This window comes from Ochotona princeps, chromosome 1 (genome assembly GCF_030435755.1).
Source record: "Ochotona princeps isolate mOchPri1 chromosome 1, mOchPri1.hap1, whole genome shotgun sequence".
Classification (NCBI taxonomy): Eukaryota; Metazoa; Chordata; class Mammalia; order Lagomorpha; family Ochotonidae; genus Ochotona; species Ochotona princeps.
Genome location: NC_080832.1, coordinates 160,896,280 through 160,967,570, shown reverse-complemented (window position 1 = coordinate 160,967,570; position 71,291 = coordinate 160,896,280). Strand labels below are relative to the sequence as shown.

At 47.2% G+C, this 71,291-nt stretch overlaps 2 protein-coding genes and 1 long non-coding RNA gene across 3 annotated transcripts in view; 1 reads left to right on the top strand and 2 right to left on the bottom strand.

The window, feature by feature from the left end:
* The window catches only part of LOC131481456 (uncharacterized), a 7,407-nt gene extending 2,584 nt beyond the window's left edge, over positions 1-4,823 (top strand). Inside the window, exons 3-9 of the mRNA XM_058670447.1 lie at positions 650-921; positions 1,092-1,225; positions 1,377-1,644; positions 2,147-2,282; positions 2,525-3,069; positions 3,914-4,047; positions 4,536-4,823. Of these exons, the coding sequence (XP_058526430.1) occupies positions 650-921; positions 1,092-1,225; positions 1,377-1,644; positions 2,147-2,282; positions 2,525-3,069; positions 3,914-4,047; positions 4,536-4,823 (1,777 nt within the window). The remainder of the gene's footprint in view (positions 1-649; positions 922-1,091; positions 1,226-1,376; positions 1,645-2,146; positions 2,283-2,524; positions 3,070-3,913; positions 4,048-4,535) is intronic.
* Positions 4,824-20,069: 15,246 nt separating this feature from the next.
* Positions 20,070-32,835, bottom strand: EEF1E1 (eukaryotic translation elongation factor 1 epsilon 1). Its single transcript, XM_004596508.4, has 4 exons — positions 32,688-32,835; positions 30,967-31,167; positions 24,686-24,781; positions 20,070-20,676 (listed from the first exon to the last, which is right to left on the bottom strand). The coding sequence occupies exons 1-4, from the start codon at positions 32,772-32,774 to the stop codon at positions 20,536-20,538; spliced, it is 525 nt and encodes a 174-aa protein (XP_004596565.2). The 5' UTR covers positions 32,775-32,835; the 3' UTR covers positions 20,070-20,535.
* Positions 32,836-70,705: 37,870 nt separating this feature from the next.
* Positions 70,706-71,291, bottom strand: part of LOC131481898 (uncharacterized) — a 5,923-nt gene continuing 5,337 nt past the window's right edge. The window contains exon 3 of the long non-coding RNA XR_009246633.1: positions 70,706-70,819. This is a non-coding gene — a long non-coding RNA (uncharacterized LOC131481898). The remainder of the gene's footprint in view (positions 70,820-71,291) is intronic.

Genomic DNA, 71,291 nt, shown 5'->3' with positions numbered 1-71,291 from the left:
AAAAAATAATGAGGAAAAAATCTTAAAAAATTTATTTATTCTTTCTGTTGAAAAGTCAGATATACAGAGAGGAGGAGAGACAGAGAGGAAGATCGTCCATCCGATGATTCACTCCCAAAGTGGCCAGGACAGCCAGTGCTCCACCGATCTGAGGCCAGGAGTCAGGAGCTTCTTCCGGGTCTCCCACACGGGTGCAGGGTCCCAAGGCATTGGGCCGTCCTCAGCTGCTTTCCCAGGCCACAGGCAGGGAGCTGGATGGGAAGTGGGGCTGCCGGGATTAGAACCGGCGACTGTATGGGGTCCCGGCACGTGCAAGGTGAGGACTTTAGTCACTGGCTACCACACCAGGCCTGAGAAAAAGCTTTTTTTAAATGAAAAAATACATTTTTCCAATTTTGTACCAAATAATAATTCAGGACTTGAAATTATTTTATTGTTTTACAGTCATCTATTTTTATGTCATAGTTACACGAATATGTATTTGTCTTCTATTTTTATTATTTAGCTGTTTCATATCTAATGATAATGAAAAACTTAGCTTTTATAAATTTCATATCATCTAATAACAAATGTTCCAGGAGGCAAGCAGAGACTATTTTAGAATGTGAGTGAGCTCTGGGATCAGTGTCACTCTCTGGCCTCTCCGCAGCCGGGGCGCCGAGCGGCTGGCGCAGGTGCAGGCCGGCCTGGTGGACCTGCAGGACGCGGCGGCCGCGCAGGCCTGGCCGGTGCACCGCGCCCTCCCGCACCTGGGCCCGCGCGGCGCCCTGGGGCCCGGCCTGGTCCTGCTCGGCCGGCCGCTCCGCCTGCGGCCGCCGTACGTGCGCCCCGTGTGCCTGGACCGCCGGGCCTCCGCCAAGGACACGCCGCCCGAGGGCCACGCCGAGGAGTGCTGGCTGCCCGGCTGGTCGGGGATGCAGGGTGAGCCGCGGGGTGCGGGACGGACGGGCGGCGGGGAGAGGGACAGGCCGGGGGATGGACAGGCCGGGGGATGGACAGCCTAGAACATGGGCGGACAGGCGGGGGGGACGGACAGGCCGGGGGATGGACAGAAAGGCGGCCAGTGTGCCTCCTGTCCCCCTCCTCCCCAGGCAGCCCCGGGGTCCTGCAGAAGCGGCGGCTGAGCCTGCGCCACGCGACACCCTGCAGGCCGCGCTGGCCGCACCTGGACGAGGTCAGCTTCTGCGTGGAGGCCGTGCCCGCCGTGGGCGAGACCACGTGCCAGGTAACAGGCAGGACGGCGGTGTGGGGCGGCTGCGGTGAGCGGGATCGTCTAGAAGGATCTGGAATGTTCTAGGCGGCCCCACAGTCTTCCGGGATGTCCCCTGAGCGTCCCTGCGCCCAGGGGACATGTCGGTGCCCTTTTCCTCCCCCAGGCCAACATGGGGGCGCCCCTGGTGTGCCGCGGGCCGCAGCCGCCGGGCGCCTGGCTGCAGGTGGGGATCCTGAGCGCCTCCGATCCCAGCTGCGCCCGGCCCTACGCCTTCAGCCCCGTGCGCCCCTTCCTGCCCTGGCTGCAGGCCGTCCTGCGGCCCGGCGTGTCCACCGCCACTGCGCCCCGCGTGGCCGTGACCCCAGCCGACCCGCCCCAAGCCCAGCCTCCGTCTGCCTCACCGACCTCCACGACGCAGGGAGAGGCCCCAGGTGAGCAGGCGTCATCCTGCCCCTCGCTCACGTCATAGTGCACAAAGACTGACGTCATGGCTGACGCCACAGGAGCCTGATGTCATAGCTCACAAAGGCTGACGTCATGGCTGACACCACAGGAGCCTGATGTCCTAGCTCACAGACGCTGACGTCATGACCAACACCACAGGAGCCTGATGTCCTAGCGCACAAACACTGACGTCATGGCTGACACACAGGAGCCTGATGTCATAGCTCACAAAGGCTGACGTCATGGCTGACACCACACAAGCCTGATGTCAGCGCACAAAGGCTAGCATCAAAGGGATCCTGGATGTGGTCTAAGAATCCCTGACATCAAAACTCATCAAGATGACGTCATAGGGATCACTGAACTGCTGCTTCTCACTGGCTGATGTCATAGTGATCTTGCACGTTACAAAGATTTGACGTGCCAGTGACGTCAGGGGGTTACTTTGTCTTTTTGCTGTTTTTTCTGACTTCCGTGTCTCTCCCTCAGGACCAGACGCACGCGTGTCCATGCTCCACGCTGGGCCTGGGCAGCCTCTGCTCGTGGGCTGTGGACATCAGGTGTGCGGCGGGTCCCTGCTCGGCGGCGCCTGGGTCCTCACGGCCGCACGCTGCGTCCAGGGCATGTGAGCTCCGCCTCCGCACCTTTTCATTTTTATTTGTATTCATTTATTTTCATTTTATTTCAACTTTTTTTATTTTCAGTTGTTTTTTTATTCCATTATTTTTAAAGTTGTATTCGTTTTTCATTTTATTATTTAGTTTGTATATTTTACATCTTCTATTTTTATATTCATTTTCATTTTATTTTTTATTTAAAGTATTTCTAGTAGTGACAGTTCCTTTTCTTCCTTTCCCTCTTGTTCAGGCACCCCGAGGACACAGTGGCCATCGTCATCCCAGGGGCGGGGCCCAGCGCGGTGACGGACAGCAGCCCGCAGGGGGCGGGGCTGAGTGCGGTGATGGACAGCAGTCCGCAGGGGGCGGAGCCGGGCACGCTGATGGACAGCAGCCCGCAGGGGGCGGGGCCGGGCACGCTGACGGACAGCAGCCCGCAGGGGGCGGGGCTGAGTGCGGTGATGGACAGCAGCCCGCAGGGGGCGGAGCCGGGCACGCTGATGGACAGCGACCCGCAGGGGGCGGAGCCGGGCCGTGTGACCAGCAGCGTCCGGCAGGGGGAGCCGGCGAGCGGGCGGACGTCCCGGGGGGCGGAGCCGAGGGTGCTGCGCGTGGCGCGCGTCGTCCTCCCGAGGAAGCCCCCGAACCCCGACCTGGCGCTGCTGCAGCTCGAGCCTTCGCCGTCTACACCCGCGGGCCCGTCTACACCCGCGGGCCCGTCCTGGCCGCTGGCGGGGCTGAAGAACCTGACGGCCCCTGAGTGCTGGTTGGCGGGGCCGCGGGCGCTGCCGGCAGGTGAGCGGGCGGGGTTCCAGAACAATCCAGTTAATTCCTGAATCCTCTTTGTATTATTTCTGTTTTATATAATTTACATATTTTATGTTATTCTGTATTCATATTTTTACCTTGTTTGTAATACAAAATATTAAGTATCAATTCTTCATTAACATTGAAGTTATTTTATATTTTACACTGTTTCTTAATATTGTTCAACATAAAAATTTCATGTTTTATGACTCATATTTTATATTTTTACATATTTATGTATTTTTATTTATATTTTCTATTATACTTTTAATACAGGGGTATTCATTATTCAATTATTCATATTCAATATTAACTTTCACATTTTAATTATTTTAGAATATTTTTATAATATAAAATGTCATTTTTCTAGTCATTTTTTTGTATTTTATCTTTTCACATCTTTCATACCTTTATATTTTTAACATACAATATTATTATTAACATATTAAGAATATTTCTATGAACTACTAGTTACTAATTATTAATGGTATATTAATATTTAGTTGTTTTAAGTTATGTATTTTAATATATTTACCTAGTTTTTATATTTTGTATTTTTACATTTTGTTTTTTATTTTTTAAATTATGATATAAAATATGTTAGTATAATTTTAATATTTTATTAAATACTTAATATTTTCATACATTATTTTAATATTTTCTATATGCAGTTTTTATTTACTTTTTATATACCTTATATTATAGGACACTATCAGTTATTAATAATTTTATCACAAATAATTATTCAGTAAGTACTTTATTATATTTCATATCTTTTCTACCTCTTTCATGTTTTCCATTTCAGTTGTTTCTGTCTCCTCTGTCTTTATAGGACAGACAAACGAGACTCTAGGCACACTGCAGGTGCAGCTGCTGGACGAGTCTGCCTGCACCCAACTCCACCCCAGCTCAGGTCCATCCGTTATCTGCTTCTCATCACGTGATGGTGGTGTGGACACAGACCTGGTGAGCGCCTCCATTCCTATCCTCAGACATTTTTTTTAAAAAAAGATTACATTTTCAACATCCCAGAACATTCGAATTCCTTCTCCTTCTAGAACATTCCAAAAGATTCCAAATCTTTCTAGAACATCACCCAGAACATTCCAAGGTAGCATTCCAAAGATTTCCAGAAATTTTAAACCTGTATGGTCTATTCAACTTTGTCCCCCTCCCCCCCAAAAAAAAAACCCTTTTTGGGTTCTTCTGTCACAGCCTCTAAACTAGGATTTCATACAAATTTAACATCATAAACTTATTTGTGTTTTGATTTTTCTTATTTTCCACTTAATATTTTTACTCATTTTTTATTTCTCTGTCATGGGGTGCACCCACGGCTCTTCCTGGATTCTTCTAGAAAACTCCAGGTCATTCTAGATCCTTACAGAACATTCTAGATCCTTCCATATACACATCTAGGATCATGACTTGAAACTCTGCCTTCAACCCCACAGGAGTCTGTGGCCCCAGGCAGTGCAGTTGTGTGTCGACCCCAGCTGAGCCGCAGTGAATGGATGCTGATTGCAGTGACCGGCCCGCCAGCCCGTGCAACCTTGGTGCAGCCACATCTGTCCTGGATCACCTCTGTGGCCGCCCACATGGAGCGTCCCTTGGACCCCATCCGTGGACCCCGGGCAGGGAACCCTGTGTCTGGGAATTCTCCTGAACAGCCCCACGCATGGCTGGTTGCTGGGACAGTGGCAGTGATGATGCTGACGATGAAGATGACAATGATGTCATGATCCTCAGGTCCAGATTAGGATCAGTAAAGACAGACCAGAGACTGATGGACACTGAAATTGAGAAGACTGCCCCCTGCCTGCCAGCCGTGGCGTGGAACCCTGCCCCTCCCTGCCTGTCAGGGACGGACAGCAGGTGTGTGTCTGCACCATGACGAGCTGGGGGTGGGTTTTTACAGAATGAAGCGATTTCATAAAATTTCAAAATTTGGGGAAAATGTCACTACACATCCGTTTTCCACCAAGGGAGAATTTCCATATTTGGAAATTTTATTAAAAGTTTGTTAAGCTTGGACCGCAGATTAAAGAAAGTTGAAACAGGCCTCACAATTTGGACATTTTCTGAAGATTTACATCCAATTTTACTTCATTAAAATTTTTGGAAATTTTTGGTCTGGTGTGATGTCTCAATTGGCTAATCCTCTCCTTGCAAGTGCTGGGAACCCATATGGGCAGCAGTCCATGTCCCGGCAGCCACACTTCTCATCCAGCCGCCTGCCTGTGGCCTGGGAAAGCAGTAGAGTACAGCCCAAAGCCTTGGGACCCTGCACCCTGTGGAAGACCAGAAAAAGCTCCTGACTCCTGGCTTCAGATTGGCTCAGCTCCAGCCACTGTGGTCATTTGGGCAGTGAACCACCAATGAGAAATCTGTCTCTCTCCTCTGTTAACATTGGTTCTCAAACAAATAAATGAATCTGGTAAAAAGCAAAAGAAATTAGCCTTCCAAGATGTTGATCTACCCAGTGATAGCAACACAGAAACACCAACAGTATTCGCTTGGGTTGGATCCAGGCTAGAATCATTTTAACCAGGTTGACTGGTTCCTAGAGATAGGGCCAAGGCAAAAACCACAAGGTGAGTGATAATAGTGGAAGGGTCCCCTTATGGGTGCCAGCTTGTGTCCCCGTGGGCCTGCTTCCCATCCAGCTCCACGTGCCTGTTGGGAAGGCAGTGCAGAACGGCACAAAGCCTTGGGACCCTGTACGTGTGTAGGAGACCAAGAGGCAGCTCTTGGCTCCTGGGTTTGGATCAGCTCAGCTCTGGCTATTGTGGCCATTTTGGGAGTGAATCAGTGGACAGAAGTTCTTGGTCTCTCCTTCCCTTGTAAATCCGCCTGTCCAATGAAAATAAATGAATCTTCTTTAAAGAAAGGGAAATTTCAAAATTCCGGGAAAATGGCACTATACTTCCGTCCTATGAACCTGGGAGGCAAAATTTAGTGAAACTTACATGATATATAAAGATTCATATGTATATATTTCTTAGAAATGTGTATTTCTAAGGAAACATTGGAAACTTTTACAAAACTTTCATTAAGCTGCGACCAGAGGTCAAAAAAGTTGAAGCAGGACTCAAATTTTTGACATTTTCTGAAAACTTACATTCAATTATACTTTATTAAAATTCCTAAAAATTTTACAATTTAGCCAAGAAGGCAATATGCTTTTGTGCTGTGAACCTTTGAAACAAGGCTTAATGAAACTTTTATAAAATTTCTGAAACATCAAAAAAAAACTTGAATTAAGTCACAAAATCTGACATTTTCTAAAATTTACATCAAATTTTATTTTTTTTTTTAAATTTTAGGAGATTTCAAAGTTGGTAGAAAACGACATTACGCTGTGTCCTATGAACCCAGGGGGTAAAGGTTAATGACACTTCCACGTAAATTTTTCTTCAGGAAAATTTTGAAACTTTTAAAAGTTTTCATTAAGCTTTGATAAAAGGTCAAAAAAAAGTTGAGGTAGGCTTCAAAATTTTGTAATTTTATCTAAAATTATGTCTAATTTTATTAAAATTTTATGAAATGTGTTTTATGAAAATTCAGAATTCATGGAAAGTGACACTAGGTTTTTGTTCTAAGAACATGGGTAAGTTTAAACTTAGAAAATTAAAAAAAAAATAAAGGGCATTATAAAATTTTGAAAATTTTTGGAAGTTTCATTAGGGGTTTACCAGTAGTTGAAAAGGTTGGAGTATGTCTAAAAACTTGGAAATCTTTATGAAAATACATGTTGTTTATCTTATTAAAATTTTAGGAAATGTCAAAGTTTAGAGAAATGGCACTACACATCCATTCTATGAACATGGAAGGTAAACTTTAGTGACACTTGCAAAATTTTGAACTTTTGTACTTCTACAAAAGTTCAAAATTTTGAGAAAAATCATGTAATTTAAAAAATGTTAAATGCTTGTTGATATAAAACTTCACTAGTTTTATAATTTAAGCATTTACAAGAAGTTTAAAATGTTATATAATTTGCATTTGTAAATTTTTTAAGTTTTTACTTAAATTTCATGAACATTTTAAAATTTTCATAAACTTATGAAATTTTACCAAAATGTTGCATGAATTTAAGTGTGATATGATGAATGTAATCAAATTATTGTAATCAGAAAGTATACAGTGTGTCATCATGTGAGTATATTCAGAGGTCGCATGGCACGAAGATAAAGTTCCTTGGGACAGGCACTCCCAACACCAACGGTGCGCATTCTGCGGCAGGATCAGCTTTGGGGACAAAACCAGGGGCTCATGGCGCTTCCTCTCTAAAAACCTGCCTTTCAAATGAAAACAAATACAACTCTGAGACAAGGGGGGAAGAATCCAGAAAAAAGGGAAGAATTTTTTTTTTTAAGAGTCATTTGTTTTCCCCTGAAAGGAAGATTTAGAGAAAAGAAGAAACCGAGAGGAAGACCTTTCATGTGCTGGTTCAGTCCTTTCTTAAACAGGTCGAGAATTAACAAATTTGTTGAAAGACACTTCAAAGCTCTAAATAAAACGAAGCGTGTTTAACACCACTTAACTCTTCTGCAAGTTCAGTGTCATTTCTGTAAGACTGAACTGCCTTTGGATAAATTGATAAGCTACTTCCAAAATCAATTTGGAAATCCAAGGATTCCAACACACACAATTCTGGGGGAAAAAAAAAAAGTTACCTCATGGTTTCTATTTTCCCTTTCAAGTTGAAAACAAAAATTCTGCTTTCTTTTGCTTTTTAAATTGACAGCTAAAAATAATTTGTGATGTAACACGGGATATGTTTTTATTTAAAATTGATTGGCTTGGGGCCTGCTGTGATGGCCCAGCAGTAAGTCTTTGCATGCACCAGGATCCCATATGGGCGCCAGTTTGTGTCCCAGCTGCCTCCCCTCTCCAGGCCCTTTCCCGCAGCCACCCACCCCCCTTTCCCATCCAGCTCCCTACTTGTGGCCTGGGAAAGCAGTAGCGAATGTCCCAAGAGCTTTGGGACCTTGCACCTGCGTGGGAGACTTGGAAGAAACTCCTGGCTGCTGGCTTCGGATCGGTTCAGTTCTAGCCTTTGTGGCTCTTTGGGGAGTGAACCAGCAGATAAAAGATCTTTCTATATCTTCTCTCTGTAAACCTTCCTTTCCCATAAAAATAAATAAATCTTGAAAAAAAAATGAGTGGTTTGAAAGGCAGATTGACAGGGAAAAACAGATGTTCTGTCTTCTGGTTTAGTCCCCAAATTCCCATAGCAACTGGTGCTGGGCGAGGGTGAACTTCTTCCAAGTCTTTCACTGACAGCAGGGACCATCGTGGGCTGCTCCTGCAGGTACAACAGCAGGGAGCTGGACTGGACGAACAGAGCAGACGCGTCCTGGCTGCTCCACTTTCCATCCAGCTCCCTGCTAGTGCATCGGGCAAAGCAGCGGATGATGGCCCAGCCCTGTGGGCTCCTGCACCCACACGGGAGACAGGGATGAAGCGCCTGACTTCAACCCGGCCCAGTCTGGCAGCACAGCCTTTTGGGGAGTGAACCAGTTTGGAAGACGTCTCTTCTCTCTGTAACTCTGCCATCTCTCTCTCTGTCTCTGTCTCAGTCACACACACACACACACACACACACACACGGATTCCCATGTATTTAACACGTTATGTTCTTGGAAAGAATAGAGGATTTTGAAGCATATGAGACTCTGAGCAGTCACCCCCACCTAACTGCCTAAAGGAGAGTGCGTGTTCGGCTGCCTGCTCACCTCCAGCCGTAGGTCTTCGCCATTTCAGAGTCTGACTTTTCCCGCATTCACAGAGAAGTGAGATCTTATGGTAGATATGGGTCAAGCCAAGGCCAGGACATGGGAATTCATACAGGTCTCCCCTGTGGGTGGCAGCAACCCCAGTACTTGAACCATCACCTGCAACAGAAAGCTGGATTAGGCAGTGACACTCACATATGGGATGCAGTCATCCCAACCAACTTCTTAACCATTAAACAAAAACACCTGTCCTGTTTCCCTCTGTGTGTGTGTGTGTGTGTGTGTGTGTGTGTGTGTGTGTAAGTGATTCAGTCATTTCTTTTACATCACCATGTTCCAAAGAAGGAAGGAAAACAAGACCATTCTCACACTTGCCAGTCTTCCAGCTTCCCACGAACGATCTGCTCCATTGCACCTGCAAGCCCTTCCTGGCGACGCAGTCAGAGAGCCAATGAGGACGTCCTGCGGAGTCTGCCAGGGGCACGCTCTCCTGCAGGCAGGTGCGCTGGGTGCTCGGGCTCTGCAGCAGAAGTCACGCCCTCCCTGGCACAGATGTGGCCCTGCTTTCACAGCTGGTGGACTCCTATACGGGCAGGAACCGGAGGGGTTAGTCACAGATTCCTGCCAGTGGGGGTAGAACTTTATTCAGGCGTGAAGTGACTTTGTATGTTTGCTCAGAAAGTTTTCTCATTCAGCTCAGGTAAACTACACAAGTCGTGGGGTTGTTTGTGCGGTGGCTGTGGCGAGAACTCTGCTCCACCATGCAGCATGGCTGCTCCGAGACCCTCCCGGTGAGTGTGGCTTCGGTAGGACTGACGGGCGGGTTTGTGTCTCTCAGTTTTCCAGGGCCCCGCGAGGTCATGTCATCCTTCTGTGGGACGGACAACCCGTCACACTGCTGCCCATCCTCCCCAAGTCGCTTTTCGTTGTCCAGCTCCCTCCTCGACAGCCCTGTGACCCTCGGCATGGCTCGCTGCTGGGGTTTGCCTGGTTTGTTTTTGCTTTGCACCCTGTTGTTTCAGATATTGGTCCCCATGCTGAGACCAGCTGCCACATCAGCTTCCTTCTTTTATTGATGACTTTTACCATGCAGTTGATGGGGAGGTGGAGTCAGACGGTGTCGCGGCTGAAGCAGTTTGAAATTGCCTTGGTTTGTGAACTAGAAGTTTCCAGCAATACTTGCTGTTACTACAGTCTTGGTAAAATCAGGTTGTCAAGCCAAATCCACAAAGCTGCTAAACTGTCTACAGAATGTTTAGCGATCATTACAATTATGTCAGAGTAAGAGCCTGACTTCTGTGTGGACACTTGGCCGTGGGTTCTTGTCCCACTTGTCTGCTTTGGCTTTTATCACCTCTTTTCATGTCCTGCCCGAGAAACTGTGGGCGAGACCAGTGCTGAGAAGTTTTCCAGTGTTTTCAATTAAGAGCCTGAATCTTTAACCGTTCAGGAATTGATTTTTGCATATGGTGTGACACAGGAGCCCAATTTACTTTTTTAAAAAATGTTTATTTATTTTTATTGGAAAGACAAATTTATAGAGAGGAGGAGAGACAGAAAGATCTCCCATCAGCTGGTTCACTCCCCAAATGACCATAACAGCTGGCCAGAGCTGGAGCTGATCTGAAGCCAGGAGCCAGGAGCTTCTTCTGGGTCTCCCACGTGGGTGCAGGGTCCCAAGGCTTTGGACTGTCCTTTACTGCTTTACTGCTTTCCCAAGGGCACAGTCAGGGAGATGGATGGGAAGTGGAGCAGCCGGGACATGAATCGGTGCCCACGAGATCCCAGTGCTTGGAGGTGGACAATTAGCCAGCCGTGCTGTTGTGCCAGCCCTGGTTTTCGTATCAGACTCGATGCTGACACTTCTGTCTTTTCATCAGCACAGCTGCTGCTAGTTCTGCGGCTGTTCGGACCTTTCCTTTATCAGACCCGTTTTGTCTCCCGCTTGCTTCATCCCAGTGAAGACCTTACGGTGCTCGAGTGTCAGCGTCCCGCATCAGACGCTGGAATCCGGGCTGCTCTGCTTCCAGTCCAGCTCCCTGCTAGTGCAAACGGGAAGGCAGTGGAGGATGGTTCAGTCCATGGGAAGCCCAGATGGGGTTCCTGGCTGCTGGCTTCAGCCTGGCTCAGTCCTGGCTGCTTTGGGCATTTGGGGAGTGCCCACCCAGCAGATGGAAGAGCCTCTCCTTGTCCTCTCTCTCTCTAACGCTGCCTTTCTAATACATACATACTTTTTTAAGTATCAAGTCTGAGGGTCAGGCTTAGTTTAATTCAGGCTGAAGGACTTAGTTTTGTGACTGATACTGGATGCATTGGCTCGTGGGAGCCTTATCCACCTGTCCAAGCTGTACAGAACGTTTGTATGTGCCAGTCTCTGCCCCTACATTCTCAGCTCCTTAGTTCCCTCATTTGTGAAAAGAGCTTCACAAGGAGTAAGAGAACTTCAGAATTAAACAAGGTAACACAGTAACCACCGTGCCTGACAATAAGTGTTAATAATAAAACCACCAGGATAGGTCTTCACATACACAGTAAGCAGTGATTGTTGCCATTATCACTACAAAGGGGCAGGGACGATGCTAGGTGCCTGGGGTATTGCTGTGAACAAAACTGATCCCTGAGCTCATGGCATGTATGTCTTAGTTACCAACACAGAAAATATAAATAGTTGGCAAGGCAGGCTATGATGGATGTGAAACAAGCAAAGTAGGGAGGCCACGAAAGGCCGGAGCGGTGGAGGAAGAGCTCACAGCTGACATCCCAGCAGGGACCTACAGGAAATGAGAGCTTAGTGACATCTGAGAAGAGGGTCCCAAGTGGACAAGAAGAGTTAAGAGTGTGTCTACTAGGCCAAGAGGAGCTGTAAGGGGCCAGTGATGTGGTACAGCCAGCGAGGCCACCACACCAGCACCTGCACTGAGGCAGGCTCTCTGCTTGTGATGAAGTTCCCTGCTCATATGCGTGGGAGTGCAGCGGACGATGGCCCAAGAAAGCCAGTTCCCACCACCCACACGAGAGGCCCTGATGGAGATCACCGCTCCTGGCTAAGGCTGCTGGTCAGCTCGTGGTTATATGGTCAAAGTGGAACCAAAGTTGAGTTGCCGATCAAACACATGGAAGGAAAGAGGTGAGGAGGAAGGAGGGCAAGGGGTGGACAGAGAGGAAAAGAGGGAGAGAGGAGGGAATGAAAGAGGAAATGGGTAAGGTAGGGGAGAAATGAGAGGACAGGGCTTTGGCTTTGCACCCTGAGTAGCTGGGAGAATGAGGATGCCATGCCGAAACAGCCCAGGAAGAGACAAGCATTGAAAAGCTAAGTCTCCTTCTAGCCATGCTACATTGAGACATTTATTACACAGTTAGGACAACAAGTCAACTGAATATGGAAATCCAGAGTTCAAGGGAGGGTCCAGGCTGAATACCCAAGTGTGGAATGAACGGCTCACACAGAGGATGTTTAAATCTGTGACTTTCCTCACTAAGCCAATGTGCACAAATGGTACAGCAGTCCTAGAACTAGGACTGAAGTCAAAAAACACCCCGGGGGACTGAAAGGGAGGAGCCTGTGTGGGAAGAGGAAGCCCAGGGGATGGTGAGGTCCCAGGAGATGGTGATGTCCGAGGAGACGGTGAGGTCCCAGGGGACGGTGAGGTCCGAGGAGACGGTGAGGTCCCAGGGGACGGTGAGGTCCGAGGGGACGGTGAGGTCCCAGGAGACGGTGAGGTCCCAGGGGACGGTGAGGTCCGAGGGGACGGTGAGGTCCCAGGGGACGGTGAGGTCCGAGGAGACGGTGAGGTCCCAGGGGAAGGTGAGGTCCCAGGGGACGGTGAGGTCCCAGGGGAAGGTGAGGTCCCAGGGGACGGTGAGGTCCCAGGGGAAGGTGAGGTCCCAGGAGACGGTGAGGTCCCAGGGGAAGGTGAGGTCCCAGGAGACGGTGAGGTCCGAGGAGATGGTGAGGTCCCAGGAGACGGTGAGGTCCCAGGGGAAGGTGAGGTCCCAGGAGACGGTGAAGTCCGAGGGGACGGTGAGGTCCCAGGGGACGGTGATGTCCGAGGGGACGGTGATGTCCGAGGAGACCAGGCCTATTTTTTCACAGTATTCTCAGTGATGTACACTCGTGACATCCTGAAGCTGAACTTGACCTTGGAGCCAGAGAACTCAGTATGCACAACAGCTGTTTCAATATCATTGGAGAACAATGAGTGTTAAACCACTACACATTTCAGCTTCCTCAGCTATAAAGCAGGAAGGTAATAAATATTTTACTGGGTTACGGCAAGTGAATTTTTATTGCATGAACAAAGTGCTATGAAATGAGTATTTTAAATCACTGTGAGTTTCTCAAGATTTCTAAGTAGAGATGGCAGAGTGTTAGAAAAATCGGACAGACCTAGACCCCTGAATAACTGACAAAAAAGATAGAAGTTAAAAACCAAGACAGAACCAGGAGCAGCTGTTGAGCACTGAAGGCGCTGAGCTGCCCTAGCGGCACTGGGACTTGATTCCAGCCCTGATTTCTGATACCGGCTCCCTGCCAGTGGAACTCTGGGAAACACAAAGATGATTCAAGAAGTTCTGTTCCTACCACTTGTGTTAGAGCTGGACGGGGGAGTAAGCCAATGGGGTGAGCTCTCTCTTCACAAATTAAAACCAAAGAGGCAGTGTAAACAGCAAATCAGCGTCATTTCCTAAAAAATCATGGTGTGAACTGTGAGAAGTGACGGACAAGCACGGGGTCACATTCTGGTAGGAACCCGAGATGACTGACCTACAGGCCACCAACCCATCGCCGTCAAGCAAGGAAACAGAATCGAGCTGAAAAAATCCTTAGGACTTTAATATGCTTTAATTTGTAGAAAAGAAAAAGATGGAGGGGAAAGGAAGGAGAAGAGGGGTCTTGTAAAAGTTCACAGAAAACCAATGTAACAAACACTGCATGGATTTCAATGTTTTCTTTGCATGAAAATAAACTTGTCTTCTATTTTCATTTTTTGACCAACTTTTTGAAGAACCTTCATTTATGTAACATGGAGAAGACACAGAAAACACCCAAGACCCTGGCATTGTGGTGCAGTGTCTCAAGCTGCTTCCTGAGGTGCCAGCAACTTGCAAGTGTCGGTTTGAGTCAGGCTGCTCTGCTTTCTTTCTTTCTTTATCACTCTTTTTTTTTAAAATTTATTTTAAATTCATTAATTACATTGCATTATGTGACACAGTTTCATAGGTACTTGGGTTCTCCCCACCCCTCCCCAAACCCTCCCACCATGGTGGATTCCTCCACCTTGTTGCATAACCACAGTTCAAGTTCAGTTGAGATTCCCCCATTGCAAGCATATACCAACCATAGAGTCCAGCATCTTATTATCCAGTCAAGTTCAACGGCTTCTTAGGTATACCCTCTCTGGTCTGAAGACAGAGCCAGCAGAGTATCATCCCGATCAACTAAAAACTCCAACATACCTTCAGCACAAATTTACATCATTATGGAATTAATTGACATAGTAATGAGTAACCAATATGGTAAAAGTAAATGCGAGTTCTTAACCACCTTCTGTGACCACCTCATTGACATTTCCATTTTAGTTTATACACAACATATAACATTCATAACATAACTTGTTCTGTTAGAAACTTGAACATGTGGGCACTGCTCCAAATCAAGGTGCATGGTGATCTGAGAGCCACTGCTCATAGCAACAGCTGACATCTCTTTCCTGTGAGTCCAGCTGAGGATTGTGCCCCCGACCCCAATCACTTTTGCTTTCTCTGTTTTTCAAGGTCAACTGTCATTCAAAAATATTTAACAGAAAATCCTAGATGTAAAACATTGTAACTATAGTGCATTATCATTTTCACATTGGTTCCTGGGTTCATCTTTTGCTGTGCCTACTCTTTTGAGTTAAGCTTAGTTCTGCGTGTCTAGGAAACAAAACATGGTGAATTTGTTTGTGGGCTCAGGCATTCCCTGTGGAATAGACAGTTGTTTCATCCAAGTGTCAAGGCTCAGCTCAATTGCCAAAAGCTGGCAGGACACAAATGGGTGGAAATGGCCTCTCCGATTAGGTGTGTAGGTGTCATAGAAGGTCGGGGGAACTGTGACAGTTGAGGGACAATCACCTACATGTGACAGATAGGCGTGTTCCTAGATCGTATCAAAGAAGTGCTGGACTTTCTAATCAGGTGGCTATAAGCTTCTCATCTTGGGCAAAGCAAGCCCACGGCCTTATTGCTCAGAGTATGCCTTGTCAAATTAGTTCCACAGTTAACCGTATTTCAAGCTTAACTTGGAAAGACAGGCCTGCCAGGCATGGATGTCTCAAGCAGATGATGTTAAGGGAAGACAAAAAATGAGCTACGGCAAGCCTGCAAGCACACACGGCCCTTAGCAGGGATGGCCAACCCAAGCTGCAGGGTCCGTGGCACGCTCTGCCAGCCCTGGGGATCTGGCTGCGTTGAAGTGGAAGAGACAGTAAGTATGAGCCATCAAATGAACTCGTTGGGACGGAAAAGATACAAAGCTTTCACCCGCTCTCACAAGGAGCCTGAAGTTTGAAACGTTTCTAAAGGAGTCACAGGATTCCTTCACACACTGTAGCCAAAGTGGCAACAACATGGCAACTGCTTCGACTTCTACCCTCTGTGAGAGATGAGTTTCACTGGACAGTTGAATTAGTTTTATTCACCAGCAGTACTGGGAATAGAGGTAGAGCCTGCAGGAGCGTGGGCCTCAGCAACAAGCAATCATTATTGCAAAATCAAATTCTCCATCTCATCTCTTGATACGCCTGTATGGAAGCCCAGAGCTGGGCTTCACTGTTATAAATCCAGCCGACAAGACAAGATGGGGCAAGGCAGGATGGGGGGCCCCTGATGCATCCCGAAGCGCTGCCCAGCAGGAGAGATATATGACAGTAACTTTCTCCCCATTGCTTTTGCAATAAAATTCCCCTGGAGCTCCAAGAAAAGTTAAGAATATAATTCAGCATCCATAAGTCAAGACTAGAATTAAGACGGCCGGATATGTAGCAGCCTGCTCAGGTGTACGGGGAATTTGCAATTTAGTGCTCTGGTGATGGGTAGCGGCAGATTATCTAATTGTGGAGAGAAAGAAGAAATATTGCTCTCTGGGGTGAATCCCTAAACGTTGCAATCCATTACAGCACTGCATCTCTGCCAAAGCTGGATTAATATTGAAGTTCATGTAACATCTGACTTTTTAATAAAGAAGAATGAAGTCAGTGTTTGGAAAAATACAAATGAAAGAGCCATAGTTCACCATGATTTGGACCACTTGTCTAGGAGCTGTGTCATCCTTCAGTGGGGAGAACACAGGAGCGACTTTTGTAGGCAGAGCTCTGCATTTCCCTAATGAAGCATCTGCTTGACCTTCCAGCAGCACCTCTTGCAGCTGGTCCGGGTGGCTCCTCAGCAGGGCTCTCAGGAACTGCACATGCTTGTAGGGCCAAGTAGTCCTGAGTGCTGGGACACGGAGGGGTGTGTGTGTGTGTGGGGGGGCGCCTCCCAATGATGTCTCTGTCCCTGTGCAGAAACTTGATGCATGCAGTACTAGAGTTCGCTACAGCCTTGGGCAGGCTGGCTCGAGTAAAATGGAACATCCACGTTGAAAAATCTCCACGAACAGGCCGGGGCCGGGGTGTCTGACAGGGAATTCAGATCAAGGATGGGTGACTATGTCGCCCTGGAAGTTCCCTCAGCTTTCCTGCCATGGTGTGGCAGCCACAGAACCCCACAAAGGGCTTTCTCTCTTGGACACTTGGGATATAACTGTGCTGCGGTAAGCAGCCTTACCGCTCCTGGTTTTACTATCTCTGTTATAAAACTAGTGTGTATTCTGATGAATGAAAATTACTCATGGACTCTTGCAAATGATCCTTCCGTAGCTGCAGTTGAAGGTGTTCAGCATGTCACAGCCGTGTGACTGCCTCAGTGATGCTCATGTGTCCACAACTGCTTCCTGCCAAGGTTGGCGAGACCTGACCTCCCACACTGGCTTGGCAGAATTTCACTGGCCCCTTCTGAGGGGGTTCACATGCTCAGGCTGAGCCCCATGCTTGAGGGCGATCCAGCACTTGAACACCAAGGTCCGGGGGACCTTAGACCCGCTCCCTAATTCTCTGTGGCAGTTACCTTATCTGCAGACATGGTAAAACAGGGCAACCATGTATAAGATGGTTAAAAATATGGGTAAATAATACAAGCACCTAGACTTTGTGAGGGTTCTTTGGCAAATTAAGTATTCACAGACTAACACACGTTCTTTCGCAGAGGACCCTGTAGCCACATGTTTAGTTGGTATCTCCTTTCCTTTTCTCACTGAGAGCAGAGCATTTACTTTGGGTGGCACTGTGTCCATAGTGTCTCTCCCAACCCACAGAGCCAGAGGTGCAGCAGCTGCTGCTGAACACAACTTCCAGAAATGTCCTTCAGGGAACGGGATGCAGCTCTGGCATGACAGAGGCCTGTGTAGCTCTGACATCACCGTGACCTGGCCAGCTCTGACATCACCGTGACCCGGCCAGCTCTGACATCACAGTGACCTGGCCAGCTCTGACATCACAGTGACCCAGCCAGCTCTGACATCACAGTGACCCTTGCAGCTCTGATGTTGCAGTAACCCATACAGCTCTGATGTCACAGAGGCCCATGAAGCTCTGATATTACAGACCCGTGTAGCTCTGACGTCACAGTGATCCACGTAGCTCTGTTATCAGAGGCCTGTGTAGCTCTGATGTCACAGAGACCCATGCAGCTGTGATGTCACAGTGACCCAAGTAGCTCTGACATTAGAGGCCATGCAGTTCTGATATCAAGAAAGGTCCACGTATTGAACTTCATTAGGAAACCAGTTGTTCAGCTGGCAGAAGCTGAAACAGGCGTTGAATGCCCCCTCCGAACACACCTGAACCCCCAGCTCTCCTGTTTGTGAGACCAACACAATCTTTTTCTCATCATCTCTGTTTTGCTCAGTACAAGTAGCTGATACACCTCTTTCTTCAGCTCAAAGCAGACCAGTAGTAGCACCCTTTCTCAAGCAATACATATTTAGCACCTGTTGTGTGCGACCCATGGTTTTGAGCAGGTGGGATCCATCCCTACTCTCAGGTAGGAAGCATGTCTGCTCACCATGCATTTCACAACAGCAGACAGGCTGGGAACTGGCCGCGTCCTCGTGGTCCTGTCTGTTCTGTTTCTCCTCCTGCCCCACAGGGGACAAAGGGAGATGTGTTACTGCAGACACAGGACAGCCCATGTTGGTCTCAGAGTAGACCCAGCTGGGCAGAGGCTTGCCTGGCAGGTACACAGTGGGACCTCCCCCTACACCCCACTGATGCCGGTTACCGTTTCTAATTTGGTCAGCATGTAAAACCAAATCTGCTCCTGAGGGCAGTGCAGGGGGAAATCCAATTCTGTGAAGAGGCTCCTGAACTGCTACATACGTATTGTTTATAAATAAGTCACCTTGGGCAGGGGTGTGGAGAATCCCAGTACCTGTGAAACTGTGACACATAATACAATGTAATTAATGAATAAAAAAAAAAAGAAAAAAAAATTCATGGACATTGCAATTAGCACAGAAAGGTTTAAAAAAAAAAAAGAAAAAAAAAAAAGTCACCTTTAATTGTTTAAGAGGTGGGGTGTAAGCCAAAGTGACAGCTCTTGCCTGCAGCCCTAGTTAGGGCTGGGTCGGCTGGGGCCAGTGGCGAGGAACCCTCTACATCTTGCAGGTGCATAGCAGGGTTCTAACGAGAGCCACTGCCTCCCAGGCCGTGTGTCAGCAGCAAACTGGACCAGCAGGCAGAGCTGAGGCACCTCCGATGCCGGATGCAGGCATCCCAATGGCCAGGCCACAGGCACCTTCGCCACACTCACACATGGGCAGAAAGACGGAATGCTAAGAATCAGAGGTGAGGGACATGAAGGTCTACAAAATTGTTTGGTTCGTCCCTGCCAAGACCACCAACCGGCAGGATTTGAAAAATTTATTTACTTTTATTACAAAGTCAGATACATAGAGAGGAGGAGAGAGAGAGAGGAAGATCTTCCGACCGATGATCACTCCTCAAGTGAGCCGCAACTGCCGGTGCTGTGCCGATCCGAAACCGGGAACCAGGAACTTCCTCCAAGTCTCCCACGCAGATGCAGGGTCCCAAAGCATTGGGCCGTCCTCGACTGCTTTCCCAGGCCACAAGCAGGGATCTGGAGGGGAAGTGGATCTGCCAGGATTAGAACTGGTGCCCACATGGAATGCTGGTGTGTTCAAGGTGAGGACTTTTAGCCGCTAGCCCACCGCGCCGGGCCCAAATTTCTGCTAATTTTTAAGTTGCTAATTTTGCTTGGCTTATGAATGATGCTATAAATATCCCTGGAGCTGTAGTGGTGGTGAATTAGGCAAATCGCCTCTTACAAGTGCCAGGATCCCATCTGGGCTCTGATTTGTGTTCGGCCACTCCACTTCCCATCCAACTCCCTGCTTGTGGCCTGGGAAGGTATTAGAGGATGACCCAAGGCCTTGGACCTTACATCCGTATGGGAGACCTGGAAGTAGCTCCTGGTTCTTGGTTTTGGATCAGCTCAGCTCCTGCCATTGTGGTCATTTGGGACTGAACCAGCAGATCAAAACCTTTCTTCCTCTGCTCTCTGTAAAAACTGATGTTTCAAATAAAACTAAAAACAAAGACATAGTATCCCAACAGCCTTTGCAGAAGGAAGGTTTCCCAATTCTGCATAAACAATGCTGACCTGCCTGGAGAGGCTCCAGGCAGCTGGCGGTTTCCGAGAGAGGGGGCTGCACTGGGATTCTCCCACGCGTGCTTTCTCCTTTAATGTTCCGCGTTTACAGTTCTTTGTTTTTCAGGTGAAGCAACATGGCCCACTGCTCGGCTGGTGATTGAAGACCGAGAGCCACCCAAGTGCTGTGTACCTTCTCAGCGATGTCTTATCCATCTGGGGCTTGAGTGCCACGTGGGTCCAACCGGCATCAGCACCAGGCAGGTACTCCTACGCTCCATGCTTCTCGGCTCTGGCTCCTCAACCCCCGACGGCGTGCTCAGGCAGGCGGGAGGAGCAGTGGTTGTTCTCTGTGCGTCAGCTTCCAGTCTGGAACCTGTGGGGACAGGGACTTTTCCTAAGGACAGCACTCAACAGCCAGTTTCTGCCAGTGCGGTAGCTGATCTCACCCCAATCAAAACTGGGAAGAAAGATACACAGGAAAGAAACACACGGATAGGATCTTTTCAAGCACATTTACTTACTCACATAAAGATCTGAATACAAATTCATCCGTCTTCCCTTTCTGTATTCTTGGCACCATTCATCGTAAATCTTAATAAACAAGCTACTATAAATACATATAAGAGCCAAATGAACTTTCAAACATGAGAGGGTAAGTAATAGCCAATTGTAAGGACCATCTGTTTCTTTTAAGGTTAAGCCGCTGATTTGTAACTTTTATTAAAATAATTTTCATCTATTAAAAACAGTGGTTTATAACTTGATCAACATTGACAGAAGTTAAGTTTGTACATTAACAAAATGTAACATGTCAAACTAAAAACCACGTAAGACGCTCGGACGCCAGTTTATGCTTTAAAACATCTCTCAGCTCGGCAAAGGACGGCGGCAACATTGTCCCCGTGAGGCCCGTGGGCCTGCCCTCCTGGCCGCACGACGGCTCCTCCGGGCAGCATGGGCAGCTCTAGTGGGCATTCGTGTACAGTCTGTTCTTGATGAAGACGACCGTGGACAGGTGCTGCCGGATGCCCGGGTAATGCTGGATGTGGCAGAACCAGCGAGACACGTTCAGGTACTTCTCCTTTTCTTGAACTGTCAGGTCAACCTAGAGGTGAAGAACACACACAACCCAGACACTGCAGAGCCCAGCGGTTCCCAGCGCTTCAGTAGGAGAAGGGACGCAACCTCCTCTGCGTCCCCTCCCCTGGAGCAGTTTAAAAAAGCCAGCACATTCCAGCAGGAATTGGATTTTCAGCCCCTGGGAAAAGCCGTTCGTTCAGAGCTTTTGTGTTTAGTTCAAAATCGTATGTGTCTTCGAGGAAATTACATCACGTTTTTAACAGCAAAAGCCACATCAGCCTAGGACCTTCAGGCCCAAAGAGTTTGTTTACTTAGAAAAGCATATTTTCCAAAAGACTATGAGACCATTCTGATTGTTTTTTAAAGCAAATCCATGCCAGGAACGGCCTACGGGCATCGTCAGCACGTGACACCGTGTTCACCGCCTTGCCAACAGCTCAGGTGTAACAGGGCACTCAAACTTGTATCTTGGTGTAAAGATTTAGAAATCTATGCCTAGTATTTTTTTTTTCATAATACTCATTTTAGGAACTGTTTGAAGACATCTCATACGTATATTCATTTTTTTTTTTCCCAGCAAAATAAACCGAGCTGCACTTTTCCATGAACTGCTGCTGTTTGCTCAGGTGATGTGGAGAAAGGGGCTGCCTTGTTTCAGGAACGCCCAGAGATCTGATTAGAGGGATGCGATGAGGACCCCAGGCATCCACCGGCTCCCTGGGCTCTTTCCCCTTGGCATCCCATAATGACCTTGAACTCCACGGCCAAACAGCTGATACGCCACGTCACTAACTGCTCCATAAAAACGTTATGAAAGGGCCCGGCGCGATAGCATAATGGTTAAGGTTCTCATCCTGAATGTGCCAGGATCCCATATGGACACTGGTTCTAATCCTGGCCGCCCCGCTTTCCATCCAGCTCCCTGCCTGTGGCCTGGGGATGCAGTTGAGGATGGTCCAAAACCTTGGGATCCTGCACCCGTGTAGGAGACGCAGAAGAAGCTCCTGGCTCCTGGCTTTGGATTGGCTCAGCTCCAGCTATTGCAGCCACTTGGGGAGTGAACCATTGGACAGAAGATCTTGCGTCTGTCTCTCCTCATCTCTATATATGTACCCTTCCAAGAAAAATAAATAAATCTTAAAAAAAAAATGTTATGAAAAACACCTGAACCAAACCACACCATGTAGCATGCCATGCTGGTTTGTGTAGCTTTTCCAACTGGCAGAAGCCTGCTACGAGCTCCACCCCCACCTCCCTGCCAGGCAGATTAAGAAAGCAGCCAGAGAAAGAGAGATCTTCCCCAAATGGCTGCAATGGCTGGAGTTGCTGGGCTGATCCCAAGCCAGGAGCTTCCTCTGCATCTCCCACATGGGTTCAGGGTCCCAAGGCTTTCGGCCATCCTCTACTGCTTTCCCAGGGCACAAGCAGGGAGCTGGATGGATAATGGAGCAGCTGGGACTTGAACTTGGGCCCATATGGGATGCTGGCACCGCAGATGGAGGCCCAGCGTGCTACACCATGGCATCAGTTCCGACTGGGACATTCTTTAAGGTCAGTGTTCCTGGATTGTTTCTCACCTACTTTTTCTCCTTTCTTTAAAAGAGCTTGCACTGATGCGCTCAACTTCAGGTTAACTGTATTTAAGCTGATAATTTTAGAGACAAGAAGCACATAAAGTAGTTTTGTAATCTTGGGTAACAGACCTTCACAGAGACAGTTACGCACAGTGAAACCATTTGGAGAAGGCAGGGGGTCACAGGTGTAACAAGCACAGCCATGTCAACTGGCACCTCCACAAAGGAAGTGCAACACGATACTCCTCAAGAGGAATTCAGAAGACCAGATCTCAGAGCTAGGATAACTGCAACAACTACAAGGGGGCTGGCACGAAAGCTCCTTTATTTACAGGTTGTGCTGACTGCATAGTAAGCATTTAATAATGAACAGATGAGTGAAGGAATTCATGACAAAAAACATAACCCTGGGGCCTGGTGCAGCAGCCTGATGGCTGAAATCCTTGCCTTGCTGTATGGGTGCCGGTTCGTGTCCCAGCTGCTCCACTTCCCATCCAGCTCCCTGCTTGTGGCCTGGGAAAGCAGTCCAGGATGGCCCAAAGCCTCGGGACCCTGTGTTTGTGGAGGAGACTCAAAAGAAGTTCCTGGCTCCCGGCTTTGGATCAGCTCAGTTCTGGCTGTTGCAGCCACGTTGGGGTGAATCAGCAGATGGAAGATCTTTCTGTCGCTCCTTCTTTCTGTATATCAGCCTTTCCAATAATAATAAATCAATCTTAAAAAAATCATAATACCAGATCGAATGAAGCTCAAAAACTGGAAGAGAACAAGCAGTTGGCAATCAAAACTTCTGTTTTCTGCCTGAATTTAGTATCTAGAAGTCACTCGGTGACTGTGTGGATGCCAGCCAGCATCGCAGGGCAGCTGGGTCGCTCTTGGTCTCCCCTCTGTGGATGTCACCCGGCTGGGTGCTCTGCAGGTGTCCTCTGTGAGGCCTGTGCCTTGGGAAGGCATTTACTTCTCTCCTTAACTTTGCTTGCACATGGACCAGGGAGAGAGATGCCCTGACTCATGATTTAAACACAGTCCAGAGTGAAGTACTAATGTTAAAACACTCAGTTTCTTTCTTTCTTTACTGGAAAGTCAGAATTACAGAGAGAAGGAGAGACAGAGAGAGAAGGATCTTCTGTCTGCTGGTTCATTCCCCAAGTGGCCACAACGGCCGGAGCTAAGCTGATCCGACGCCAGGAGACAGAAGCTTCTTCTGGGTCTCCCACGTAGGGGCGGGGACCCAAGGCTTTGAGCCATCCTCGTCTGTTTTCCCAGGCCACAAGCAGGGAGTTGACTGGGAAGTGGACAGCTAGGACACGAACTGGCACTCATATGGGATCCTGGAATGTGCAAGGTGAGGACTTTAACCACTAGGCTACACGCTGGAACCAGTTGACTCAATTTCAATAAGCAGGACACCCTCGTCGCTTGTTGCCACCCATTTTAACAGGCAGGAGGGTTGAATGAAGTCCTTGTAACCTTCTTGAAAGTTGAATGCCCACCAACCTGAGGAACTTAGCCTCCTCATATGGTGGGTAATACCCGATACACCCTGCTAGCAAGAGTTCCACAAAGCTGCCTCCCTGTCTGGGGGCCTCCTCTCCTTATCTCTTGGCTGTGCAGAGAGGGAGCTGGGAAAGTGTAAATGTACCCCAGGCTTGTCAGGTTCTACCTCACCATCATCACGCTCTCCTTGACAACCTCACGGGGACGTCCCAGCTTCGTCCCCCAGCCTGCTGCTGATCACAACTGATGTCTCTCCTCATACCTGACTTAGAAAAAGTCCAACGACAGCCAAACATCACGCTACATTTAAATCTGCTTGAAAAATGTCAACGGATCTGTGCCTGTGTTCAACAGAAACTGTTCCCACAGTCCTGTGAGGGCAGCTGAGCTGGGGCAGCACAGCCACGCCAAGTCACGCCGTGGTCCCCCCAGGCTGGTCGGCTGCCAGGAGAGACGTCTGCGCTTTGGCTACTTCGCAGCCATGCTCTACCTCAGAGGCTCCTTTCGCTCTGAAGGAAGATAAGCTGTACCGCATCATCACTGTAAATTTAAAAATTGACTGAAATATATATAGGATGGAATGAAGAGGGGCTAACACGGTCAATGTTATTTCAGCTGCAAAGATTCCAGGCGTTCAGCTCCCTGACCTCAGCAGACTGGAACACATATAACTGAAGACGCCACTCTCACGCCTGCTGAGCGCCGCCCGTGCCAGCAGGCACTCGGCTGGGCCCGGGAGGGGTGCCAGGAGACCCAGAACAGAAGCCAACTGTGAAACAAGCATGGGAGGCGGCAGGAAGCCACAGCTGGAAGGGGTTTCTGCATAGATACCTTCCATAAAGTTAATTTCTTCTATTTTCTTTTGGTAAACTGAAAATGCAAGTTTTGTTCCAAATTGAAGACAATTTTTACAAGGCCATTCTGAACAATATGGAAGAAGGCCCGTGACTACACGGAGCTACTCACGATGAAGCGGTGGAGCCCGTAGTACAGCAGGATGTCTGCCAGGGTGAAGGTGAAGCCTGCCAGGTAGACCTTGTCCTCCAGGTACGAATTAAGGTCCTAAGAGAAACCAAGCAGCAACTGAGAAACTAGACGCCAAGCCCGTCAGCACATCAGAGCCGGAAGTACTGACTTCAGCGGCACAGAGAATACTCATTCAAATCAATTGCCAAACATCTCCTTTCACAACTGGATACACATTATTAGTCTTGCAGAAACAAGAAGACCTTAGGAAAAAGGCTTCAAAGTGTTCAGTTTTTGTTTTTGGAAATATTTTGCAAATTATGCTCAGATAAGACTTAGTGTTTTCTCGTCAAAAATCAATAATGGCTTCTGTCTCTTCTGAGAATTCTGCTGATGGTTTGTTGCAGTTTTAATAATGTGTCCATTTATAACTCTGTAATTACAACTTTCAGTTGGGATACAATATGTATATTATATATGTCATGGCTAACAAAATTTACCAGTGTGACTATTTTAATTTTTAAATGTTTCCTCATTTGCATATGCCCATTAAACAACTCTGCACTTTGACTTCGCGCCAGGTCTGGGCACCAGCCACTCTGCTCCGTTTCTACTCTGGCCACCTCACAGGAGTAGAATCCTCAAACATGGGCACTTTTCCGACTGGCTCATTTCACATACAATCCTATAAACAGCTGTCCACGTTGGGGTGTGTGTCAGTAAGGCTAAACTACATCCCACTGTAGCTTTTTTATTTTTAAGATTTATTTATTTGAAAGAGTTACAGAGAAGGAAACAAAGATTGTCTTTCGGTTGGTCCACTTTGTGGGCAGCTGCCGTGCCAGGGCTGAGCCAGGCTGAAGCCGTGGGTCATGGGCTCCGTCTGGATCTCCCTCTCGGGTCGTGAGCAGGAGCTGCGAGGCAAGTGGAGCAGTGGGGGCACGGACAACGGCATCTCCCGCTACACCACGATGCTGGCTCCCACCCCCTGCTTAGAGCACGCTTTGTCTGAGGATTCATTTACCAACAGCAACTTGGGTGATGTCACCTTGTGTGGCCACTGTGACCGATACTGTTACTAACACGAGTACATAACTATCTCTTCTAGGTCAGGCTTTGAATTCTCAATCCTGGGAAGTGCTGGATTACATGCAAACTCTATTATTTCTTCAGAAACTGTCATCCTGTTTCTACAGCAATAATGCACAATGGTTACAGTTCTCTGCACCCTTGTTAACATCTGCTATTTAATTTTACTTCGACAGTGGCCGCCACAGAAGATGGGGAGAGACCTGTCAGTCGGCATCTCATGCATATGCTCTCTGAGGAAACTTCTATTCATCTATTCGGGTCCTTTGTCTCTTTTTTCTTTTTTAAAGATTTAGAGTTGCAGAGAGAAGGAGAGACAGGAAGATCTCCCACCCAAACGCCCACAATGGCAGTAGCTGAGCTGATCTGAAGCCAGGAGCTTCTTCCTGATCTCCTAGGTGGGTGCAGGGGTCCAAGGCTTTGGGCCATCTTCTATTACTTTCCCAGACTACAAGCAGGGAGCTGGATGGGAAGCGAAGCAGCCAGGACACGAACCAGTGCCCATATGGGATCCCAGCATTTGAAGGGAAGATTAGCCAGTTGAGCCATTGTGTTGGGCCCTGTCTTTTGCCAATCTTAAAATTAAAGCTATGAGGTTTTTTTTTCCTGTTAGTTATATACAATATACATTCTGAATCTTAACTACCTCTATATTTATGAATTGCAAATGCTGTTCCCATTTCATGGCTGCCTTTTATGCTGTGTTCTGACACTCAGAAACTCAACTTTGATGTAGTCCAATTTTGATGATGTATCTATTTTTATTCTTACTTGCTTGTGCAGCCAAATCACTCCCAAACCCAACGACATGTTTAAGTCTCTGATTTACGCTGGGTTAAATTTTGTTTAGCTGCTGTAACCTTCAATATCAGCTTGGAGACTAGCAGTTCTCAGGATACCCTAGACTCTACCTTCAACAAGTATCTACAAGTACAGAAAGTTGCCATTCTCTCCACATAATAACAACCGAGTTCTAAAAGGTTGTGTTGCTTAGTGTTTACAAAAAGGAATTCATTCAAAACCATAAAAACAAAACACACCTAGCAGTGGGTACAGAGCTTTCTAAATGGTCCACGGGTACTTCTGGCTTGAAGGGAAACAGGGTAGGCGGTGGCGCAGGGGCAAGGCCTCCCCTGTGAGGCCAGCAGCCTGGATTGGTGCCGGTTCAAGCCTGAGCTGCCCCACTTCCCATCCAGCTCCTGGGTACTGTGCCTGGGAAAGCAGTGGAGGACTGCCCAAGACCTTGGGTCCGTGCACTCGCATGGGAGCCCTGGGAGAAGCTCCTGGCTTCCCAGCAGCCCAGCTCTGCTCACTGCAGCCCCTGGGGAGTGACACAGCTCTCCGTGTGTTTGTGTCTCCTGCTGCCTCTGTAACTCTTTCAGATAAATAACTAAATCGGAAAAAAAGAGTAAAAAAAATTGTACAAATACTTTGGGCTTTCTCAAAACTTGGCCTGTAATTTAAGAGGAATTTGTGCCAGCTATAGAGCTCCTCCAAAGGCACGGAGCTGCATTCTGTTCTTTTTTTTTTTTAAGATTTATTTTATTTTTATTGCAAAGTCAGATATACAGAGAGGAGGAGAGACAGAAAGATCTTCTGTCCGATGATTCACTCCCCAAGCAGTTGCAATGGCTGGAGCTGAGCCAATCTGAAGCCAGGAACCCAGAGCCTCTTCTGGGTCTCCCACGCAGGTGCAGGATCCCAGTGCTTTGGACCATCCTTGACTGCTTTCCCAGGCCACAAGCAGGGAGCTGGATGGGAAGTGGGGCTGCTGGGATTAGAACTGGAGCCCATGTGGGATCCTGGCACGTGCAAGGCGAGGACTTTAGCCGCTAGGCTACTGCGCCAGGCCTTCTGTTTGGCTTCTTAAATCACACCTGTCCTTGTGCATGGTTCACAAACAGCAGGCTCGTCTCTCCCAGTTGTGCAGCTGGGCAGTCCCTGAGCAAGGCTCCGGCAGATCTGGGCTGACTGCTCCCTTCCAGGCAGGGAAGTGGAGGTTACCCATGCAGGCTCCGTCTCCAGTATCCCTGGAGTCTGTGAATCCCACACACACATGCATGTGGGAACTGAAGGGAACCCAAACATGCAGAGCACAGCAATACCCAAAATCAGGAAGTGCTTGCTTAATGAAATACCAAACCTTGAGTTTGCACACATATCTACTCAAAAACAGCAATATCAAAATGAGGTACAAATGAGGACATGCCGGAATATGAGCACAAATGAGGAGAGCGCGTATATTCTGGTACATGAATAGACAAAAGGAGTTAAATGATTAAGTTTATTTTGTGCAAAATTTTATGACTCAGTTTTTCTGTTGCCACTGCCAAATCTGTTAAATTTAGGTTCTTTTTAATAGATTTCCACCTGTTTTTTTTTTCTTCCCAATTATGTAGTAAATGTTCTAAATAAATAGAAAAACAGCAGAAGCTTGATCTACGATTCAACACAAAGCAGTGTTCAGCACTGCCTACATTCTGAAATTACCTCCTCCCTTACTTACGAGGCACGGACACCTTAAAATGATAGTTTGCCCACCAACATGGCATTTTGGCAAATAAGAATTAAGTTCCATAAAGTCACAGTGAAACTGTGGCAGTTCATGGAAGGAGCCATCTTTGCACGGCTACGGCCTCAGAGGACTTTAGCCTAAGGAAACAGACGACAATGGAATGTGCTCCGACACGTGGCACCAACCGAGGAGCACCCGGGTTAGCAAAGGGTGCGTACACACGAGTGTTTACTGACAGGAACAGAGCTCCATGACATACGTCAACAGCTTCCTTCACAGTGTGTAGCAGGCGCCCAGTAAAACAACACCTGAGAAGGAAAACAGGAAGAACGTAGAAAACGGGTCTAATAAAATTCCTCAGCGCAGGGGTGTGGCTGTTTCAGACGGCTTCCATTGGCTTATTCCTATTTCCTAAATCTGCATAATTGCTTACCGTTCCTCAAATAAAAAACATTGCCATCTTAAAAGAGGGACACGGAACAGGAACAAGCCTGCTGCTTGTCTGGCCCTGAAGCACATGGGCACAGTCTGTGTCATTCTGAACTAGTGGGCATTCTGTAAGGGCACACAGGGTGCCCAGAGCCTCTACCCACAGGACTGTACCTCACTGGCTGCAGGTGCTAGGCCCACGGGGACAGCCCAGAGCACCAAGCTCCCAGGGGAAGGACAACCCAGGGCACCCAGCGCCAAGGCGAAGGATGGCCCAAGGCACCTAGTTCCCAGGGGAAGGACAACCCAGGGCACCCAGTGCCAAGGCAAAGGACAGCCCAGGGCACCTAGTTCCCAGGGGAAGGACAACCCAGGGCACCTAGTTCCCAGGGGAAGGACAACCCAGGGCACCCAGCGCCAAGGCGGAGGATGGCCCAAGGCACCTAGTTCCCAGGGGCAGGACAACCCAGGGCACCCAGCGCCAAGGCGAAGGACAGCCCAGGGCACCTAGTTCCCAGGGGAAGGACAACCCAGGGCACCCAGCGCCAAGGCGAAGGACAGCCCAGGGCACCTAGTTCCCAGGGGAAGGACAACCCAGGGCACCCAGCGCCAAGGCGAAGGACGGCCCAGGGCACGCAGGTGCACTTGCTCCACATCTCACCACCAGGAGCCTCCAATCAGACTCCCAGCTAAGCACTTCCGTAGCCTAGACAGAGCTCTTCAGGAGTTGCTCCTATGCTCTACCGACCAAACCTACTAACAGGACTTTGGAACCTGTTAGGTCAATTCACTGAAATTCCACTCCTTTTCTCAGGTTGAGTACTTTATTTGATCCACACCCTTGAAAAGCTGAAGACACTTTTTACTGACCTGGAGGCTCACCTTCACTTCATGGGAAGACACATTTGCCTTCCTCTGGAGATGGGGGTGGGGTGGTGCGTGGAACATGGCAGGACCCTCAAAAAGGAACAGCTGTACACAGGCATGACCAGTTGATCATGACAGACCTACACGGGCAGAGGCCCGAGCTTCACTCCATACCCAATCTCCTAATGGCATCTAGCAAGAAGAGGGGCTAATGCAGTGGCTCAACAAGCTAACCCTCCCCTGGCAAGTGCTGGGAGCCCATATGGGCGCTGGTTAGTGTCCCAGCTCCTCCACTTCCCATCCAGCTCCCTGCTTGTGGCCTGGGAAAGCAGCAGAGGATGGCCCAAATTCTTGTGACCCTGCACCCACGTGGGAACCCTGGAAGAAGCTTCTAGCTCCTAGCTTCGGATCAACTTAGCTTCAGCTATTGCGGCTACTTGGGGAATGAAACAGTCGGCAGAAGACCTTTCTCTTTGTAAAGCTGCCTTACCAACAAAAATAATTAAATCTTACAGAAAAAATGTTTTAAAAAATCACTGTCCCCAAAGTGATAAAGAAAAAACTTTCTTGTATAATGTGCATTGCTGTTATACAACACTGGAGCTGTAACAGTGCCGCAGGTAAAGCAACTGCATGGCATATCTGCATCCCATGTTAGAGTGCAGGGTTCAAATCCCAGGGATGCTACTTCCAGTACAGCTTCCTGGCCAATGGAAGATTGCTCAAGTGCTTAGGCTCTGGCCACCTCTGTGGGAGCCCTGGGTGGAGTCCGGGGTTCCTGGCTTTGGCCTCAGACCTGACTGCTATGGGCATTTGGGGAATGAATCAGTTGGCTAAAGATCTCGCTCAATCTCCCTATCAAGTAATGGAAGTGACTATATAACCATTTAAAAAAGACTAAAGAAGTTAAAAAACAATGATGTACAAGTGGATGATCTGAGTTCGCTCTAAATTGTAAGCTTTCATGAAATTTTCATGAAGCTGGTTTGCCATATTCAATAGATGCTTTTATTCTGCACTGTCACCTTTGGAATTGAGTCTCTGGAGAGGAGCGAGGGGCTTCCTCGCAGGATCACCCTCCCAAGTGCCCGGGCTGCTCTTGCCTTTGGGGAAGCAGGAATGCTGACTCAGAGGTAGGAGCTGCCAGGCTGTTCCTTTAGAAGCCAACCACAGGACACAGGAAGCTCTGGGGCAGCAGAGGGCTCAGGCAGGTACACAGAACTGAGAACTGCAGGCACCCAGAAGTAGTAACAGGTGCAACGTTCCTCAAGGCACAAGCGAACAGGTTAAAAAAAGAAAGGTCCATGACATGAGGGTGTCGTGACATCGTGGCCTCCTGGAGTCACCAGCCCGGTTGCTGTGGCCTGGTACAGTGTCCTACCTTCAGCAGCGTGCGGATGTCTTCTTTGCTGGAGTGCCCGTCCACCTGCGTGACCCTGTACTCCAGCCACTGCTGGACGATGGCTCTCTCCTCCGCCGTGCCCCCCAGCAAGTACTCCTTGTTGGCCTGCTTGACCAGATGGGCTGCTATGGTGGTCAGTCCTGTCAGACTAGGGCCATTGTTTGTCTGAAGAACCGGAACCTTAGAAAAAGAAGGACATGTCCCTCAGGGACATTTCCAGGGTAAAGACCATCCTGACTGCTAAGCCTGAAGTCGTCCCCTCAGCCCTCAACTTCTGTTCGGCTACTCTTGGATTTTACCCTAAGATACTAACTCAGCACTCATCAAGTCAGAAATCAGACGCATTAATGTATAATTTCATAACAGATGATGCATGATGGAAAGGCGAACCAAGCAAAAAAATGGTGTAGGTTAAAATAATAATAATAATGTTAAGACTCTTCAGCCACGAAAGATGGCCTGCTCTGACTGCCACTTTGCAGTCGGCCTGACGTTAGGAGTCACGTGAGAGGGACATTTTACGGAGGGACACAGGTTCAGAGGGTGCGTCCTGATAGGTACAAGTTACTAAAGCCACGTTCTACCTCCTGGTCCTAGGTAGAGTCCTGAATCTCGCCCCTGTCTTCAGATCACCAAGAACTCCCTCTTAAAAACGCTCGGATAGAAAAATAATTTTAATTATTAGCACTGTGTCAGAGAGAGAGCGCCTCTTGCTGCCTTGCCTCCAGCAGCTACATTTTATCCCAAAAGGCCAAACTTCCAATAACTGCCTGTGGCTACAGTGTTTCAACAACAACAAAAATATTGAAAAAAAAAAAAATCTCATTCTGAACTCCAAAAACCTCGGAATCTCCAGCTGTAATCTTGGGCTTCCCCTTCAGGGGTCGACCAGCTATGCCCGACTCCCCACCCTGCCATAATTTATGCGTCACCAACATGTTTCATCCATTACAGATCGGCATTTTTGGAGGGGGAAGTATTTGGACTTATTTCAACAAGCCATAATCCACTTCCTCGCCCACACTCTTCCCTGGGAGGTGGGGGTGGGGAAAGGAATGATTCGAAGGAACTGCTGATGAGGGCTTTCTCCTACCAGGTACCCTCTCCTATCATAGAAGATTCAGGCCTGTGGCAAGGTTTCCTAAAAATACAAACCCAAATGGGCATCAGGAAGGTGCCTGCCTCCAGTGCCCACTCCTCTAGGAGGTCCAGCCCATCAGGGAGCTCACCCGGTCTCACCACTCTCACCCTGCCACCTTTCTTTCGGCTGTCCCCCGGATTAGGGTACCCCATAGAGCCTCCCTTAAACCTGCCCTCCACCCTGGCCCTAAACCACCAGGACTGACCAGCGGTCACCGATTCCCGCACCCCAGGCCCCCATCTCCCGGGCTAGCACCACTGCGCTCCTGGAGTTACGGAGCAGCGGTCACCGATGCCGGCAGCCCGACCCCCCACTCGCCGACCCTGCACCACCAGGACCCTGGCGTACCGACCAGCGGTCGCCGACCCTCAGAGCCGTTGGCCCTCCGGATCGGCCGAGCTCACGGCTCCGGAGGGGGCACACGCCTCAGCCCAGCCCTTCCTTCCCGGCCCCGCGGTGCACACACGTGGGGCGCTCCGGAGCCGCATCCTCCCTGCAGCCAGCCGGGCTGGGCCCCGTCTCGGCAGCCTCCGCTGTCGCCGGCCCCCGTGTTCCTCACCTGCCGCTCGCCCTGAGCGCCGTACTTATTCCCTTCACTCAGCCCCAAGGATTTTTCCAGCAGCGTCAACTCCGCGGCCGCCGCCATCTTCTGGCCCCGGTTCCTGGAAGGGCGGGACCTGGACAAAAAAGAGCTGCGGCATTGGCAGGGAAGGAGTGACTCACTCGAAAACGTACCCCGTGATTGGCTGAACGGAGGGAGGCGTGAGGGCACTTCGGCGCTTAGGATTGGAAGGGCAGTTGGAGAGGGCGGAGCCGAGGGAGGGGCGGGCCCAAGTGGGGCGGAGCCAGGGAGTGGGGTGGGGCTGAAGGGTGTAGAAGTGATGGCTAATTTCCAGTTCTTGCTATTGACATGCCAAGCTCTAGGAGCGCAGTGGGGAGGCATCGCTGCAGTGGACAGGTTCTGCCAAATTCTGATGGCAGGGTTTTTGGCCTACCTGCATAGTTAATGCATCAATTCATTCGGCAGGATATCATTTTTTTTTGGCTCTGGAATCTAAATTTGAACACATTGAAGAGTAAAGCGTTTCCAGTTTCTTAGGAGCTGATGGCATATTGCATCGTTCGTAGGTATATTAAGAGTGTTGTAATGGAGAAAGACAAAAACTAGTGTTTCTACTTTCTAACTAGCTGGTGGCAGTAGACTTATACATTTAGAGATGATTCAATCAGGGGCAGGGCACCTGGGGAGGAGGGTGAGGGAAAGCCCAGAGCCTATGGAGTTGTATCATAAAATAAGAATTTTTTGATGCAACTCAGTCATTTTTTATTGCAACGGGGAGACAATACATCACAGAAACTTTATGGTAGGTCTGGGGGAAAGTGTTATTTACAATAAATGATGAAATAGTTTGTCTTTGGCAATATGATTACACATGAAGAATGCAAGATGCCAAAGCAACACCACCGAGTCCCAGCAACGTGAGATTGCAATACTCTAACGTATGAAAGAATTCATTAAAAATGAGAGCGAAATGATCATATCAAATCTACAGAAAGATGGAAGTTCACTTCCCTCCGAGGTGTATGTATTCTTCATTTTGTTTTTTAAGGATTCATTTCATGTATTTGTAAATCAGAGCTATCTAAAGAGAGAGATGATAGAGCGAGAGAGGCAGGGAGAGAGAGAGAATGAGAACGAATCATCCATCTGCAACTAGGAGCCAACGGTTTCCTCCAAGTCTCCCGAGTGGGTACAGGGGCCCAAACGCTTGGCCACCCTCCATTACTTTTCCTAGGCCATTAGCAGGGAGCTAAATCCTAGGGCAGCTGGGATATGAACCGGCACCCATATAGGATATCAGTATTGCTGACAGTGGTCTTGCCTGATACGCCACAATGCTGGCCCCTATAAAAGTGTTCTTTAAGTTCACAAAAATATATTCAGGTTTACTCATAAAAAGAGGAATGTAAATCATAACCACAATAAAATCATCTTGCAATGGTCAGATTGGCAATGATTCGAAAGTGTGACAACACGCTCAGTAACACAGATGACTGTGAAGAAAACAGATGCTCCCATGCACGTCGGTGAGAGCCAACGATGCGGTCCCTCTGTGGGAGCAGCGACGCCTGGCAGTGCTACGCACGTGCTTACTTTTGGTCTAGAAACGCCATTTCTAGGAATGCAGCCCAGTTGCTCCACTTCCCATCCAGCTCCCTGCTTGTGGCCTGGGAAAGCAGTGAAGGATGGCCCAAAGCCTTGGGAACCGGAACCTGCATGGGAGACCCAGGAGAGTCTCCTGGCTCCCGGCTTTGGATCGGCGCAGCTTGAGCTGTTGCAGGCACTTGGGGAGTGAGCCAGCAGATGGAAGATCTTTCTATCTCTGCTTCTCCCTGTGAATCTGCCTTTCCAGATATGTGTGAGGGAAGGGCAGTTGGTGGGGAGAAGGAATGGAGACCCTGAGGGCTGGTGTCGGGACACTGTCAGCTGAGCAGCTGTGACATCAGCGTCTCACATGAGCACCCATTTGAATCCCACTTCCAATCCAGCTCCAAAGCAGCAGAACATGGCCCAAGGAATGTGTGGAGACCCAGATGGAAATCTGGGCTCATGGTTTTGTCCTGGTCTAGCCCTGGTTGTTGTTGCCATTTGAAGAGATACAATAAAAACTTTTTTTTTCAAACCATAGAACACATCCCTTAATTGTTTCAATGAATAAAATTCCAAGGAAAAAAAAACCCAGGAGATAGAATTTAAGCATTTAGAATCGTCAGGGACATACCCACCGAATATAATGTGTGGCTCTTTCCTTCATATTGATTCTAAGGAATGAACTATCAGAAAAACGTTGAGAGTGACCATTGTGGCTCAGCGGGTTACTCACTCTTTGGGATACCCACAGCCTGTATCAGAGCATCTGGTTGAAGGTTACGTTGCTTCTCATCCACCTTCCTGCTAAAGCAGCTGGGAGCCCGGGGACGATGGCCCAGACCCCTCATTCATGTAGGAGATACAGATGAGATTCCAGGCTGTCCCAGACCCAGCTGCTGCAGCCATTTGGAGACCGAACCATTATGCAGAAGATTTTATTTTCTCTCTGTTTTTCTCTTTCTGTTGCTCTGTTTTCAAATAAATGAAAAGAATTAAAAATAACAGTTGGGGTGGCAAATGTCTACTACATTCTATTTTATATAACGGAGGCATTGGATTATGTAACCAAATCCGCACAGTTAATGAACCTGTGAATGAATGACCTGGAAGCTTTGAAGAAAACGTGGACTTTGTCAGGGGTAGGACAAAGCCCTGGGATTTAGAGCAACCATGGTTGAGCCCAGTGTGCCGCCAGCACTGAGACTTCCTGTGAGAGCTGCGATGTTGGGATTTCAACCCACAGGGTTCACGTCATGGCATCTCCTTTCTCGGTTATAGTGAAGCTCTGAGAGCTGTGCCTGACAGTAGCCATAAGAAAGAGGAGTAAGCATGCATTTTATTTAAAAGAGCCAATAGATGTGCAGTGGCTCTAGATATTTGTTTGGGAGGTGTCTGTATCAAGACAACTTTAACTTGCAGCAACAGTAACTTGATGAATTGATTTTGTCAAATAGAACACTTTTCCAATCAGTGGTTATCATAGTTATCTGCACTACCTTAGGATACAAATTAAATGTCAACGGACATTAATTTGGCTTTGCTTTCTGGGGCAGGCCTGACAGCTCTCTGTATGTCATCCGGGCAGCTGTCGACATGAGCTGTCCATGCCAGACTATTGCTATGCCAGATTGCTCTCAGCAATGCCAGCATTGGAATGCGTTAAGTTTCAGGAGAATTTAACTTTCTATTCCAGAAAACATTAGGGTTTTAAGATTAGGTCTAGCTGATACCACCTGTGTCGTAAGTAAAGTAACGCAGGTGTAATACATGCTCTTATTCTCCATCAGAGACACCTGCCACATGGACATTTTCCCTGCGTTCATCTCACTTGTTTCTCGAGCTTTTACTATGCACCTGAAGCTGTGCTACGCACTGGACATACACAAATGCCCACTCTCCCACACAGCTTGATGGAAGACACTAGGAGACACAATTCAAACTGCACAGTAAGGCAGTGGTCAGGGAGTAGATGGTACAATAAAAAGATTTAATCCAGGACTGGCAGACATCAGGGGGTCTACCTTGCACCTGAAAGGAGAAGACGAGTCCACCAGGGGAAGAGTGAGAGTTGGAGGAACATGCCCGAGCATTAGCCGGGGATGTGCACATGTGGAGGCGGAACACAGTTCTTTGCAGGAATGGTTCAGGAAGAGCAGGTGGAAGATGAGGCTAACAGGCAGGCAGCCACTGGCTCAGAATGCACCTCGAAGGCTTCATTTAGCTATCTTCCTGCGCGACGGCTGCCCAGATCACTGCGAAGTATTATTTCTGGGAGAGCCTGGGAGGCTGATTCTGGGCGAGAGTCACCACTAAATCGGTGAACCCAGCACAGACCAACCCCTGACAGTGTGAGCACCCCTCATCCAGTGCAGACCAACCCCTGACAGTGTGAGCACCCCTCATCCAGTGCAGACCAACCTGCACTGCATCAAGAAGCAGCACCAAACATGCAGTTACCTGACCTTTCATCAAACACATGAAATGAATGCACATAATTTCAGTGTATGTGGCCCCAAAGACTTCACAGGAAACCTGATGCTCATGATCCATTTCCTGTATCCAATGTAAAACGGAGCCAATTTCTTATAGTACATCGTAGGAGTTATGGGGAGAAGAAGGGTCACAGAGGCCGGCAAAATCACTTGGTTGGTCTGACCCTGGAAAGGCAATTGCAAGCAGGATTGAAATTCAACAAATGCACAGCAGGCGAAATTTTTTTTTAAAGATTTGTATAGTTATTTGAAAGTCAGAGTTATAGGGAAAGAGGGATACAGAGAGAGAGAGGAAGAAGAAGAAGAAGAAGAAGAAGAAGAAGAAGAAGAAGAAGAAGAAGAAGAAGAAGAAGAAGAGAGAGAGAGAGAGAGAGAGAGAGAGAGAGAGAGAGAGAGAGAGAGAAAGTTTCCATCTGCTGGTTCTCTCCCCAGGCGGGTGTGGTGGTCAGGGCCAGGCCAAAGCCAGGACCTTGAAGAGTCATCCGGGTCTCCCATTTAGACCATCTTCTGCTGTTTTCCCCAGGCCATGAGCAGGGAGCTGGATCACAGGTGGGGTATGTGGAGAATGAACTGGTGTGTGGAGTAGGTGTATAGCAGCCTAGTTATTGGCTTGGTAATTCTGTGTGGCCCGTGCGTGATGTCATAGCGATCTCAATAGCCCGAGGCAGGAAAACACTTCCCCATCCTGTTGGTATCTACACATACAGGTGCAGGTGGAACATCGTTAACCAAAAAGTTGAAAACTCAAACATCCCCAAATCTGAAAGCTTTGAAGTACCTCTGTGAGGCCACAAGTGGAAAATTCCACACTGACCCGAAGTGACAGATGGCAGTCAAAATACAGGCCCACCAAAAATGTTCTATACAAGTACCTTCAGTCAAGTGTTTAAGGTGTATGTGAAACATAAATAACTTGTTTAAAGAGATTTATTTATTTGTATTTGAAAGGCAGATTACAGATAAAAGGAAGGAGAAAGAGAGAGAGAGAGAAAAAGAGCAAGAAAGAACTTTCCATCTGTGAGCTCTTTCCCCAAATGATCACAATGCTTGGAGCTGCACTGATCTGAAACCAGGAGCCAGGAGCTTCTTCTGGGTCTCCTATGCAGGTGCAGGGTCCCAAGGCTTTGGGCCGTCCTCGGCTGCTTTCCCAGGCCACAAGCAGGGAGCTGGATGGGAAGTGGAGCAACTGGGATATGAACTGGTGCTCATACAGGATCCCAGTGCTTGAGGGGGAGAATTGGCTAGTTGAGCCCTTGTGCCAGGCCTATTACGCCCATTTTACAGATGAAGAAATTGAGGCTCCAAGAAGGCTGAGAAAATCAACATCCAGAGCAATCCACCTGGATCCTCTTTACCCAGAACTCTTAGGGGGTGCATGGAATTGTGGGTAGGACTAAAGCTTCTGCCCATCATGGTTTTCTCACGTATGTAATACCATTGGTAAGGTGTAATTTATAAATTAGGCACAGTAAGCTGTGCCAACAACAAATGACCATGAAATAGACCACTATAACAATGCATTGTCATAAACATTAGGTTACTATGGTTTCTAAAAATATCCATTTCTTATTTTTGGGCTGTGGTTGACTAACATCACGGAAAGTGAGACCACAGGGGAGGGAGGGCTACTGCTCCTTGGGAGGATGAAGTGATCTAGGTCCCCCTAGGATTCGGTTAATATTAGACTTTCCCTTAAGTGAAAGCCATAAAATAAAATCAACAATAGGAACAAAGTTAAAAATTTTACAACACCATGTAGTTAAATAATATTCTACTGAATGGCCAATGTGTGGCTAAAGAAATGAAAAACCAAATTAAAGACCTTGTTGGAGAGAATGATGATTCAGCGAATAATTTAATAAGAGAAAATAAACTATTTTGAAGAAATGAAAATAAACATAAAAATATTAAAACCTATGAGGTGTAGCAAAAAGAGCATTGAAAGGGTTGTTGATCTTCTATTTTGCATGAAGGTTGCTTTGTATCAGAGAGAACATATGATATTTGTCTTTTTGGGATTGACTGTTGGTTGGAGTGTAGCTAATACAACCACTATGGAAGTCAGTAGGGAGAGGGCTAAGAGAACTGAAAATAAACCTGCCATATGATCCAACTATCCCGCTTCTGAGAATATATACAAAAGAAATGAAATCTGCATATGAGAAAGGGGTCTGTAGGCCCCTATTCACAGCAGCACAATCCACAATAAAAAGACATGGAAATAACCCAGATGCCCGTCCAAAGAGCAGTGGATGACGAACCCACGTTACATCTACTCCACGAACTACTCGGCCAGTAAAAAAAAATAAAATTCTATCATTTGCAACCAAAGGGTGCCAACTAGAGACCATTATGCTCAGTGAATGTACTCTTGTATATTCTAAATAATCTCTAGGCTATTTATATTTAAGGTAAATGATATAACTCATCAGTCTATTATATTATTTGGGAAATAATGACAGGATAAAGCACTGATAATGTTTATCAGTAATGTTTGTATGTTATATATGCAATTTGTATAAATACGTAATATGTAGGACACATATACTAAATATATAGTAATATTATTTATACACTAAAATAGAATTATATGAGGAAATATGGAAGCAGATGGTCTTTTTCATGTAGTTGACATGTGTCATTTTGCTTACAACTACTGATGGCATTTGGATGTGTGTTGGGACTACTCATCCAAGACTGAGCTGTGGCTAATGGGGACAACTGCTTTTTGTGGAATTTTTCGGTGTGTGGCTCTGAGTCATGCTTCATTGGGGGAATGAAACTGGGTTCTGGCCCATGTGGACCCCCTTACCTTGTCCTCCTGAAGCAAACACCAATGGCTCTGTCTTAGAACCAGGTGGGAGTGGGTGGGGCTGGGTCCGCTGTCTGTGCCGGGGACATGCTAGCCAAGTCCAGGAGGACAAGTGACGCTCTCCCCAGTGGCTCTGACCCGTGTGGATGCCTGGATACTCATCTCCTACTCCAGTTGCTGCATGGAAAACAGATAATGGCAACAAGTGACTGTACCTTTTATTTGATTTCCCATCCAGCATTCTCTGAATGGAGGGGCATTTTTCAAATTCCCATGAAGTTGGACAACAAGAATCTCTGAGGAGGTTTTACCATTTTTGTTCCTGATTTGTGTGCACTTGCTGGCTTGTAGCATTTTTTTCCCAGGCTCTCTGGTGTTAAATTAATAACAACTGATGGGGAGCTGACAGGCAGGTAAAGAGAATATCATGATATTAAAAAATCTCCATCTATTAGGTAGCACAATGTGCCACACATTGTCAGGTTTTGCCTGTAGGTGTCTTAATTTCACTTAAATATTTTGTTCACATCTTTTTTAACCCAGAGGACAGACACATTGCCTCCAGCCCCTCTCGAGCAGATTTGGCAGCATACGTCAGTGTGACACAGAAATGTTCACATTGCCAGTTACCAGGGATTAAAAAGAAAAGGCTCTGATGCATAACAAAAATACTTTTACGGTCAAAAGATTGTCTGATCCTCCCTGGGAATTACAAGAACGCGTAAGAAGGCAACTTTAGATCAACACAAACTTTTTTATTTTTTCACCAGCAAGTTCGTCCAGCATTGACTCAAAACTAGTCTATCTTTTCACATCGTATTTAAGCAATTGCAGATCATCTACCAAAGATTTCCTGGAAGTGATTCTTAGCAAATTTGCAGAATGCTGGAAGAGTGCTTTGGCAGTGTGAAAGCTATGTGCTTTCAGTCTGTTTGGGATATTGAGTTTCAATGCAATATTTAAAAAAATTTTATTTTGAATTTTTGAATTTTATAGTACAATTTCATTGTCTGAGATTTCCAACCCACAAAAAAATCCCACCCCCAGCTGATTTTCCCCATGTTGTTACAATAATATAGTCCTTCATAAGGAGTCATGATTCCATCAATTTGTTATTTAAGTGTGCCCCAACATTGCTGGTACAGACAATGTCAGACAGTCCAGCATCGCTTTGTCTACTCAAGTCCAACAGTTTCATTGGGAATCCATCTTTGATTTGGAAGCAAGGATACATATTAATGCAAGATTTCTGTAAGCAATGTTTGCGCTGGAAAATTTCAAGCCCGCAACAGAGAGCATGATGTCATGAGTTCCAGGTACCGATCTACCAAATTTGGACAAAAGTTCCCTAGTACTCCCATTAGAAACACATTCAGAAGCCGACAACTTGGAGGGTGACTGAAGCCCCCACGGTTCTGTTGTATGTACACCATGTAGTCAGGTTTCCTGTCTCGCAGGGCGCCTTAATGCTGGGTGAAGGAAACAACGGTTTGAACCCCTGAACCATTCTCAAGACTATTCAAGCTTTGCTGTGGATAGCAATTCGTTTCCCTTTGTTTAATATTTATTTATTCTTTCAGAGAAAGAGAGAGAGAGAGAGAGAGAGAGAGAGAGAGATCTTCCATCCACTAGTTCACTCCCCAAATGGCCTCAGTAGCCAGAATGGAGCCAGGTTGAAATCAGGAATCTGGAACTCCAACATGGTCTCCCATCCATGTGGGTGGTAGGAATCCAGGCTCTGGAGCCATCCTCTGCTACCTCCCCAGATGTATCACCAGGAAGCTGGATCAGAAGCAGAGGCAAGATTTGATTCCATGAAATTCACTGTGGGATGCAGGCGTCCCTCACGGCAGCTTAACCAGCTGCACCCCAACCCCCTCCGTGGGGCTCAGTTCTTAAACACACAGTCCAATCTGGAACACAGACAACACTATGCGCTCTTTCAACGTTGACCCTTCTCCCAGAAGGGGCGGTGCTGCGGTGCCTGAAGTCGTGGCCTGAGGGTGCACCGTCAGCGTCCACAAGCACGTCTGTGGAGTTGATGCCCCCACCAACCCCGGGATACTCAGATTCAGACGTTTTCCACGGAGGAGTGGTAGTCTCCAGCAGCGCACACTGGTATCGGGCCCTACAAAGCTGGAACCATCAATGGCCTACACTGTCTGCCTGCTCAGATAATCCACTGAGGATGAAACCCCCAAGGGAGCACTGTACTGGCACAACCGCTGGGGTGCAGGGGGTTAGTTTGCAACCGGTTGCCCATGTTCCCCCACTTGGCTCACTCCCAGACCTAGATCTCATACATGCCAGTGGGTGTCAGGTGCACCCTCTGGCCTGGCATGGCCTGCCCCCTCCACTCCAGCCTTTGTATGAGCTGGTGGATGATATGACCTGGCCTGCCCCACACCCTAGGAGGGGTGCACATGCGGGTGCCGCAGCCTGTACTTGCCAAGGCTTTTCCTAGCTCCAGTACCTGTGAGTGTTGGCAGATTCCGGCCCTTACCACCCCAACCCTTAAGCTAACCAGCAGGACTTGTATTTCCACAGGGTCAAGCCCGCATCTACCCCGGACCTGGTTCTCTTGCATGCTGGTTGGTGTCATGGCCCAGCATAATGTGACCCGTCCACTGTTCTGACACTCACTGTCAGGTGCTGGGATATAGCCAGACAGGCCCCAGCTCTAGCTTTCCTGTGGGCTGGCGTGTGGTGATCAGCAATGTTCCATGCTAACAAGCCCAGCTCAGAACTCCCATGTGGTCTGACCCATAAAGGTCTTCAGGTCTCTCCCATTCAAACCACCATGTGTTAGTCCTCTTGCTCACCTGTAAGTACAGTGGGCTTGTCTTTTGGGGTCCTTCTGGAATCATTTCTCACCTACATTTATGGTGCTGTTTTTCCAGGGATGTCCCTCCCCAGTAATTCCTCACGTGGCGTGCTCACAGACCACTGCTCTCCCTCACCTGTTTGATCCCCCAATCTCCCTGCAAATCCTAAAGCACAAGTTCCAAGGAAGTGCACTGCTGGGCAACCGAGAGTTGCACCCAGTGCCGTTGGCACTCGGGCCGCCCAGCCCAGAGCCAATCCTGCAGCCACTATGTGAGGCTGGGGGCAAAAGGCCATCCGCTGTTCCTGCGGAGCACACAGGGTCTAGGTGATTTTGTGGATCTTAACAAGAAATTTTCTAATTCTATTCTTGCTTTGTCTATATGCCATACTTTTCCAATAAGACTTTGATTTTTTTTTTTTTAGAAAAGGAGCATTCTGGAAGGTTTTGTTGTTATTGTTTTGAGCTTTCATTGGACTCTGGAAAGCTCTAGTTTTAAACTGAGAAAAACTTGGCTCATTTGTAGTAAGAGCTCTTTCTTTTTAGTTTTAATTCAGTTTTCTGCTTAGATTTTACCATTTATAGGAACGTGTGTGTGTGTTGGTGTGAGGAGGGGGTGCAGACAGGTGGCTGGAGATGAGTATACAATGCAGTTTTCAAATGTGGAGTTAGCCTAACAGATGTAAGCTCCAACATCAGTTCCCTGATTGGTTCACGTAGCATACCTCTTTAGTATATACATCGGCCAATCCGGGATAACTTTTTGCTTTAGAAATGCGTGAAACTCCAAGCCAGACGTTCTTGGGCAGCATCTCAGGACCTTGCGTGGCAGACCCTGCTGGCTGCTGGACCACTTGGATTACGCCTTGTTGATCCATGGGCCTCTTCCGATGTGGTAGTGAGACCGGGAATTCGGCCCGAAAGAAGCCAGTCAGAAGCCAGCAACTCTCATCGACCTGGCGGGGTGACAATACCCTCACAGAGACTGGTGCCACACATGCAGAATTCAGCGGGGAGAAGACCAGCCGACCTCTCCTGTCCTCTGCAGCTGCTGGCACAGGCTCAGGGGCTTGTCCTGGACCCCTGGCGGTGTGAGTGCTAGACCTAGGTCGCAGCTACGGATCTCTGCCTTCTGGTTGTTATTCCGGCTTCCTGGTTGGCTAAATCTGTGCTCACTTCTCAGAAAAGGCCCAAGCAGAATCATGCATTTTGTGTGTAAAAGAGCAGGCACAGCCAGGCATTCCCGGCAACCTCTCCCCACTGCGGTAGCAGGTTTCTTGCTTTCCACAAACCCCTGATTGGCTCCCTATCCCTGTGAGAATTCCCCAGTGTGACAGGAGCACCAGAACCACCCTCCTTGCAACATCCATCACGCCCGTCCCTCTAGCTTCCGGCAACATTTCCTGGACTTCCTTTGATCTTCACTCACCACCTTCCACCGGCCATCACAGAGCTTCTGTTGCTTTCTGGGGTCTGGCACTGGGGCCTGGCAGGTTCAGCTGCTGCGCACAGTTCTGGCATCCCACCTGGGCTCTGTTCCAGTCCTGGCTACCCTACTGCCGATCCAGCTCCCTGACAGCGTGCCTGGAAAAGCAGTGGAGGATTGTTCGAATACTACAGCTTCTGCTACGCGTGTGGGAGACCCAGACGACGTTTCTGGTAGTCATGATTATTTTTATTTTTCTGTTACTAGATGTCACTGATTGGGGAAACCTCAGGTGTTATGCTTAAGATCAAAATAATAATTTTCACAGCGGATGTATGTACTTCAAAAATTTTTTCTTCTGCAATTATTTCAGCACACTATTGAAGACACTATAATTTCCTTTTACTCCACAGAGGGAATTCACAGAGACAAGGTTATGATTTATATATACATATATATTTATAAATATAAACATGGATTTATAATAATAATATTTAATATACATAAATATATATATTCCAACCCATTTGAAATTCAGTCTGATTTTCCATTTTTTGAAGGTGTGGGAGAATGTTGTTGAGGAAGATAAATCTTTTATTCACTTATCTTTAGGGAAATTCAATCCATTACAACAGCAAATCAGTGACTGTACATTTATTCATTAAAGAAATCAATTAATGGCTAGGATTTTATTTTCTTATAAAAATATTAAGGGATAAAAATGGCTTTGTGCAAATGGGAGTTTTCATTTCTTTTTTTTTTTTATTTAATTAATTTATTTTAAGGTCTATTTTTATCGCACAGGCAGAATTACAGGGAAAAGGAGAGACAAAGAGAAACATCTTCCATCCACTGATTCTCTCCCCAAATGGCTGCATCAGCTGGAGCTGAGCAGATCCGACGCCTTCCTGGTCTCCCACAAGCGTAAAGAGTCCCAAGGCTTTGGGTCAACCTCCACTGCTTTCCCAGGCCACAGTGAGGGAGCTGGCTGGGAAGTGGAACAGCAGGGACATAAACCAGCACCCATATGGGACCCTGGCACATGCAAGGTGATGATTTAGCCGCTGAGCATTCAGGCTGGGCCCATCAGCTGTCTTCCCAGGGTGATCCCATCAGTGGGAGTCTGACACCGCATGCTAGCGTCTTGGCTCCTTTCGGGGCGTGTGTGCTGTTTGTGCATACATGTGGCTTCTCGGCCCCTTTATGAGAAGACTAAAAAGTAGTAGCTTTTTTAAAGCCAAGGGCACAGGGGACACCAGCAGCCTCTGCCGAAGTCCAGAGACACATCTTGGTGTCACGGTCAGGGTGGGATGTGTCCTGTCCCCAGCACTGGGACCCACAAGCCCTGCCATCTACCCTCCATCACATGTGTTTGTGGGGAAAAGAAAAAACTCGTGCATATCTTCGATACATGAATGTAATCACACCAGTATTATTTTGTCACAAATAAATACTTTGTGAGGTGGACTTTTAGTATTTTTAAGGTGACTGATTTTTTTTTCTAAGAATTTTTATTGACACATCGTGTGTCGGCAGGAAGCCCTGCCTGTTGTGAAGCTATAGCTCAGTGAAACCTCACCGGCAGAACACAGGCCTGTGTGGCCGGCATCACACCTAGGCGGCAACATTTCCAGCCATCCACCGGTAGTAAGAGTAGCCGAGTCATGAAGACCAGTCCCACAGATTAAACCTTACAGAAACATGAGCTTATACGAAGTATCCTTCTGAAAGTGTTTTTAAACTTCTGAGCATACTGACAGCGGACAAACTGCTACATTTACAGGGCACAACATGATGAGTGTTGACACTCACGAAACCAATCCCACAATCAAGATAACGAACGTATCCATCAGCCCAAGTTTTCCTCTCCACTCTCTTCCCACTCGGTCCTTCCCCAGGCGATCACTGATCTGTTTCCTGTCACTGTACATTAGTTTGCATTTTCTAGAGTTGGATGTCATTTCCTGTATGCCTCACTGAACATTTGATCATCTGAGTCCTTCCCCTCACAATATTGCTAGGTTTTATTTATTTATTTATTTAGTTTTATGTTTTTTGGGAAAGGCAGATTTACAGGGAGAAGGAGAGACTGTCCATCTGTTGGTTCACTCCCCAAGCGGCCACAACGGCCAGAGCTGAGCCTATTCCAAATCAGGAGCAGGAGATTCTTCTGGGTCCCCTATGTGAGTGCAGGGTCTCAAGGTTTTGGGCCAGCTTCTACTGTTTTCCCAGGCCACAAGCAGGGAGCTGGATAGGAAGTGGAGCATCTGGGACGTGAACCGGCACCCATATGGGATCCCGGTGGTTACAAGGTAAGGATTTAGCCACTGAGCCATTGCACCAGGCCCTGAACAGATTTTAGATGATGGTTTTCATAATGTGTTTATTGGAGCCTAAGTGTTTTCTCTGTGTCTTCTCTGCCTTGTACTGTGAGCTTGGACTTGGTTCTCTGTGGATGCTTTGCACTAGGAGCTGGGGTGCCATGCTCTGCATACTCCCCTCATCCCTGACCTCTGCTCTTGTATGCTAGTCTGTTCCAATCACAGAATCCCCTGTAATGTTAACCAAGTGCAAACTACAAGACTAAAACAGCACTGCTATGGTTTGGATATGATTTGAGTGTATCCCCAAGTGGTCTGTGAGTTGTTATAAAAGGTCAAGCCTGGCTCCTGGATCTTTTTGGCTTCCTTTCTCCCCATACAATCTCACCTTCTCTCGCATGGTTCAGTTAAGCTGTCCTTTGCTGCACTGTGACGTAGCCCAGGGTTCCTGCCAGAGTAGAGCGGATGCAGGTGCTGTGTTCTTGAACCTGCAGACCTGTGACGTCAGTAAACATTTCTTCAGAGATGGCCAAGACTCAAAATTTCCACTAGGTATCCCAGTAAAGAAGATCTAGGCCAAGATAGACTCCAATATGTGTTCTCCTGCCCACAGTCTGAATTGTTCCTTCTGCTGTGTTTCGCTCTGGGCCTGGGATAACTGGCACAGCTTTGTGCCTTTCAGGGCCCCTGCATGTTGTCAGAGAATCTATCTCACGCCATGCTGTGTTAGATACCCTGTGTTTTCAAACTAAAATCTAATCACAAACTTTAAGACCCACATTTATTTTTTGACCTAGGATGATACTTTCTGTGACTGGAAAGTTTAAGTTTTGATTAATTAATTAATTAATTCAATGATACTATTCCATAGACTCTGGAATTTTTCTTCCCTTTTCCTCGGTCGCTTGCCCCCCCCCCCCACTGATTTCCTTTATATTATTACAATAATATAGTCCTTCATAAACAGTCATAAGTCCATCATTCTGCTAGTTAAGTGTATCCTGACATTGTAGGTAGAGAGTCCAGCATCCTATTGTCATTGGAAGTCCATCTTTGGTTTGGAAGCAGAGATGCTTACTGTATTGCATCTTCACAGCTGGATATGATAGTTTCTATTACACAGTTACTACACGTTCCCTTAAGTAAAAAGCCATAAAAACAAAATCAACAACAGGAAAGCCAGTCTAGGCGTCCTGGACACAGGGCCCAGCCTGACCCTGCTGAAGCTGGGGAGGAGGGCCAGTGAGCAAGGCGCCACCCAGTGGCTCTGCAGTGCCAATTCTATTAGTAGCCAATTAAAGGAAAAATGTGAACAAGAAGTGTGTAAACGAGGAAGACAAGGCTGGAAACAGAACGAACCCAGCAATCCCAACGACCAGCATGAGCATAAGCTGATTGGTGTGACGGACGGTGTCGGACTCTGTACTAGCAAACTCGCACAAGAATCAGGTTTGGGATCATCTCCGATGAAGTTTCTTTGGAGATCCCTCCAACTGAACTGCTGATCTTAGAACCCCAACCATGAATAGACTGTCAGCCAGTGGATTCTGAATAGGGTTCATTGCGATTGGAACTGAGAGATTGGCAGGAATCCAGAACTGATGAACTATCAAAACTGTGTGAGCAGGACCCTCAGAGCGCGCCTCCCGTTGGGGATCTGGGATGGGTGGGAGGTTGGGTGGGGCTTTTCCCTTTGTTTTTTTCCCTGACCCCAGATACAGGGTAAAATGATATTGATGTGGAAACAATGGTATTACCCACTTTCACCCTGTAGCCCTTGACCCTTTGTTCCCTAATCAACTAAGTAAGATTATTAAAAAATAATTAAAAAAAAAAAGGAAGTGTGTAAAATGTCTCCAGAGTTACTGCTGTGACTCTCGATTGAGATTCCAGAACCAAATGCTGGTTCTCCCTGATTTGATCCCCACCTCTGTAGCCCCAGGTCTCCCGTGATGGGTCAGGCCAACTTGGTTTCCACCTGTTGCTCATTCTAACTCGTGGAGAACAGCTGCTTTCCCAGCACTTTCCACCGTTTTTGAGAATCTCCTTCTGGTACCTCTACAGCTGCATCTAAAACTCAGTTCTTTAGGTTTGTGCCACATTGCTGAATGCTGTCTGTTCCCCCATGAATTTCCTCATCTTGGATTATTGCATTTAGTCTGCTGAAATGCCGGGCGGCTGTCTCATGTACCAGTGTAGCTTCTTTGTGAAACAGGAAACTGCTCGATAATCCTTCCTCAGCTTAAACAACTTGAGAGACCAGGGGGAGGTGGCAGGGGGGGGGGCGGGGGAAACCACAAGATTATAAACGGCACCATGAGAACCAGTGTGAGCGTCTAGGCAGACTTCCTTAGGACCCTAGCTGGTAAAGGACCCAACACAAGCATAGGAGTCTGCCACTCAAGTCTCCACAAAATGAATTCACAAACCTAGAGTTGTATTTGAGCTTTGTCATTCATCTGTCTATTCCACGCTTGTGGAAAAACAAATTAAACGTCAGTTTATTTTGGTGCAAAAAAGTTTCTTTCTTAGGGCCCGGCGGCGTGGCCTAGCGGCTAAAGTCCTTGCCTTGAACGCCCTGGGATCCCATATGGGCGCCGGTTCTAATCCCGGCAGCTCCACTTCCCATCCAGCTCCCTGCTTGTGGCCTGGGAAAGCAGTCGAGGACGGCCCAGAGCACTGGGACCCTGCACCGGCGTGGGAGACCCAGAAGAGGTTCCTGGTTCCTGGCTTCGGATTGGCGCAGCACCATCCGTTGCGCTCACTTGGGGAGTGAACCATCGAACGGAAGATCTTCCTCTCTGTCTCTCCTCCTCTCTGTATATCTGACTTTGTAATAAAATAAATAAATCCTTTTTAAAAAAGTTTCTTTTTTAAAAATGCATGCAATTTCAGGAAAAAGATAGTTCATGAAAAAAATCTACACGGACTTCAGGCTTTTTTTTGGGGGGGGGCACCAAAATAAGTTAATCATACAATTCCACTTTCCCACAAACATTTTAAAGCACCCTTCATTGCACCAAACTTCCAGATCGCGTAATCTGCTAGATTCGCCTTTTACTATATTGCTAAACTTGTAAGAAGGACTCTAATTTAGACCAAGCAACTTGATTGATGTGGGCGTATAATAAAAGGTTAGTTGACAATTAAGCATAAAACATGTAAAAGAGGATCCTTATAAAGTTGGGTGATCTAGACGCTGGTGTATCTACCACGTGGGTATGTAGGTATTTACGGTTTACATAGCACATGCTGTTCCAGTGGGACGGGCAGACAAGAAAACCAGCCAGGATACACCTCAACAACTGTGATAATGAGATTCCAGTGCGAATCTGACCTACTGCGGCAGCCTGTATGTCATTCTGAGCAGGCTTGAGCCACTGCACTTTCTTCCCAGCGAGCTTGTTGTTTGGGATCTGACCAGCTGATGTCGCTCTGGGACTGCAGTTTAGAAAAAAGCCTTGCTTGGCAGTGTCAGGTGGGAAGAGAAAGCTGAACGCCCTCCCACTCCACACAGCCTCTACCAGAGCTCCTCCAGAGCTCCTCCGTCCCCCTGTCTACATAGTTTTTAAAATAGAGAACTGGAGGATGGGTTTAATTTTGATGGAGAATTACCTGTAGGCAAGAGGGCAATCAAACCCATACAGTTAAGGAGAAGGGGCCCATGTAATTAATCTGTTATCTACATGGGAGTGTGTCAGGCTAATCATCCATCAGTTTCTTTAGCCTCTGCTATCAGCTTCCATTTCTATCTTGTTAGCAGCAGCTAACTCCGAACCGTTGAGACAGGGGCTGGTTAACTGTGCGTTTCCCAGGCTTTTTACTTCCTGTGTCTGTTTCTGCAGCCTGGGCCCTATGATATCTACCTGGACCATTAAATCAGTTTCTTTGTCACGCAATTTCACCAAGTTGTAGAGGTTTGCCGCAGGAGAAACTGAAGAGAACAAAGGATTTTCGAGTTACCTCTGGGTGGAAGGTGTTTCCAGCTTCGTATCTCGTTGCTACTGCGAGCTCTACCATTGGCAGGCCTTGGGGGATTCCTCCTTCAGTCTAACGTTCAATAACAATTACAAGAAGAGTTTCCCTGATTCGAGATCACTGACTGTGTCCCCCTTGAGTTAATTTGCAAGAGATCTCTTAGCACCATGCCCAGAAGAGAGGCTGAAGTGGTGCTGTTTGTGAAGGTGTGAACGGGCCTGATTTCTCTGGGGCCTCTCTGGTTTGCAAGTAGCTGGCCTCTCTTGTGTACTCACTCAGTCTTCCTTGTGTGTCTGCATGTATGAACCCTGTGTCCTGTGTCCCGTGTTCCTTTGCTGAGGATTCAGTTGTTTTGGTTGACTGCTCCTCTGATGGGCCTTATTTTAGCTCGACTGCTCCTTAGGCCTTTCCACCTGCACATACAGTCACTTTCTTGGGTGTTTAATGTACAACTCAAATGAACAGATTTTGGGAGCACATGGTCTTGGCCCCCGCCCTGCTCCACCCTGTGGCTGGTGTAGACTGAAGGGCACCAGTAGGAAATGCTGAGTCTGTGATGCTGGGTGCTGTTTTCTTGGCGTCTTCATGTGGCTTGAGGTTGGCTGTTACTGACAGGCCTGCAGCTGGTAGCACTGCTTGTAGTAACCCTGAGAGCACAGGGACTCTCTGATGGGCACAGAACCTGAGAGAGCAGAGGCGGCTGCTCCGCTCAGGAAAGGAGGCTGAGCCCATGGAGTAAAGAGATGTTGATGGTCCCTACACCCGGCCCTGCCTTTTTCCTTTGTCTTCAGGCTTTAGATGTGCATTTGAGAAAAATTCTGAGACCAAGCTGCTGCAAGAGTTAATTTATTAAAGCATGGAGGTAAAAATAGTTGAAAAGGGAATGTGCTTTGGCTATATAGCAGACGGAGATTTATTCTTCTCTACTACGTGAAAATAGACCAGTGTGAGCAGGGCTGGGACGTGAGTGAAATGCCCGCATCCCGAGCTGGAGCATCTGGGTTTAAGTCCCGGTCTTCTTATCCAGCCTCCTGCCACCGCGCACCCTGGTAAGAGCAGATGTTGGTTCAGGTGTCCGGGTTCCCACCACACACAGGGCACCGAGCTGCGTTCGGACTTTCAGTTTTACCTTGGTTCACTCCCAGCTGTTCTAGACATGTAATAATAATAATACAGCAAAACATATTAAAGTAATGTGCAGATATCACATAGAATTAATGAATAATACATCAATTACAGAAAATGTAGAAAGCATTTATAAACAAGAAAGAATATATAATTCAACATAGGATTTATTTGTTTTTATTGGAAAAGCAGATCAAATTTAAGGAAACAAGGAGAGACAAGAGAAAGGTCTTCTATCCACTGGTTCACTCTCCAAGTGGGCCAAAATGGCTAGAGCTGAGCAGATCTGAAGCCAGGAGCCAGGAGCCTCTGCCGGGTTTTCCATGTGGAGACAGGATCCCCAGGCTTTGGACCAACCTGGACTGCTTTCCCAGAGGACACGCAGGGAGCTGGATAGGAAGTGAAAGCAGCCGGGATATGAGATTGGATCCAGTGCATGCAAGGTGAGGATTGAGCCACTGAGCCATCACGCCAGACCCTACTTAGGACTATTTTTAATTTTCATGGGCAAAAACATGTGTTACTGAGAAGGACAGATCATGCTATAGATATTGCCTTTTTCAAAAAAATAATGAGACAAAAATTTAAATGAAAAGTCTTAAATTAGCAACTTAGTGGAATTTGCCACTATTAATTTCAACCACATATATTCATTAAACAGATGCAAGCAATAGACACAGTCTCTGTACTCCAGAGTGAGTGGAAAGAGGATTCGACAAATCAACATATGGTGCATTTTACCGATTTCAAATTCATCTACACTTTGAAATGGCTCTGCTATTGGACGCATCTTACAGTCACCGTTGGTCTGTAGCCATCACTGCTGAAAATGTGTGACAGCAAACTTGACAGATGTCAACAGTTTGGAAGAAAATTTAGAGACATCTCGAATAATAATTTTATTTTATTTTTTACTATATTTGTTTTGATAATCTACATAGTTGATTAGGGTACAAAGGGTCAGGGGCTACAGAAAAGTGGGTAAGACCATTGTTTCCACACTAATATCATCATTTTTTTCCCTTATCTGGGGTCAGGGGAGAAACAAAGGGAGAAGCCCCACTCAGTCTCCCTCCCATCCCAGGTCCCGATGTGGGGTGTGCTCTAAGGGCCCTGCTGAAGCAGTTTTGATAGTTCAAGAGTTCTGAATTGCTGCCAGTCTTGCTGTTCCAAGCACGATGAAATCTCTTCAGAATCCACAGGCTGATACAGTCTCTTCCTGGTTGGGGTCCTGAGATCAGCAGTTCAGTTGGAAGGATCTCCAAAGAAACTTCGTCTGAGGTGATCCCAGACCTGATTCTTGTGTGTGCTTGCCAGTATAGGGTCCGGCACAGTCCGTTGCCCCAGTCGGCTTATGCACATGCCTGTCATTGCAATTGCTCGGTCAGTTCTGCACCAGCCCTGTCTTCCACATAAATCAATGGTTGTTGTAGTCCACCCCAATCCTGTTCACTTCATTCTTGGCCCTTGCACAAACCAGTGGGAGCTGCAGCCTAGTAGGGGCGACTCCCCAAACTCCACCAGGCCGGCCCCCTATCCTGATTTCCATGCTTGCCAGTATGAACCACAGACTGGTTCAGTCTGTCCCACATCCCATTTAGCTCTCATACATGTCAATGGACATCGAAGCCTAGTTCAGTCCAACCAACCCTACTATCCAGCCCACACACATACTGGTGGGTGCCTTTCTGTCTAGCCACCCCTGTCCCTGTCCTGTTTTTTGTGCTCTCCAATGGGAGTGGTAACCCAAGAGTGAGGTGCCCACTATTTCCCTCCTAGGCCACTCCCACTCCTAGATCATGCACTCTCTAGGAGGTTCTGGAGCTTAACTTGACAGATTTAGCCCTCATAGCCAGCCTCTGCCAGCTGATGTTGCGGCAAAGTCCAACCAACACTCATCCACTCTAATTATTACTTGCACCAGTCAGAACAGTCAGCCCAACCTGGCTTTTCTCTGATCTAGCGCACATGAGGCCCACAGGTGTTGTAGCCCTGCCTGGTCTGGTCTGCCCCATACCAACCCACACTCTCCAGTGGGAGTAGTTGTCCAGCAGGGGAGCCCACATCTCCACCTGCCGGCTTTGCCCCCTCCTTCCCTGGTTCTCACCTGTGCTGTTTGGGTGGTATGGTTCACCACACCTTAGCATTCTGTAATGTGCATTGGTTTGTGTCGCGACTGAACCTGGCCAGCCCACACTATGTTCTGGTGCTCAGATTCGCCAGTGGGTGATCTGAACTGGTTCAGCCTGGTCTGCCCCCGACCTATGCCAAATGTATGTCAGTGGGTATCTTTCTCTGGGCTGGTCTGGGTTGCTCCCTAGTGTGGTTCTTGTGCTCACCTGCAGGGACTGTGTCCTGACAGAGGAATTTCCCAAGCTCCTCCATCAGAACCTCTCCCTATGTCAGATCTTGGACACACTGGTGTGTCCATGGGCCAGCCTTCCTTGTTAGTTCACCTCCTATCCTGGTAGGAACAGTGGCCTTTCCTTACTGGCCTTCAGTCCATTCTGGTTCTTACTGTTGGATGTTTCAGTCCAGCCAAGGCTCATCCATACCCAGACACTGCTCAGCATGGCTCAGTAGGGACAGAGACCCAGCCTAGTCTGTCTTACATCTTCCCTGGTTCTCCAGAGCACCAGATGGTGCTGGTGTCTAGTCTGGTTAGGTGTACCCAGCCCCAGTTCACACTTGTGCCAAGGGAGATTGCAGCCATATCCAGACCAGAACGCAGCCCCTCACTCCAGACCCTGCACTCTCCCGTGGGAAGCCCAACCCAGCAAGGGTGTACTCTCACAGCTCCCCGGATGGAGCCTATCCCAGCCCTAGATTATGCGCATGCCAGTGGTTGCTCTGACCCAGCTGGCTTAGCCCCACACCTGTCTCAGCCTTTGCCTTCGATGCTGTGGCCTGATATTCCTGGCTCATGCAGACCAGTCGGGGTAAGAGCCTAGTTCGACGTGACCAGTGCTCCCTCCTGATTTCTGTTCTTCCCTGTGAGTTGAGGCTTGCTCTGCCCTGCCTGGTCCACCCCCTTCCAGTTGCAGTTCGGCCCACCCCACATCCTGTTTTAGGATGCACATTTGGGTGCTGCTGCCTTGACCTGCCGAGACTGTTGTCAGTTCCTTTACCCACAAGTGATGGCAGATTTCATGGTCACACCTAGCTCAGCCCTTCACCACCCCAGCTTGTGAGCTAACCATCAGGACTTGTATTTCCACAGGGTTTGGCCCACACTTTCCCCACAGAATCTACTCCTGGATCTGGTTTTCTTGCACGCTGGTTAGTGTCTTGATCCTACCCGTCCACTATTCCACCACTCAGTCAGGTACTGGTACCTAGCTGTACCAGATAGGCCCCCAGCCATAGCTTTGGTGTGGACTGATGTGTGGCAGTCAGTGATGCTCTATGCTAACAGTTGGAGCTAAGCCAATCTGAAGCCAGGAGTCAGGAGTCAGGAGCCAGGAGCTTCTTCTGGGTCTCTCATGCAGGTGCAGAGTCTCAAGGATTTGTGTTTCCTTGACTGGTTTCCCAGGCCACAGTCAGGGAGCTGGATGGGAAGTGGAGTAGCTGGGACATGAACTAGTGCCCATATTGGATCCTTGCATATGCAAGGTAAGGATTTAGCCACTAGGCTATCGTGCTAGATCCATGTGCAAGGACTTTTAACAAACAGGCATCCTGACACAATTAGACACCAGACTCGCAAGTATTGAATGTGCTAGCACCTCAGATAGGACCAAAACAATGACATAGCACTGGTGTTTTTTTAAGAGATGCCTTTCAGTAGCCTGAGTTCGGCAGTTCTTCCTGACATTCATGTTCATGGTTTTGTCATTTGAGGCACCTATGAACTCACACATCCTTCAGCAAAATGTTGGAACCAAAATGTTGGAGCATCCACCGGAGTCAGTTGTCTCTTAACACAGACTGCCCAGGTACTCAAGGCTCTCCAATACAACCATTGCCACGTCACCAGTTAGTACTTCTTCCTCTGGATTCCTTCCACCGTGTCTCTCTCTCTGTCTGAGCTTGATAAAACTGAAGAGAAATCTGGAGAAGGAGCGGAATGAGGTGAGAATGGTCAAGCACAACCATCACTCCAAGGCAGCAGTTCCCTGGGTCAGGTGCCACTCTCGCCAGAGCTCCTCTCCTTTTCCCCCTTGACCTTCTTCTTACCTTCAGTTTTCCCAATTGCTGGCATGTCTGAAAGCCTGGGACATGATCTGGGAGCAAATGAGACCACATTCATGACTGTTTTCTTCTAGTTGTGATGCTTGCTGGTACCCAACACTTCAGACACTGTAGGCTTATTGTTTAGTTAACTACCTCACCCTACAGACTTGTTAGTAAAAGCACTAAGGAAACCAGAGGCCTGGGGAGCTCTGAACTCAGTCCAAATAGGTCTTGGGGTTCAGCGATGGCACAATCTCCAGCAGGTGCTGAGACCATGCAGGGCCTACCACACAGCAGAGTGACCGGGGAGAAGGGGCCTTGAGCTGCCGGAGATGTTTTTGAGCCATTCTTTCAGTTACATGATGTCAGGAGAGATGAGCAGGGGAAAAAGATCCTAAGAGAGAATCCCAAGTTTTTTTTCCTATCAACAAATTTATCTGCTTTAAGAGAGAAACAGATTTTCATTTTTAGTTGTCAAAAGTTAAGGCTGTTGCTGGAGGCACGAATTTAGCCACTATGCTCTGGCGCCGGGCCTGGGCATATGGTTTTCTAAAGTCCTTTGTTAGAAGGCCCATGGTCAAGTTTGTGAAATGGAAACGCAGTGGCGGCTGATGCTTGGTCCAGCGCTCAAGGTATCACTTGGAGTGCCTGGACCCGTGTTGAAGAGCCAAGGTTAGATTCCCTGCTCTGCTCCTGACTCAGCTTCGGTTCCGACAACCCACATGGATTCTTGGGTTGAATGGCAAGCTGTGGACTCTGGCCTTGGTCCAGCCCTGCGTGTGGACTATAGAGAAGAACTCTCAAAAACAAAGTTAAAACAATTTTTACGTAAAGACATAAAGTAGACATTTGACCTGCATGGAATTGTCTCCCTCATAACGCAACACATTCTTTCTCCATGCAAATCTGCTTTCAACGTTCCCATCTTTAGGTAGTTCATTGGATTATTTATCTATCATTCATTTAATTATCTTGGCCTACAGAAAAAAAAAAAGCTACACAACCAAGGAGGGTTAAGAATTATGCCAAAAGATTCTGAATTCCCAGATTCTCCCCCAAATTACTCAGCTTTAGCCACTCAATGTATCTGCAGAAAATACAACGTCATCTTTAATCAGTGTCAATGGGATTCATCTTGGGATATCATCTGCAAGTGAGTAAAGCCAACCTTGTCAAAGCTGTCATATTTTGCCATCAGTTAGTCAGAATTCCAGTTGGCACAGCGAAGGACTTTGTATCTTCCTTCCTCCTGTCTGCCATCCTTCCTTTCTCCCTCTCTTTCTTCCTTTCATTCATTCAAAGATTTATTTACGTTGACTTGAAATGCAGATTTACAGAGAGAAAGACACACACACACACACACACACACACACACACACACACACACACACACAGATTTTCCATCTACTGGTTTACTCCCCAAATAGCTACAACGGCCAGAGTTGAGCTGATCCAAAGCCAGCAACCAGAAGCTTCTTTCGGTCTCCCACATGGGTGCAGGGTCTCAAGGCTTTGGGATGTCATCTATTGCTTTGCCAGGCCACAAGCAGGGAGTCTGGGACACACGAGCTGAGCAGCAGGGACATGAATTGGTGCCCATAGGGAATCCTGGCGCTTGCAAGATGAGGATTAGTTAATTGAGCCATCATACTGGACCCATGGCAAGGAATTTAATACAGTGTCTTCCACTGTGAAAATTGCTTGCCATTGGTTGGGCACATCATTAAAACTCAAGATAACTTACTTTGGCTTCTGTAAAAATGATCTGAGCAGAGAGGCAAAAGCCCCAGACACTCAATCTTCTCTGTTGAGGAGTCTCATCATTCGTGCTTTTTGTAGGAAGAACACGTGCACATTAGACCAGTCCTCACATGCAGCGTCTCCCAGTTAGCCCTCTCCAGTCACTTGGCATTTCTAAACAAGAAGGAAGAAACTAGAATGGAGTCCCCGCCTCTCCTAGCTTTAAGCAGATCTGACAGTTCCTTATTCAGAGAAAGGATGTTCCTTGGTTGACATGAAAAGTTTTGATGACACAACACCCTAATTATCCCCTAGTCAGCTCGGGAGTGGATTCTGCAACACGATTCTGGGCGACGTATTTGTGCTCGCGTACTGCTGTTCTTCTTTCTAGGTCATCACAACAAGTCAACCTGCAGACAGGAATTCCGGAACCACATAATGAGATGCTCAGCCACGGCTAGCATGGAGCCTTTACCGAACTCACTTCCACTTCTCCCTGTAATGAACATAAACATCAAATAAGGCTCCCATTAAAACAGATGCATCTTCGTTGGACCTGTCAGGTCTAGGCGTGTCTGGCCTCTGCTGGCCGCAGCATCCTTCTTGTGCTAGGCCAAGGTAGAAGGTTCAGTGGCATGGGGGACAGCAATTACTCAGAGCCGAGTGTCACGCTTCATCAGCTCTGGCTGTTGGATTGCATGAGGCGGCCTGGCCCTGCTTTCTTCAGGCTGAGTGTCGCTCTTGGGTGATGTCTTTGCCTTCAGCATCAACCGAGATGTGCTCATGTTTCCAAACATTTCTTGGCAAGAAATTCTCTTGTATTTACGTTTCTACTGTTGTGATACTCAAAAAAGTTCCTCTGAGGTCCTTTTTCTCTTTCTTTTCCCCTTGACATATTTAATGGCTGAGTTCCTCTGGCAAGAGTTCTTCTGAATTCTAGAAAAACTTTATTTCCATTCATGTCACCAAATCATGCTGAAAGCAGCAGAGAAAGTCCTTTCAGTGAAACTTAGTGTTAAGGAGGAAGAAGTTGGAAAGCCAGAGAAAAATGAATTCTCCTTGATGCAGAAATTATTGAAGAGACAACCCTGATGATTGATCAAAGTGGGCCTTGTAATTCTCCTCCACCGCCTAATCAATGTTGTCTTTAGAAAAACTCTTACTTTCACTGTATCCAGGGACTTGTGTGTGTGTAGCAAACCCCACCTAGAATGTCATAAAAGGAAAAGGAAGAACATACATAATCCTTCCTTATTGAGTCACGCAACTTAAGCCAGGGAGAGTCCAGCGTGCATTAAAAATGATCTGTTAAATTCCGAGTGAAGAATGAGCAAAAAGGTTCAGATAGCAGCAATAATGAAAGCATTCCTTTCGCCTATTCTGTCTTTCTCAAAGCAGGAGAAGCGAAGGGAAACTGTCAGAGCTGTGCACTTCCTGTGGTTGTTAGCTCCTTCTCTAACTTCTCAAGAGACAATTACGGAATGAATGGGAATTTTTGATAGGGCATCTCAGCCCTATTTAATGAAATTTATTATCCTAGTAATTTCAGGAAAGTGAGAACATTTTTTAGATTTATTTATTTTTTATAGGAAATAGAGATCTACAGAGAGAAGGAGACAAAGAGGAAGATCTTCCATATGCTGGCTCACTCCCCAAATAGCCACAAGTGTCTGGAGCTGAGCCAATCTGAAACCAGGAGCCAGGAGCTTCTTCTAGATCTCCCAGGTGGGTTCAGGTTCCAAGCTTTAGGTCATCGTGGACTGCTTCCAAGGCCACAAGCTGGGAGCTGGATGGGAAGTGGAGCAGCTGGGACATGAACTGGTGCCGATATGGCATTCCGGCGCATGCTAGGCGAGGATTTAGTCACTGAGCCATCGCACCAGGCTGATAGTATTGTCGAAGCTGCTTTTGGATATCAGAACTGATAAGACTGGGACATGAACATTTTTCCTCCACCTGCTTTTCATTTGCCATAGAACCACTTCTCCTTAGAGCTCAGTGGGTGCTCCTCCTATGTGCACTTCAGAATTAGCCCTTAAAAGCTGTTTTGTTGGGCCCGGCGGCGTGGTCTAGCGGCTAAAGTCCTCGCCTTGAAAGCCCCGGGATCCCATGTGGTCGCCGGTTCTAATCCCGGCAGCTCCACTTCCCATCCAGCTCCCTGCTTGTGGCCTGGGAAAGCAGTCGAGGACGGCCCAGAGCACTGGGACCCTGCACCCGCGTGGGAGACCTGGAAGAGGTTCCTGGTTCCTGGCATCGGTTTGGCGCGTACCGGCCCGTTGCGGCTCACTTGGGGAGTGAAACATCGGATGGAAGATCTTCCTCTCTGTCTCTCCTCCTGTCTGTATATCCGGCTTTTCAGTAATAATAAAATCTTTAAAAAAAAAAAAAAAAAAAAAAAGCTGTTTTGTTACCATCCCCAAGCCAACCTATATCCAAGGAGACTCCCAGAGCAAGATTCTGTCCAAGCATAGATCCAGGAAAATGTCGCTGCCCAGCACTGAAGTTCCTGCTGTTCTGCCTCTTTTTATTTTTAATATTTATTTACTTAGTCAAAACGCAGGGTTACAGAGACACAGAAAGATCTTCCACCTGCTGGTCCACTGCCCAGATGGCCTCAAAGGCCAGGGCTGTGCCAGGCCAATGCCAGGAGTAAGGAGTTCACCTGGGTCTCCCACATGGGTGACAGAAGCCCAAATGCTGAGGCCATCTTCCACTGCTTCTTCTAGGCTGTTGGCGGGGGCTGGCTTGGACGTGGAGCAGCCGGGACACAAACTGGTGTCCGCATGGGCTATCGGTGTTATAGGTGGCAGCTTCCTTTGTTATGGCACACTGCTTGCACCAGGAAGGAATGCTTAGATTATCATGATTTACTAAAATCTGCTTTTGTACCTGGTCTGTCCCAAGGTGCCCCTACACTGGGAAATATTTTTTTCAAGTTGTCCCAAGCATGTAGGGGTGTGTGTGTGTGTGTTTGAATGTTTGGTAGTGTCAAGTAGCTCCACTGAATTCCCATAGATGCTATCTTTTAATATTTTTCTTTTTGTGTGAATTATGTGTACTTAGCCATGTTTTAGGTCCTTTCAGAGAGATGTGACTTGGCGGAAGTTATTTGATTTCATGGATGGAAACTTCACAGTTGCCACCCGTCCCATGGGAAAATGTAATACTGTCTCCTTGACCCACTCCACAGCATGTTTTGAAGCTGGGGGTGAAATGATGTATGTTGAATGAAGGAATGAAAATGTATTGAGAAGTATAAACCACGATGCAGATCTAACTCCATGCTGCTCAGGGCTATACAGCTCTGCCTCATAAAGTGCTATTATTTTACTTTGATTTAATGATTATGGTCGATCCATGGCCCTCACGGTACCAGGACACTAAGTTTTTGTTTTCCAAATGCCCTCAAGGATCGGGGACAGGAATTCAATTCTAGCCTCCCCAATGGGAGGCAAGAGTCCGAATATTTGAACTGTCAGTACTGCTGGGACCACACAGTCACTCTGGGAGCTGCAGCTGCAGGAAGCTGGCTTAGGGAGCTGGACATGGATATCGAGTCCAGGTATTCTAGCGGATGTGTATGAAAAAGATTTATTTTATTTTTATTGGAAAGTCAGATACAGAGAGGAGGAGAGACAGAGAAAAAGACCTTAAGTCCGTTGATTCACTCCCCAAGTGGCCGCAACAGCCGGAGCTGATCCAACACGAAGCCAGGAGCCAGGAACCTCCTCCAGGTCTCCCACATCGGTCATCCTCAACTACTTTCCCAGACCACAAGCAGGGAGCTGGATGGGAAGTGGGATCACCGGGTTTAAAACCAGAGCCCATATGGGATCCTGGTGCATGCAAGGCGAGAACTTCAGCTGTGAGCCTACCACGCTGGGCCCGGGGATGTGTGTGTGTTCTAACTGCTGGATCAGGTGCTGTTTTAGAGGTGAGGGAACTCAGGCTCTGTAAGCGAAGTCCCAGACCTGGGTCTGTGGCTGAGCCTGAACTCAGGGTCTCTTCTCGTCCAGGTGGATTCTCTCTTGAAACTAGCCCTCCCGTGTGATGCACATCCTGTAACTGGCCCCCAGAGAAGCACAGCTGGCTTTCACATGACTCTTGGTGCTACATTCGTGTGTGTGTGTGTGTGTGTGTGTGTGTGTTAACAGATACTTGAAGGATCCACAGAAATGGCAATGCAAGGATAGGTCCCTCCTTGTTTCTGCGGTCCACAGCCTTCCACCTTGTGGTCACCCACTCCTACTGTCCAGCAGTGATTCCCTTCTAACAGGAGTGAAGTGAAAGTACAGCACTCAGGTGAGGAGTTACTTCTACACTGTAAAGTTTCCAGGTCCAACTCATGGGTCTGACATCCCACGGACAGAAAAAACTCAAAGATCTGCAGGAGGTGGCCATCTCAAACATCACATTTAGGATAGAGGGGTGGGAACAAGAGAGCTCACTGGCAAATGGTGAAGATCTAGAAAGAGTCAAGATACACAGTGGAGTGCAGCCGGGTACCCAGCTGGTTGTAGCCCAAATGCAAAATGTCGGGAAGCTAGGCATGCCTCCTACAGGAGACGTGTTGTTCACTGCTGAGCTGGGCAGGCAAGGGGTGTAGCTGACGCGCCCTATGAAGCTGTGCGTAGCGTTGGAATCCTGGCGGAGAGGCTGGGAAATACAGTGACAACTAGCCTGCATCATTCTCCTGCCCAGGAAGTGAGTAGGCGGCAAAGGCTGCCACTTGTCTTAAGTGACAGTATCATCTGTATAATTCCTACTCTATTTAGAATATATATACCTGCTGTTTCTTTGCCAACCATGCTAGAAAGGGAAACATTTGAGCAAGAGAAGGCTCAATTTTCTTCTGAACCCTGCTAAACCCTGCTGTTCTTAAGACCGATAAGACTGCCACCCAATTTCTTCAACTGAACATATGGTGTAAAACTTCACCGTTATGTGTTTGAGTGCTGTACTCAAGAGAAAACTTACATTTTAAATATTTTAAAACAAGCACTTACAGAGAGGGCTGTTCACGTCCACCCTTCAGTTTGCTAAGTCTTGAAAGAATTATTCTTGCTGTTTTGGCACGTTGCATTAAAAATATTTGACTTAGCCTCTTATAGTTCAACTTTTGAAAAAAATGACACATTTTTCCTGGAGTTAAAATAAATCTTTGTCAATTTTAATTTCATGTCCACCTTATCACTCCCCCTCACTGCTAATGAATAGAATCTCCAAGGCCTCATTCAGGGCCATCCCTGGGAACAGAAGTGGGATAGCAGTTGTAAATGGTGCTGTTGAACAAGCCTGCAGCACAGGACTTAGCTCCTATTGGCTGATCAAATTGTCTCATCTGGTAGCAAGGGCGCTAAGGTTTGGCCATGATGTATTCCCTTAAGGCTCATGCGCCGGAAGCTAGGACACTAGAGTGGAAATGTTGAAAAGTGACCAGTTGTTGGAGTTGTTACTGCCCTCCAGAAGGGTCTCACACAGACCTTATAGAAGTGGGTTAGTTCCCACGGGAGTGGGCTGTGACAGAAGAGCCGGCCTGGCTCCTCACTGGTCTGGCTCATCCCTGCTCACCACCAGAACCCTCCTGCCTGCATTCATGCCACCTGCTACACTGTGATGTAGCCAGGGGTTCTTGCAGGTACTAGTGACACGCACTATGATCGTTCACACCACCAGAATTTCGATTCAGATCAGCCAATTTTCCTGGGCACTCAAAAATAAGAGAACTTCGGGTGGAGTGCCATCCTCCCCCTTGGGACCCCACTGCCCCCTTGATGAAGGAGAAAGTTTGTTTGTTAGGACAGAGAAATCCAAGTGACTCAACGATGCCAGTAACCTTGCAAGAGGCACGATGGTTCAGTGTGATGTTCAGAAAGTTCCTCTAAAGAGAATCCAGGTGAGCTGGACAGCTAGTGTGGCCATGTCCGTGGCCTGGAGAATGATTTCCGTCTTGACATAGCCGAAGAACTTTCACTGTGACATGACCTGGCGTCAATTTTAGAACTATAAACCAAGAGCTCCAAAACTCCTGTGTTTCTGCACATTATTTTGTGCTTTCGGTTTCTACAATGTTTTCCTGAGCTACAATTTGTCATGAGCAGAGAACTGAGATTTAAAAATATTAATAAATGACGTGAAGCTTGAAGATGCCAGGGGTGTGGTCTTTCTCAGGGTTCCCCAGAGAAGCAAAATCAATGGTATGTCTGTGTGTGTGTGTGTGTGCGTGGATGTGTGTATGCTCTGTGTTAACATGTAGGTGTGTGTGCTGTGTGTATGTGCATGTAGCTGTGTGGGTTGGGCATGTTATATATGTACGTGTGTGCTGTGTTTACACATAGGTGTGTGCTGTGTGGGCTATGTATATACACATAGATATGTGGTCTTTGTGTGCTATGTGCATGTAGGTGTGTGTGCTGTGTGTGCGGTATGTGTAGGTGTGTGCTGAGTGTGTTGTGCGTGTACATGTAAGTGTGTGGACTGCGTGTTGTGTGTCAGTGCGTGTGCTATGTGTGTGTAGGTGTGTGCTGTGTATTGTACATGTAAGTGTGTGTTCTCTGTTGTATGTGTGTAGATGTGTGGGCTGTGTCTTGTGTATGCTGTGTATGTATATGTAGGGGTGTGTGTACATGTAGGGATGTGTATGTGTGTGTGTGTGTGCTTATTGTATGGAAATGGCTCATGTGGTTGTGTATGTTAGCGATTCCGAAGGTCTGGGGTCAGCAAGCTGTAGGTCAAGGAAAGCTGATAGTTCAGTTTGTATGATTCCAAAGGCCTGAGAACTGGAGGACCCACTTGGCCATCTGAGTTGCAGGCAGCAAAGGGCCACATCTTGGTTCAGTGGAGATCACACAGGAGGAATTGGCTCTTGCTTGGGGTCTATGCAGACCTTCACCTGATAGAATGAGGCCACCGTAAGGAGGGCAGGCATCTGCTTCCCCCTACCTACAGATTCAAAAGCTGACTTCAGCCAGAGACACCCTTCCAGGAACATCAGAGTATTGCTTGATAGCCTATGGCTCAGTACTGGGCCTGGCGCGATGGCTCCATCTTCCATGTATGTGCATCAGGATCCCATACTGTGCCGGCTCGTATCCCAGCTGCTCCACTTCCCAGCCAGCTCCCTGCTTGTGGCCTGGGAAAGCAGTAAAGGATGGCCCAAAGCCTTGGGATCTTACACCCACATGGGAGACCTGGAACAAGCTCCTGGCTCCTGGCTTCAGATTGGCTCAGCTCCAGACACTTGTGGCTATTTGGGGAGTGAACCAGCAGATGGAAGAACTTTATCTCTGTTTTTTCCTTCTCTCTGTAAACCTTCCTTTTCAATAAAAATAAATAAATATTTCCAATAAAGTAAACGTGGCAGACGAGTGATGAATTGGCAGTCTGGAGGTCTTGGACAGCAGGGCTTTTGAGCTGAGGAGGTGAATTTTGTGTTGCTGTTCCACCTGATACCCCTCGGATCCCGCTCACCTGAGCAGATCAGCCTTGTGTCACTGAGACCACAGACAGCTGCCTCGTGGCTTCCTTGTCTGTGAAAAGGTACTCCTGTTGCTTCTCTAGGGCCGTAGGAATTCTCTGAGGGTCTGGCTGACCCCCTGCCTTCATGTGGAATTATATGTCTGTGAGGGTTCTGTGAGCCTCATTTTTTTCTTCATTTGTAAGAGAACCCAGTTAGGCATAAGGCTTGTGGTTTCCAAGGGTCTTCCCAAAGCTCAAACCCTGAAATCAGAAAATGATTTGGAAACTTCACGGAGAACTACACGTGGTGATCCGGATTTCTGAATGGATTCTTTTACACTGAATCCCAAGTCTAAATGTGGACAAGAACAGGGGCTGAGGAGAAATTTTGCTTTTTACTCTCATTGAGTTTTGACTTTAATTTGTGTCTTTAGCGTCAAGGATATTGGTGTGTGTTTTTTTTTTTTTTTTTTAATCTGGAGACGATATATTTTTGCCTTTTCAATGGGAGTAACTTTTCTTCTAGGTAATTGCTTCAAACCTCTGTTATTTTGCTTCATTCTCTGCCCACAATACACAGTAAGATTTTTGAAAATGTTTTTTTTTTTTTCTCACAGTGATGAAAGTACATTCTATGGAAACAGGTCGCGCCCGGTGAGGTGGCAATGTTAGTTCACCACTCTAAGTTCTAGATTTCACAGCTCAAGGCCAAAGCCAAGCTGGTGCTCTCATCATTCAGCTTCGAATCCAGTGACAATGTGCTCCAAGACGACATTCAAGAATGTTGGTTTACATGCTGAGTATGTTTCTGCTAAACTTTGGCATGAACTGTGTCTGGATTTATATAAAAAGACACATATCCTGTTGCTGTTTTCTTTTGTAGGGAAGGCAAAAAAAAAATAGAAGCAGAGTTAATGACCTCATGATCTCTCCTTTACTGAAAAAAGTCCTAATGTTTACTATCGCAGTGTATTAATGAGAGAAGTGAAAGCTGTCGATCAAGACCTGCTCAACATGACCATTCTTCAGAGAATTATAACTGACAAAATGACATGCTATATGTTTCCACAATGACATAGAGATTGAAAATACAGTTAAATATAAATCTTCATGAAGTTTCAGTAATTTTTAATAATTTGTTCTTTTGTGCCATGCACATGTGAATGATATATTTGTCCTAGAGCAATACGAAGTCATTTCCCCACATCTGTAATTTCTGCAGTAAGCTAAATTAAAAATGCATTTGTACTTGTACAGTTAAATGATCATATTTAATGAAATGTCAGAGATGAATCTTAGCAAATAGTCAGGAAATTATTTTAGAGAGTACAGCATTTCATTGCTAGCAGTCAGGGAAAAGCAAAGTGATTAAACAAATGGTTTACCGCTCAGAGGTGATGGCTGCCCAAGGAGGAAAGAAACCCAGAGTCTAGAGTTGGCAGACAAATGCGGCATTTCCTGTGCCCTTTCTCTCATTTCTGTCTCCATTCTACTTCCATGACATTGCAAATCTGCTGGATGACATTCAGAGTTCTGGAGACTTTTGCCAGGCAACAAAACAGCCACTAAGCAATGATACTCAATCACCTGATGTGAGATTCACATCCAGACTTTCATTAGCTCTGCTTTCTGATACTGTAACAAACTACATGAGGTCAGGAAATTACAAAAGAAAGAGGTTTCTGCAGCTCACGTTTCTGGAGTCTTTAAGTCTGACATTGGATAGCCTCACTTGTTTGAGGGACTCCTGCAAATGACATTCATATGGTGAAGCGGGAAACCAGAGACGCAGGGACTAAGTTTGCTCTTTTATAACATCTTCTTTTTGTAAGAACAGTTAAGTGTTTTCCAATGACCTTGTCCTAAGTCACACTCTTTAGGGGTTCTTCCACTTCCCATCTTCCAACATGTTGACCCTTGGAGGGACCATGCAAACCATAACCCATCGTAGCAGGACTTGAAGCAAGGGTTAGAATAGGAGTCTCAAATCACTTGAAAAAGACTGTCAAAGCATGCTGGTCTTGTTTGGACATAAGCTTTCTCACGTGGGTGGTCATGGAAACAAGGAAATGGGCAGAGCTGGATGAGCAGCTGTGCTGTGGCAAGAACAGTGTGTGAGAGGACTGGCTGCATGTGACAGGGAGAAGGTAGCAGAGAAGGAGAGCAGGCATCAGGTTAGCCAAAGGAAGTCCAAGGTGGCGGCGCGTCTGGCCAACGGGAAAGGCACGGACAGCCCTCAGGAGTTTGGCGAGACCATTACTGGCCACCAATTCAGAGTCACAGCCCACATGAATCCTACACAGGCAATTGGATGTGCAGGTGATCCTAAAATTGGAATAGGAATTATTAGCTATTTTGGTGGATGTTGCTGATTGAATTATACTCGCAAAAAAAAAAAAAAAAAAAGTTGGAATCCTAACCACCAGCATCCCGGAATGTGAGAATGTGGCAGGTGGACATAGTTAAGTTCCATTGAAGAAAAGTAAGATTTTCATGTAATGCAGCAGAAAGATGATCTGAAGATACGATGGGCCGAAGGCCAGGACCCGAGGGAAGCAGAGATGGGAAGGCCAGAGGTAGACAGCTGCCCCACTGGATGCTGGGAGGAGATGGTGAAAGGTTCTTCCATTCTTCCCCAGAGCCTGAGATAGCACGATTATGTTATTTCACATCCTGCAGCTTGTGGTCCTTTGTTATGGCAGCCCTGGAAACCCAGTACAGGTGGTAAAACTGATTTGGAGTGATTGAGACAAGGCACATTTAGTAACCATTTGTATTGTTTCTTAAGAATGTTCTATTACTTTCAACTTCATTTTTTGGTGATTGAACGGTCTGTCACCCAGAACTAGCATGAGAGAGGTCCTTTGCCCCAATCCAACATTTAAGGGGCTACCAAAAGCCACATAAGTCACTAAGACAAATAACATTTTCCTCTTGTGTCGACATCCCCAGATGGCTTAGATGAGCTGACCGTCATGTCTCCCATGTGTGTCTGGGCATGCTTATTATTGTATAGGCATCAGCAACTGAGATGGCCCAGGCCTGACGCGTGCATTACAAGGTCAGACCACACATCTGTGATTTCCCCTGTGGCCGAGATTTGAATCCAAGGGTCTAACTGGGGAGTCCTAAGAAACTTCACCTGGGGTGACCTCAGAATTGACTCTTGTAGGGTCAGTGTAGGGTCAGGTTTGGTCTATCGCCTGCACAATGCACATACTGGAGGATACGACTATCTGGTCAGTTCGGTCACCAGCCCCGTGTCTCACACATATCAATGGGTACTGCCCAGCCAGGCTGCCACAGACTAGTCTTCACGCACACCAGCAGGTACTGTGACATAGTTAGGGTCATATTCTTAAAAAAAAAATCAGAATTAACGCATGTTAAAAATGTCTTAAACATAGGATCAATATTATCAACTTCTCTTGTTGTTTTCTAAAGATTTATTTATTTTTATTGGAAAGTCAGATTTACCGAGAGACACAGAGAAAGATCTTCCATCCACTGGTTCATTCTCCAAAGGGCAGCAACAGCCAGAGCTGAGCCAATCTGAAGGCAGGATCCAGGAGCTTCTTCCAGTTCTCACACGTGGGTACAGGGTCCCAAGGCTTTGGGTTACCCTCTACTATATTCCCAGGCCACAAGCAAGGAGATGAAAGCGAAGTGGAGCAGCTGGGACGTAAACTGGCAGCCTATGGATGCAGGCACATGCAATGCGAGGACTTTCGTCACTAGGCTATCGTGCCGGGCCCTCAACTTCTTTTTTTTGCTTCAATATGACCTCACACAATATTGTAAACACCTAAAAACCATAAATCAATTTAAATGTGCATTTAATGCAGGACACAGATGTAAAAACATTCAGATAAAATATTCCTGTTCAATTTTTATCTGGCAGACACACCAAAGAAATGACAAAGTGATAGCAAGAGGATGTGGGTTGAATTTATCTTCTCCATGCGAAAACTTGGGTTGTATGTGACTCTGGAAAGACCAGACCAGAGGCATGAGGTTACAAAGAGAGCCCACCTCAGTATCCTTCACACATGAGATCTGCATAAAGAGACAAACTACTATAACCCCAGGAGCGAAGCGAATTAGATTCTTTGGCCTTTACCACATGGCAGTAAATGACAAACATAGTAAATAAAGCAGTGATGAGTTCTGACTTACACTTTTCCTATCACATCCCAGAGGCATGCGGCTATTGCTACAAGTACATCAGATGTGGGTCTGATTATTTCCCAGGGAGAGCTGGCAAGAGGACATTCTGAATCAGGCCTGTGGATCATGCTGCCCTGTGCTTGGTGGTTAATAATGTTTGGGAGTATACTTCTAACAGCAGAGTGAGATCCACAGGGGAACCAGGACAGCCTGAGAGCGGAATGTCAGTGCATACACCTTTCTTCCAGGTGTTTGAAGATACTGTTGAGAGTTTAGCACCTGGAGAGGGCTATTGGCTATTCTTGCTATTTTCTCAAAACACAAACATCATTTCAGTCATCATGGAGAGAGCTGAGATGTTGCTGTTGTGACTGGGAGAAAATGAACAGAGATGGAAGATAACTCAATGACGCACATGGACCTGAGCTACTGAAAACATTATCACTGATTCCTTTCTTCTGGTGTATATTCCTATGAATTTTAACACACACGTAGTCATATGTCCATCACCATGATTGCACAAAACTGATAACCCTTCAAAGTCACGCTGCTACCCTCTTATATTTTAATTTATTTTAAAATATATTTTAAATTTTAATTTATTATTGTTGTTATTTATTTGAAGAGCAGACACACATACACACACAGAGCACTCCGTTTGCTGGTTTACTGCCCAACACACTCAACAGCCCTGGTTGGGTCACTCTTAAGCCAGGAACCAGGACTTTCCCCTTCTGTCTACTGGTTCCCTCCCAGTACCCTCGCTTACCTTCAAGGAAAAGTTACCCTGTCATTGGGAGTCCCTCAGGATTGATTCCTCACCAACACACACAGTGGCCTCATTCATGAACATACCTAGGCAGCAATTCCACACCCCGAAGTCCCCAGAGTTCGTCGCCTGGTGGCCAGCAGGTGAAGCCCTGCAACAATTGGCACACTGGCCGCCCAGGACTCCCTAACCACGTGGCAATGGTGGCTGTGGCCAGGGCCCCAAGCATTGAGTCCGACCTAGTTTGGATATTTCCAGCAGCCACTAGGCTGCTGAAGTTCTCTGCACCCAGGCCCAAGGTCGATATTTATTCATTTTCTTGATTGAGAATTGCTTGGTTGCTGTAGGTCTTTTGTTCATTTGCAGAGTTCTTATAAAGGCATCCCAGTCACACTTCAATTTTCTTATTTGTCTCTTTCCCCAAGTGTTTTTTAGTTTACTTTTTTTTTGAAGGCATTTGGGCTTTGGGGGCTGCCTCCTTGCAAAGTCGCTCTCTTTCACAAACCAATACTAACAAATGAAGACTCCTTGTGGTCCATTACATCTGATAGGCATTGTCATCCAACTGGGTTCACTCAAGATGAATCAGGGTGCTACAAACGGACAGCCAGCATAGTAATGCGCTTGGCTTGGCTTTTGTTCTTTAAGGCTTTCACAGCACGCCAAAGAGAAGACACTTCAGGGTTGGGTGAAAGCATGAAGCAGTGCTGACCTTACACACGGCTAACTCATCCTCAGGACCACATCACGGGGTGCAAGGGTTTGACTAGAATTATACCAAGTCCATGGACATGCCTTCCTGCTGTTGACCACTGAAAGCAGGTGGTGGGCTTAGCGTCTTTCTCTTCTGGAATCCTAAAGCAGTGGCATTGTTTTCCAGTCACAATTTTCTAAAAAAATTGCAGTATTAACTTTTGGTTTAAGTTAAAGATAGTGTCAAAAGTGAAGATTTAAAGATTTCACGGAGATGAATTTTCAGGAAACTAGATTATTTCATTTGATGTGCTATTTATATGACCCTAAACAAATTAAAAGAGAAAAAAATTAGTTTACTGGTACATACAAAGACAGGTGATATTTTTGACACATTTGTCGCCATCAAGTTGATGAAATAAGTGATTGCTTTGATTTCTCATACCACAGTCCCACAGCTGTCAAATGTTAGGAAATAGCATAGTTAGATCCATTTGCTTTTTACAGAAATTGAGGGTCTGTAAAATGTATGGACTATTGAAGGCAGATGTTGGAAATCTTCTACCTGTTGATAAACGTGCAGACAAGTAAAATAAACTGGAAGACAGAGAATCTCCAAGTTTCTTATCTGTCAATTGAGCATAAATGTTGCATACAATTTTTTTCTTTAAGTGAACCTGCCTTGCTGCTTCAGTCACTCAATGGATGTTTTCAAAGCACTCAATGTGTGCCGCTCCCATAAAGGGCTGATCATGAGCTGACGAGCATAGAGCGTGTACCCTTGGGAATTCGTTCCTGTGGGACACAGAAGCTGGACCAACAATTGAGCATGCAATTGGAAGTGTCCTAAGACAGTTGATGACAAAGGTCCAGAAAGCTGCAAGAGAGAACTGTCTTTGCTGGGCAGCGGGTAGGTACGGTGGGGAAGTTGGGGTCCCATCTGGGTCCTGAACAATGAACGAGTTTCCTGCCTTGAGGGATGGGCAGCAGAACCCCAGGCTGAAGACACAGTGTGAGGAACGCTGGGCGGATA

Bases quoted from the DNA above. Each gene is read 5' to 3' on its own strand.
- EEF1E1 (XM_004596508.4), bottom strand. From the start codon at position 32,774: ATGGCGGCGGCCGCGGAGTTGACGCTGCTGGAAAAATCCTTGGGGCTG. The intron at 31,168-32,687 runs GTGAGGAACACG...TCTTTTTCTAAG, and splicing joins GCGCTCAGGGCGAGCGGCAG to GTTCCGGTTCTTCAGACAAA. The intron at 24,782-30,966 runs GTAGGACACTGT...GGTTTCTCTTAG, and splicing joins ACATCCGCACGCTGCTGAAG to GACCTTAATTCGTACCTGGA.